This window comes from Dicentrarchus labrax, unplaced genomic scaffold (genome assembly GCF_905237075.1).
Source record: "Dicentrarchus labrax unplaced genomic scaffold, dlabrax2021, whole genome shotgun sequence".
In the NCBI taxonomy this organism is placed as follows: Eukaryota; Metazoa; Chordata; class Actinopteri; family Moronidae; genus Dicentrarchus; species Dicentrarchus labrax.
The window spans coordinates 20,635,702-20,707,790 of NW_026136709.1; the positions used below are offsets into that span (position 1 = coordinate 20,635,702).

Genomic DNA, 72,089 nt, shown 5'->3' on the forward strand with positions numbered 1-72,089 from the left:
CAGGAGGACAAGTGAGACAAAGTTGATGCAACATATAGAGGCCACTGGGAAGGAAAGGCGAAAGTTTGGATTTATTGGGTGACCTTCAGAGGCCTTTTGGAGCCTGTCAGTCTAGCCTGTATATTGTTGTAGCCTGCATTATGTATCACACTATACTAAGGTACGTGCAAGTGTATGTACACCCTCTTGTGTTGTCAAGTAACTTTTTTTTCAGTGGAAAATGTAAAAAGAACAACCATAAACTAAACAATTAAAATGGCATTATGGCCGAGTGCTGATTTAGGTAAAATATCTGACAAAACAGCATTATAATGAAGTATTGTAGTACTTTAGAGATACCCTGGCCTACAAATCCTGTTCTCCAGATGTAAGAAAATATGTTTGTTTGGTACAAAAGACATCGATATGGTTTTAATACACACGCCTTCCCTGAAACGATGTGTCCTCGGTAGTGAAACAAACTGGAGACATAGCGAATCTCTTTGTAACACAGAGAGAGCTTTTTAAAACATTGACAATGGATGTCCCGAGCAACATTCCATGGTACAACAGTGTTTACAAGCACACCGCTGCTGCATGTTAAAAAAATACAGGTTACGCAATGCAGGTTTTCATAATTGTATCCACCCAGTTTTAGCAATGAAAACCAGGAGAAAGTCCTCAGTCTCTATTAGGAGAAGCATTTAGAAGAAAACACAGCATGCCATTACTATTGAATTCACAAAACTAAGTGTGGTTATTCACACAGCTCCTCCACTCCAAATCCTGTTCTGCTGTCCTTCATTGTCTGCACTGAATATAATAAAAAGCTTGTTGGAAATGAGAGATATTGGAAAAAAAAAAAAAAAGAAATCTACAGCAGGTTAAAGTTTAAATGAACATGTGCTGTTTAGTTTGCCACACCTGTCTCAATCAGCTCTGCTGTTCATTTGGGGTGAACGCATTTCAGGTTTTATGTAGACAATGGCTTTGCAAGTTGCAGCTGGGAGGATGATTCATTGCACTCACACACACACACACACACACACACACACACACACACACACTCACACACACACACTTTCAAGGCTGCGGCAGGATGGATGGATGGATAGGCATGACCACGGAAGGATTAATTTGTGAAATATTCCCAGTTTTCTAATTCCCTCCCTCGGACTCTACTCAAAGGTTTAGCAATAATCTATAGCTTCTTCTGGTTTATGTCAAAGATCATTAAATTCAACCACTCTAGAAATATGATGTCAGGTGTTGGCAGACGCCATATGCAGTGGCTATAGACCTGTCCCTTGGAGTCAACAAATAATTTTACGCCATGGGCGTATGGTGGAGCATTTAAGGTGTTAAATGTGACATTCGTTTTATACACAGTGGCAGATGTTGCTCAGGTGTACACAAAGAGTGTGAGTGGAAGCCTGCATAGTGTACAGAACAACTAGGGCACTTTCAGCTATTTCACCCCATTGGCACACAGCTCTTGCAAAGAGACTGAAATAGTACAGAAAAGCAAGAAAACGTGGTAGGCTGCATTCATTCACCACTGTTTAGTGGAATAAACGTAGCAGCTGAACTGACAGTGGGGTCAGCTGTTCTAAATGTATTCCACATTTCACTGCTTTTGACAAGAGCAGCAGCAACATAACCATGCTAGAACTGGCCGACCCGTGCCAGTAAAATAAAAATACTGGTTTGCTGCCCCAAGGATATGTTCAAACCCAGATGATAATGTGAAACCATGTGAGCAGTCGGCAGCTGCAGAAGTCAGGGCCATGAGAATAGCTAGCTACAGTGACCCATGCCAGATGGGTTGGTGCAGTTGGAAGGTTTAATAATTAGAGACTGTTCTAAAATGGAAAGGTCACATGTTTAAGTCTTTGTGCAGGCGTTCAGAGACTGTTTTCACATGCTTTCTAAATGCCCTTCAGCAAGACTCTCAGAAGTTATAAACAAGTGTCTCATTGAATAGTGGATTTCAGTGAATCTGCAAATTTGTGGTTATTTATGCCAACTAACTATCAAAGTGATGGGAAAAGAGATCCAACATAAAATTAAAGGTAATATATCAGTATACAAAATATCAAAATAACAATTCTTGCTCTTTCAGACTTGTGTATTGACATTCTACAGTGTGCATAGTATGTTGCCTGGCTTATGGGTGTCTGGATCACGTTTTTGTTTTTGATCCATATCCTTTAACGTACAGTGTCTGCTGCTCAAGAGAAAATGCAGCTTCATCGTTTTCCTCTAAAATTTTGGGAAGTTTCCTATTGTACTTTCTGTGAATCCTGCGGAGAGGGAAGTGTGTATATGGATCTGTTGCGCTAGGAAAGTATAAACCAGTCATTAAGCACCGCTCTTCATCTCCTGCATGGACAAAATGGCAACTACCGACCACCAACCCTGTAATTAGAGGAAGACCCACTGCTGAGCCACAGCCGCCCCCAATGTCATAAAAAATACCATCAAAGATCATTAAATAGGCACGAAACCAGGAAATCAACTAGACAACACTTGCTTTTTAGTATACAAGATATATTTGAGGTTGATTGGATAATATTGACTAGCAAATCACGTAGCCCAACATAACTGCATTCTCCATAGAACAAATTAAGGTAACTGATCAACTAGGGAGCCAGAGAGCTGAAATCACCTTCAAATAAGCGGCCAAGTAATTATTATCATGAGGAATGATAATGCCTGTGTTTCAAGCAATGAATGCTCATTGCTTGCTGTCAGTTACAAAAGTTAGAAAAGGTTTACTTTGTGGTTTAATTTGATTCATAAATCAGTAATTGCAGGAAAGAGCATCTTAAAAAGTGTCGCACACATCTCTTGAAGGAAATTACAAATAGTAATCTGTTTGCATGGTAAAAAGGTCAGCATCACTAACAAATAATGTCCCCCACTTTTAGAGATCTCTATTTTATGAAAGCAGAGCCCATGTTTATTCAGGTCTGAAATACATGCTTTCATTACTTCTCCAATCATTATTCACGCATCGCATCCACACAAAACACATTGGTGGGTTGTATTTGCATAGGTGTATTTGTTCTATAAAATTACAGTGTTATATTTGGATGAATACACATCTCTTTTCTTCCACTCAGTGTGTGATTTAACTAAATCTGAATGACATTTTTTACACTTTTGTTTGCAGCCATCCAGCTATTTTGTTGCCCTTGCAATTTTGCACATACATTCTGTGAAGTACAATGGTAGCCATAGTACCTAGGTACAATCCATACTTAGTCGTGCTTTTTCATGAGATTATAAGGACCACATGATTTGTTTATTATAGTACTGAAGATGTGGCTTCTTCACTATCATTACATTACTGCAGGTGGTGAAAATAGTACTGTAAATTTGCACAAACAAATGCAGTGATGGATGAAATATGCTATGGCCTTTGAGCCATCTTTTTAGCTAGCAAAGGAGTTAATACACTTGACATATAGTGGAGAATCTTAAATCTGTCTCTCTTTTTGGTGCCTGTAGCTGTTCCTACCCTCCTCAGTATAATATGATTCTGTCACGCCACAAAATTTAGATATAATGTGACCTTGGGGTTTGCAGAATGGCTTGTTGCAGAACAGATTAGAAAAACAATCTACAATGTTTCTTGGGGCAGATTTAAGTTTAAAGTAGAATACATGTACTGCTTTTACATTTGGGACAGTGGTGTTAATTGTCCTATGTTTAAACTTGCCAAATAATTCATATTACATTTCATCATTCTGCAATGCAGAAACTAAACACTAACTTCAGTACTTATCTTTCATTCCATTGGCATTTTTCTTCATTAAGCTGTGTACCAGTGTGCCAGTGGGGTTATCTCATAAAATAAAGACATAAAGGGAGTCTTTGAAGCACACACCTTTAGTACCCCCTTTTGGTAGCTGATAATAAAAACGAATTATTCTCCAATGTTTGGCAGGCCACTCGGGACTACGTATCTGCACGTCAGTGGATTCAGAATGGAGGAGCTGAGGTCCTCTAAGAGCCTTTCATTATTATAATTGCCGTGTCTGTCCATCACATGGGCACTCCCAAAAGAACATTATCTCACATTGTACAACTATATGAGACTGAACATGGGAAATATGCACATTTCAATTTCGAGCACGAGTCACATTGTGCTGGAAATTCTTTCAAATTTAACATCGAGCTTTGGTGTAGCCCATGTTGGTTTAACTGACAAGAAAGCGTATAATTTGCCTTAAGATGTTTTTTTTTCTTTTAGCTAATATGCTTGCACAATCGGAAGGAAATAAGAATCTTGACTCTTCAATGTAATAACCTGATACACTTACATCTGCAGCACTGAACATTTCTATCAACGTGTTGTCCTGAAAAGACGATTCAAAGTTTTCATGTCAGTGTCACGGTGTCAAGTCAGGATGAGCTGATAGTGGCTGTCTATAGGAAGATAGGGACAATTCAGCAGGTGAGTCATTGCATTTATGAAGAAAAACAGTTGAATGTGCAGCAGACAAGACCGACGACATGGTGTTAATGGATCTTGCCACCTCAGTTTCATTGTAGGTGCTGTTTCGAGCTTATCAAGAAGTTAGACGAGCAACTGAGGAAGTGCCAAGCAGAACAATTAAGTGCCCTAAAGTTATAATGCTGGGTTGGTGGCAATGACAAGCGCATTTTAGTAGGACAGATTGCAGACTTTAGTTTGAGGTCACCCATGTATCGACCACAAACGGAGCACCTCCTCTGACAGTAGCACTAGAGAAGAGGAGCAACTCATGTATCTTCAGCGAGAATTACCTTTGTTTTGTGGATGAATACTTAACGATAAGAAGCACTCAGTGCACCCCTTGATGAAAGAAAACAATGCATTTCCTGCTGCTCCTTCACAATAAAAAACACCCTGTGGTTTGTCAGCTGAATGCTATTCATGGGACTGCTTCAAATTAGGTAATCTTCCGTTTTTTGTTAGTAACATAATACAGCTCTGATTAGACCGTAGAGAGAATCAATAAACGGGAACTTCTATCGGGGAGATAAAAGTACGAACAGTAACACTGAAGAACATGGATGCGCTTTTTCCCTGTTAATCCCTTGTACAAGTGTAGGTATTTCCAATCCCATGCAGGAATGGTGTAACAGTGAATACTTTGTAAATTGAATCACTATTGCAGAAAAAAATGCAGACCTTATATTTGTATAAAAAAACTTTAAAAATAACACAAATGAAGGATTATATTGTTAACAACAACAAGTTGTATATTGCATATTTGGTTCCAAAATAATTTTCTGACATAAGGAGGTGACAGAACTAGCCAACTTGTGTCAATCCTCAACACAGAGAGATGTATACGTAAAAAAAAACTGTATGGAAACAGGGTTTTATTTTTTAATTTTTTTGTGTTGTTACTCCTGTGAGGTTTAGTCAATACGCTTTTAAATGACATGTCTATTTAAAAGCAAAAACAAATTAAAAAACCCATATTTCTTGAGGCCAATAATTCAATATAATATGGTATATTGTCAATGAAGACTCACCCCTTTCTCCTTGATAGGATGGCCTAATTAATGGCAAGGATAATTAACTGAGTCCCATTTCACTGGGCACAAAGTGCAAGGCAGCAGCCCCATTATCCTGTTGATAACTGAAGTGTCCTTCCTTTCATCTCCACTCTTAATGCCATCAAATACCATTACTGATTGTCCAATTTACAGAGTGCTCTGGGATCTCACTGCCTGTTGAGGCAAGGAAGTGCATCACAAATACGAGGTGAATGCTCAGTGAGGTGCAATCAGCAGTGGGAATCACATCACACAGTGATATTTTCCACCTTTCTTTTTTTAACATGGCCTTATTCTGAGGTTGGATGTTGCAGAATGTCAGTATGGGATATCATATCTGATGCCCGAAAAATTTCACACTTAACAGACCGGTATGGAAAAGGTTAGGTTATCTGAGATTAACTCTACCGGGATTCCCGCACATTAAATTATTTTAGCGTTGAACAGGAATGACTATAAATTCCAAAGAAAGCTATTTTGGCCAGATGGTGGCAGGAGCAAACTCCAAACGCTTTAGAGATTGTCGAAATGGAGGTCACAGCCGAGTAACCTTGGTGGCTCAGGTAAGTGAACCAAGATTGAGCCAACCAAGAACAACTAAGAGTTTCCTGATGGACTCCGATAAGCAGTATGTACTTCCCATGTGTCCACCAAATGCATGCTGTCACACATTAGCTACAATTCTATTTTCAAGATATGTGTTAAATACATGCTGGTTTCAATGTAGTTGCTTAAAAAAAAAACAGGTGCACTTCTAGTTTAAGATATATAATACTGATAATGCTTTAGATTGTAAATATAAGCAAAATATTGTATATAAGTTTAGAATTAAATAGTGTCTACTATGGAATAGTCATAGTCAGATATTTCAGCAGTCATATTTCTTGGTATACCTTGTAAACAACGCAAGCATCATTTCCACAACAGTAGTTTGCACTTGATTCCAACTTTAAATTATATTTAATTATATAACATATTCCAATAACGTACTGTATTGTTGACCTTTGAACATACTGCCAGTGGTTGCTTGCAATTTCAGCAGTTCAACATTCAGTGTAGAATTTATTGTCATTTTCTCCATATACAAAGCTCATTATACTGGGGAATGAAATTGCTCTTATTGTATTCAGTGTAGCACTGAAGGAATGCACAACAGTAAGAATACTTATTTACCCTATAAATATGTATAAAACTTGTATTGATGATCTTGGCCGCCGCACATTAGTCACATTGTACTTCAGAGCACCTTGCTGTTCTTGGCAGATTAGGTTTTATTTTTCATGAAATATTCCAATATCCTGTCAGAACAGTGTGACATATTCGATCATTTATTTTATATAGCCTGACAAACACAAGTAGGTCCTCAGCTGTCACTGACAACAAAAGCGTATTTGCTTGACGTTGACTGCAGGCACAACATGTTGGAGACACTTTATTTCTTAAGTATGGATTAGGCCTTAGTCTGCCACTGTGATTATTGTAAATTGTAACAGCTGCATGGGGAAATTTCCACAACATTGGAAGAATTTTAAAAGGCAAGTAACTTGTTGCCACATTGCAGACTATAAAGCATTTCTGATGTCATTTGTAATAAAAAAGATGGGCTGAGCGTGAGCAAATGTTTTTTTGTGTTGATGAAACAGTTCTGACAGTTGAGGAAGCATTAGTGGTGTGGATTTATATTCTTTGGGGATTATGAGGAATCAACACAGCTGCAGTGAAGGTGGTGTGAACATAAGCAGATGTTATTTGTTTTAATACTTAGTGGGGAGGGGCTGTGTCGCTCCTGAAGGCATATTTGCCTCAGAGTCATTGTTTTGCTCTGTCTTTGTATCCGTATAATACACCTTCTTAGGATACATATAGTGCATGTTTGAGGTACAGTCTTGAAATACAGTATAGGTGTTCATTTGCAAAGGCGTTCTTTTCTTTTTCACATATTCTGTTTTCATTTGTTTTTATTGTTTTGAAAATAAATAAGTAAACATATATTTATTAAATCAACCCCCCCTCAGGCTACAGTCACAATATTGGATTCTGAATGGCCCATAACGCACACTACCTTTCTCAAATGAGCTAAATCTGCTAAGTGGAGGCTTTTGTTGTCAAATACAGCCAAGATATTTCCAGCTGGAAGGCGTTGTGTCATTCTTGAGTGAAGCTGGTAAAAATTATCTCTAAATTTGCTTGGTATATGTAATATTTTTTAGATTATTTATTTTGAATTGTGTCAGGCAGATCCACACTCTGTCAAAAGTTTATTTTATTATTAATATTATGTTCCAGTTTTTTAAGCCGTAGTATGGAAACCAACATTTGTCTGTTGAGCTGGTGAAGGGAGCATTAGAACCAAATGCACCCTTATCTTTTAGGTTAATCACAAGCAGCATTGTAGTAGGCACTGTATAAATCTTCAAACATTTTGTGTGTACATAAATATTGTTTGATTTCCATCTAGGGCACTTTGTACTTGCTAAAAACAAGATATTATTAGATTGATAGGAGCACAAGAAAACAGAGTGCATTACCGAGACCATGGCTATAAGACCATTAGCATTCATAATCTGTCCATGTGTGTCACTTGAAATGAATACACTGGTCCAGCCGGGGTGCGTCTCATCTCCATGTATAAAGGTGACCAGATTGCTCATGTTCTGATTACTTTAGGAGATAACATATGCATTAAAGAAACATGTCTGAAACTTAACCAAGGTCAAACCTTAAATATGTACCACAGAGCAGCTCTTAATATTGTACCTGCTGTTTAATATCTAACCCACAATTCAATGTGGTTAGAGATAACTGGGACATGATGTATAGCATGTGCCAAGTTGCATCATTTGACTTACTTACTGCACCACCTTTTATATCCTGTTCCCAATAAATCTTCTATTGACATGGCCTTATCGTGTCCAGCCTGAAACACACATTTTTGAAAGAGACCCTTGAAGCAGCATCACATCAGGGGGAAAGACAACCTAGTGCTTGTAAAGCGTAAACGAGGACAGCTCTCCACCTCCTGCTGCAGCGATTCAGGTGGGGAGGCTCTGTGCTGTTTCAAAAGTGCTGATCCCGATGTAATATTGACAGGCGCTGAGCCAGGCGAGGTCTTTGGGTCTGACACATTAAGGTCATATTACTTCCCTCCAACCTTTCTGCCTCTCTGGCTGAGCTGAGCGCTAAAGATAGCACTTGGCCAATAAAGAATCCCAACTGCTTCCATGTTGATGTTTAAAAATGCATGGACCTTTAATGTTAAACATGACAAAGGACATTGAGACCATACAGGTTTTGGACACGTGTTGGAAACCACTGTAAAGGCATTTAATGAAAGAACCTGTCAGTCTGCCAATGTCAGAATGCAGGTTTATTACAGTATAACATATTCATACTTAACTGAAATTAAAACGCAACCATGGGTTTGATGTTCCTAATCAGATGTTATGATTTGATGGCATAGCCCTCTTAAGTTAGACAGACCCTATCTTATTGAAGTGTCAGAGAAAAATTCAATATATTGTCTTGGCAGCATAAATAATGCATTGCAGGCTCTTAGGGTAAAAAGGAGAGGAGGTTATAAATATGAAACATATGAGTTGTATTGACAAGGCCTAGCCAAGCTGGCACCCGTCATCAGCAGGAGAGCTTCCAGTGAAACAACAGACAAGTGTCCTTTATCATCTCTGCCCTTTATTGGACCTCTGGAGGTCACATGTGTACACACATCCTTGGAAGGTGAAATCTAAATGTTGGGCTTTTGCCAAATAGAACCAACCGTAATTACGGTAAAAGGACTGGGGCGTTCTGTCTTTCTTTCATAATACAACAACCAACCTACAACAAAAAATTTACGAAACAAGCAAACAACAACAAGAACCTCATTATGTTGCAGTTTTGGGCAGATTGAGTGATGGGCTTCATATGCTTTCTTCATAATGGCTATCACAGAAAGCCCTTAGCAATAAAATATAGATTCTCACATGGAGAGCTTTTACCCATGTGTCCATTTTATTATAGTAAACAACAGCACCAGGCTAATGCAGCTTACTATTTTTTTGTCTTCTCTTGACTTGCACATAACATAAAGAAGAAGAAGAAGAAAAAAAAAAGATAATAAACACTAGGATATTCGTTCAATAATTTGTAATTGGAAAGGGAATAGGACTCTTGATTTTCATTCAAAGAGCTGCCATTATTTTTGAGCTGCTGTCAAGAGATAATTGTTACCTGGATCGATGATATTTCATTCCTCATCCCAAATGATTCCTGACCAGTCACAGTGGCAAAGAATTGCTTTACTCATGGGGATACATGTAAAGCCAGATTAATGGTCCACAAAGCAGCTCTAGTTACAGAGCTCAGTGCCTGCAACCCCTGCCAGAAAATAACTGCCAGTCCCATGATTAAAAAAAAATCATAATGGTCACTCTGTAAATTATTATTAATCTTAAACAAGAGGTAAAGCCAAAAATACAGCATACAAAACAAACTTACAGGCTACTGAATTTAGTTCACAGTTGAGGAATAGGAGCATGATACTACTGCCAGGGTTAGATGAATGAATCCACCGATCGAGCTCCCACTACTGAAAAAGTTTGTGCACAAACTGTATGAAACTGTCATTCAGATGCCAGAGCCAACATTTATGTCGGAGGTGGCTTTTGTGTTTCCATGTCCACCGGCCACATAAGACGGACACAAAGTCCCCAATAAATTAGCTAGAGCTAGAGGGATATTTCTCTCAATCTGGTGCAGGCATGTAATAGGATTATATAGGACAAGTTGGAGTGTAGATGAACAAAAAAAAAAAAAAGAAACATGCATCATTCATTAAAAATAAGAAATATGTGAAACGGTAAAAGTGGAATGTAATACAGAAAACGTGTACCCAGCATGCAAGATATCTGCAGTCATGGAGACACCAACTTTCAAATAGTTTGTTTCTTTCTGCCTACAACCCAAACTAATCGATATATTCAGTTTGAAATGTTAAACCGCATATATAAGTATCAAAATTATTTGCTGCACATCTGGAGTAGTTGTTTTGCAATTAGCTCACATAGTGATGTCCTCTTTAGGAAAAAGAGATAAATAAAAAAAAGTCAGAGAAGGTATGACTGAAGAATTGAAAAGGCTGGTGCAAACACCTATTAGCTTAGTTTTCAGGATTGAACTTTCTCCAGTTTCTAGTCATACTGTATCCTTTACATAATGCACTCCGAGTGAGGAAATGTGTTGTTTTTACCATTGCCTAAATGTACCATGCCTTTTCAAGGAGACCGGTCTCATGAGCAAGCAAATGGTGGTTTTTGTACTTTCCAAAAAAAGATGTGTTCCTCAACTCTTTTCCCAGTTCTTAAACCCTGCTGTCTCACTTTTGTCACTTTTCTGTCATTCCCAATTTTGTCATTACACCCCCCTGCTGCTCTCCTTCAATCCTCAAGCTGTGTTTTTTTTCCTTTTTTACATCATCCTGGCACTCAACTGCCACCTTTTACTCTCTCCAAGAAAGCCAACACAAAAAAGAAAATGCACTTTTGTAAATGGCCTGACTAAATACCCTGGCTATAGGCCACCTTTTAAATCAGTGGTGCCAAGGGATTAAATATTTTTAGCCATTTTGACAGTGTAACAGCAAGACACAAAACACACTTTTTTTTATAATGAAAAAGAGCTGATTACCTTATTTTCTTATTCCATTTTCCAAGAATTAGGAAAGATAGCCCATTCTCTAAAATGCAAGGTAAGAATAATGCCAGGTAAATGCACTTTTTAACACAAAGCAGGTAATTAATTTGAAAAGATCACCATACAAGCAATTTCAAACAAAACACTGAAATGAGCATACTATTACGATATCCAATATTTTTGCAATTTGTAACACCCATTAGATGAGTTGGAAAGGTCCTTGACGAAGTGCTAACACTCTTTCTGTCAATAATGAGCCTACTTGAGACATACTGAAAGGATTTGCCATGTCTGATGAATGCTAACCTTTTATATACAAATGAATAACTATGTGATGATTTTTTCATCACGTAATTAAAACACATATTAATGGTGTTCTTAAACGTTATATGAGAAGTTTACTCCCCTTTCTAATTGCTTCATGCACGTGGGAAACTGACAAGTTGTTGTTTGCAACACAATATTGCGAGTTCTTCCATTTTTAATAATCAAGGTCCAGTGTGTAACATTAAGGAGGATCTCTTTGCAGAAAAGGAATATAATATTCATAGGTATGTTTTCAATAGTGTATAAGTCTCACAGCCACCGTAGTTTCTCCTACACCCTTGGGATGGGAGGGTGAGGCAAAGGTCTAGTTATCTGCAACTAAGCCACTAAATCCTAAACGCATAACCTTTTATTAGTTTTAATATGTGTAGTATGTCTGACATGTTAGACATACCAGTGCCCTTTGCAGTAATTAATAATGAAAATAATGATTAGTTCCTGTCATATTACACGTGTCATGTTACTTTGATCTAGCGGGAAGTCTGCAGGCGTCAGGCTATCGTGAACTTTTTTGAAGTATGAAGTATTTTTTCCATCTTTCTACTCTTTCGAGATACAGTAGGTAGATGCTGAACACCCCAAGGAACTTTTTTTCAGAGGCTTACTAGCAAAGCCCAACAACAGAAATGTCAGTGCATCGACTCCAGGCTTTTGTGTCCAAACAAAGCTTTGAGTCTTCTCTGTTTTTGCCTACCTTGGGATAAGCTAAAACTATTTTCACACCTGGACACAGTTATCTCAAGATCATAGAAATGGAAATAGAAAGAATCTCTTTTTGGTTGGGTTTTCTTTTCAGTGATTGCAGCACATATGTATCGCTGTGAACTGCATTATGGAGAGACAACTACTTAGTGAGAAGAGAAGAGGCTGTTGTATTATGGGATGTCTGTTGAGCTACAGGCAACCCGCGGAGCTTTTTATCTGGCTGTGCAACCTGGCCGGATGGCGTTCTCTTGGCACCCCATCCTTGTGACTGGCCACTTGGATGGTGGCCCAGGGATATTTGGCTCGCTGTGCATAGCAGAGTCACCCCATCCCCCTAATTCCCTACTTTACTTCTCTCTAGCTTTCTCTCTCTCTCTCTCTCTCTCTCTCTCTTTCCTCCCCCTCTATCTCTCTCTCTCTCTTCTCTCTCACTGGCCACATGCCTAAGGACAACTGCAGTGCTTTGTGTGGCCTAGCGGGTCTCTTTATACTGGCTTCATGGCCATGGCTGGTAGGAAGACAGTGCCATGATAGCTACAGACAACCGCACAATTATACAACACAGTCAGTCAGTCACTGCAAGGTGGCTTTTTGCAATGCATGAGGCCCTATCAGCTGTGACTTACCAAGGCACCGGTGTAATTCAATTGTAGAGATGGCCTTGGGTGGTGCAGAATCAGGGGACATACAACAGCTTATTATCCACCTCTCTGACTGTCTATCAAATTGATAGCTCACTCTTAGTGGCATCTCATTGACATTGTGTTGAATGTCCTGTGTCTGCCCTGCTTAATTGAACACAGAATTACCCTATTTGGACACGCTTAGCAGAATGGAGCTTAACGAACGTAGAAAATAGAAGATGAGATCAGAGCTGACCTCTGGAACACACTCCATGCCAGAGGCTGCAGTCACAGAGATTATCTAAAGGGGGTGGTATGAACATTTTGTAATCTGTCAAATTCTGGCACTGCAAAAATACATGTAGAAAAACCATGGCCATTCCTAATTTGTTATGATCTATGCAGAACCATTGTATTTTTCAGGATTTTGTCATGTTACAAAGTTTGGGAGATTTTGGTTTGGAATGGATGGAAGACTCCCACATGTGAGGCACTAGGGAGTTGGTTCCTAAGCAGATTCAGATAATTTAAATAAAAGGTGACACATCTTAAAGGTTTCATGCATATATTCTTTGATGGACTGCATTTTGTTTATTTTCATTGGAAGCAGGGTGAAAGCAAGGACAAGGCAGGTAATGTAATCATCCTTACAAAGGGTGTATGAGTTTGGCAGCATCTCATCTGTGAAACGCCACGCTGAATGGTGCAACTCATATAACATACTTAATGAAAAGGCATCCCGAACAGCAGTACTGTAGCAGTAATTTCAACACCTTATGTTATATGGGGCAATGCATTATCATTGTTTGGTAACTGATGCATTCCCGTTAATGGAGTGTGAATTCATGGAGGTATATGTTAGATCACTGCCACTGCCAAACTGGAGAAGTGGTCTTATGAATATGCTGATTCTAAAATGCACTAAATCTATTTTTTTGTATACTTGTATACCTACGTGTGCATCACTTAGCTTTAAGCTGACAAACCGCTGTCATTCATTAAAGGAATACCTAGAGACGCTTATTCGTGTTGTCGCAAGCTTAGATGAGAACATCAATGTAATATCAATGTTTGTGGCTGCAGCCAGGAGACAGTTAACTTATCTTAGCATTACGACGGAAAACAAGCAGAAACAGCCGGCCTGCCTCTGTCCAAAGGTAACAAAATCTACCTACAACTACTTAAAAAAGACAACCGCTCCAGGCCAGGAAACAGTTATGGGTTGTAAAACCAAAACAATGAGCTGAAACATGCTAAAAGCACTCTGTTGAGCCGAGGGGAACCACAGATTGGATGATTGTTTTTTGTGGATTCATCATTACCAGCAACCCCTTTCTCAGTACATCCAGTTTGGATAAGGTTTTATTTTACTAGTTTGTGTTTTTCTATTAATCTTTGATTGGTATGCAATCCTTTAAGGTGAATTAACATCTGGATGTTGCTCATGCAATTTAACTGGCACTGAAGAATCTTAAAGTCTCAATCTGTTTTTCACATTTTCAATTATAGCCACATGATTGAGGAGTTTTGCATATAATATATATATATATATATATATATATATATATGAAATACCTAATTTACATCCTTGTTTTATTGGTCCAGCTTCCAGTGTTGTGATGTTTTGGGGGATGCCAAATTTGGATGAAAACTGTTATATATTACAAATTATTTATATCTCTGGAGTTCCTATACGGTAAGTTTGTGTATGGGAGTGTGTAGCAGCAAAACATTTGGTACAGGTTCCCATTACCTGTTCAAAGAGCTCTGCTGCCCTCTGTTGATGGCTATCCAAGGATATCAAACCACACAACCCATATATACATTGTGTCCACGATAACACTACAGGTGTGAAACACAAACTTGAATACTGTGTAATTTATATATTTACTAAGGAGCTAACTGTCCAATTAAATGAAAACTGTAACCATATCCTGACTGTCTACAACAGGACTTCCAGCAAATAAAACTGTTAGGTCAAGTTAGTTTTAAACTGAATTTAACAAAGTGACCATGTAGCAATTTCTATTTTTTTTTTGCAATCTCTTAATTACTCAGAAACCATTATATAATTGTTTTTTGTTTTTTTTTTTAAAAGAAAAAAGAAATAAATCTGTGAGAATGATGACAAAGTATTGCAGCATCTACATGTTGTTGTTTTAGGCTTCCAGGAGATGGAGCCAAATACTATGTAAAGAAATCCACCAGTGCACTAGTAAGGCACGGCATTCCTAAGGCCCACTAATGGCACAATACGCAGGAAGTAGGGAGTATGCTGTGTAGAACATACTTTTATTAGATTTAGATTCGATTTATATAGAGCTCCTGTTGATACTTGTTTTTCAAAATGAAAACCGCATCAACTCTTCTGTTAAAGTGCACACCACACACAAATAAAATCAGCTCTCAAACCAAGCTTTAATAGACTATTACAGGCCTAATTGACAGACAGGCAGAAGGCAGGCACATGTGCACCTGCATTATATGAAACCTGACAGAATAGCATTCCATCAGCAGCTAAAGAAGTGGCATTTTGCATCAACTCAGGTGCTGTGTATGTGTTTGTGTGTGCGCACACTCAGTACAACAAAGATAGCTTTCACCATTTCTGAACAGCAATTACATTTCCCCTAAGAAAATTATCCAGATGGGTTTGAAATATGCAACAATTTGTTTGGTCATTAAGATGCCTATTCAGAACTGCTTTTGCTTGTAATTATAACAAACTAGGCAGTATGCCATGCCACTGATGCATTCCCTTTGTGCTCAGAAGTAATTTTCTTTTCCTAAGGGAAAAAAGCTGCCTTGTGTTTTTTTAATGTTCAACCCACGTCCATAACTACTCGCCAGCAGAGCAGTGAAATCGCTTCAATCCTGGAAGAGTGGCTCCAAGACTGCAACCGCTACAGAAAATGGTCAGAGCAGGATTTATGTTATAAAATTCCATGTGAAGTCCAGATTGTTATAATGAGGTGAATGAAGTAAAATCATTCTGTGAAAAGCAAGTTGTCCTTTCGGTAAAGGAATGGTTGAAATTGCTACTGTCACAAAACATTAAGTGGATGCTCATTGTAAATGGTGCTCTTCAGTATTGGAATCCTTTTAGTGTCTTGTGCATTCAATGAGATCGTGTCCCCCTTTTAGTAGTGTACATATACAGTATTGCAAATTTGTTATCAGTCTATGCACTAGAAAACATTATTTAAAGCTACAGTAGGTAACGTCATATTTGCTGAAACTTTCACTACATCCTGATAATTAGTACATGAGACGAAATAAATCAGGTTCATCTGGCTTCTCCTTGTGCTCCTAATGGCATTTGCAAGAATTCACAAAGCCTGAACAAGCTGAGAAAGATAGTTGATTGTTGATTGAACGAGAATCAACAATTACAGATTGTGTTTTATTCCCGATTGTCAGGATATGGTGAAAGTTTCAGCAAAAATGACAAAAGTAATTTTTATAAAAAAAAGCTACCTACTGCAGCTTTAAGAAATGCTTTTTTTTTGCTAAGCTAAATGTTTTCAGATATCAAGGATGAAGGATGAAGAATCAAGGTTATGTATTTTTCATTATACAACACAAGGTCGTACAATGAAATGAAAGTTTGCAGTCCCTTCATGTAAAATTCATCTATAGTAGAATATCATATAAAATAAATTAATTTAAATAAAATCAAACAATATATACACACAGGCTATATACATATGCCCCAAGGAAATCCGCCTCCCCTCGTCCCGTCCGTCAAGGATCCAGGATGTTGATGGAGCAGGTCTCTGTAAAAATGTGGGCACAACAATCTCTGATTCCCTTTTGTTTTGTCCGTTTCGCTCAGACTGAACATTAGCCAGGAGCAGCCTTAAGTCCAAGCTGGGCCAGTGTGGCTCCTATCCCGGCCTCTCTTCCTCTCCTCCTGGGGGCGACAGCACCCACCGTGGTGGGCTGGTCTGGCTGATCTGTCCGGCTGAATTGTCTCAGGATCACTGCTCTTTAATCCAAAGCCCACGCTTCCTTTTCCAATGACTGTAGGCTATGTTTCAGCAATAAAGTCGGAAACAGATTAAAACAAAGTTTGAAGGAGAGACGATTTCAGCATCTGAATGTGCAGCCGTTGCCATGGGAAAAAAATACAACTTAAAACAAAAATGTAACAAGTTTGAAGGAGCTACCGTGTTGCCATGGCGATATATGGTGATATTTATTTACATGACATACAGTTTAATTGTGAGTTGATATTTCTTTGAACAAAAATAGATTTAATTTGAAAATAAGAGGCAATAATAAAGGAACAAGGAGTTGATTGTTGCCAGGTTTGATATCATTATTTATCTCACACTTAAATTGAGTGTTCTCCAATGTCTCTGGTTGCGTGTTAGTCTCTTTTTTTCTTCTTGAAGGGAGTTTTGGAAATCTGGTTTGTCATCAGTTCTAATGTCAGGGACTGACATGACCACCCCTGCTTGTTTTATTAATGACTAACAACATTAATCATTTCAGTCAGTTTGTCCAGAAACGTGTAAAATATTTTCTTAGCCTGAATTGCAATTTTGAATTTAGGTTGATTGATGACTCATGCTAGTTCAGATTTAGCACCGGATTATGTGTTTGTGTTCTGAACATTACATTCTTGTGTTTTGTGAATTGTCTAAAAAGCAGCAAGTCTCATTGTAGAAGGAGTACAAGACAAAGCAGGTGTCACCACATGTCAAGACCCCGGGATTCAACTAAGCTTCACAGTCTTCTGTTCTCTTCACTGGGCCTTGCCTGGCCATGCTGTGTGACATGCCTGGCTCACAAACATGTGACCATCTCTCCTAAGGTGTACAACCTGGCTAAAACTGTCTGGGCTATGCGTTACCCAGACACACCATTGGACCTAAGACAAAGTGGTTAGAAGCTAATAAAGGTCATAACAACATCAATATGTGTATGTGTGTATAGAGGATATACATAGATGTCTATCATCTATAACTATATCTGCAGGTTTCCAGGAGTATCTTTAAATAGCAATGCTCTTCATGGTTTATTTCAAAACAGATTTCACTTTTCAACACATTTCTGAAGCCTATATTGGCACATGGGTTTCAGTTTCTAAAGGTCAGTTAATGGAAAAATCAATTCTGCACTCAAGCTGGGTAGCTGAGGCTTTACAAGTACCCAAATGGACAGTTATGTAATCAATATGTGTTAAAAATAACGCCCTTTCAGTTACATTTCAGCCACATTAAACTGATACGTGGGGCACATTAGGAATTGTGTATCTTAGGCATCTTCTTGTAACTTTGTTTTGGGGAAATGTTCTGCCTGAAATGACTATTTTAAATAGTCCAGGCACATGACAAGGGAAAAAAAAGCCTCAGGTGGCCAGCCAGTGCTGTCACATCTTGTCTGCATACCAATATTTCACCTGCATTATTGATTGTAGTGCTTTGCATCTTTTAGTCTTTTCCAGCCACAATAGACCCATGTAAAACATTATCCATTATGAATCTTGACATGCGGCTTTTTTGTCATGAGCTTGGCAGGGGGCACAAAAACATCTTAAAAAGTCTTGAAGTTATGGCATCAACCTGCTGTTTGTAGTCTGTGTGTGATAATCTTAGAGCAGCTGTGCATAAACCATCTGGAATTACAGCATTTGCACTCTGAGCTCAACTGCCCCCCCAGGATGTAACCTCTTTGCTTTGGGAAAGCCATTTTTTTTGTGTGTGTGTGTGTGTTGCTGATGTAAGACACTGCCAAACTAAAATAAATATATAAAAGAAAAGAAACGGCAAAGAAAATTAGAATTAGAAATCTGTTAGAAATCAAGGCAAATAAACAATGTACAACCAGTCTATCAGAGGCAAATATCAACACTTCTTGTTTTCTTTTAAGGACATCCCCTGAGCTGTAAAGCTGCAGTACCCCAAAGTTGGTTTACCATCAGGAGTTATCCGTCATGTATTATTCCATGTGACATGCAAATGTCTTTCTTACATCAAACGGGATATGTTCTACTTAAGCTCTAATCATGCAGTCAAATGTGAGTAGGGTGAGCAGAGAAAATTCCTTTTTTATGCCTAGAAAGCCAGCAGAGACCAGCAGAGAACAGAAGCCCTCTCCCTATGTTCTGGGCTCAACACAGGTCAAATTAGTGAGAAGACATGAAACATAATAGGGATACACCATTAATGAAATGATTGAATAATAATCACGTCGCACTGGGCACATGTCCCTGCATTGGCGGTTAAATTCAGAACATTTCCTTTGATTCATCCCACTGGACTGAACACCAGATTATTTTATGACACAAGCAAAATCATTTCACAGGAGTGTTTCACATTCATTAATAGATTTTCATCATCTATGACTCTTACACACATTTATGTGATAAAAAATAGTATTTGTAAATTCCTCATGCACATATAAGAAATGTGTTTTTACAGGTCAAACTTCACAGATGCCATTTAAGTCTTAACTGGGGTGTTCTAATGCAATCATTTTAATCATATTCTCCATGTTTTTGGACAAATGTCACAATATTGATTAGTCATTGCTAAATCAACCAAAAAACAGAAAGTCCAAATCTGGGGAAATAAACGTCCATGGACGGTCCGCTGTTTATTTAACCATTTTTACTACTATCAGAGTTATTGGAGTGCTAGCTATTAAATGCGTCAATAACGTGTTAAGAAAGCACTGAGGACGCACCACTTTGGGGGAAAGAATAGCACTCTCACATATATTCACATTAGAAACTACAGTGAAACTAGGAATAGTCATAGTCTACAGTATAGCAGCAGCAGCAGCAAACATTACTGTCATCTCCTACTAAATCTAAGCTCAGATCAAACAGTTGGGTATTAACAGGTTGGCTATTTACACTTATACCTGTTGAAATATGTATAGAGGTCTCGATAAGCAATGTCTGGCCACTGTCGTTGATCCACTCGGATGGGGGAAAACTGAAGGAACATGACGGCTGACTGATCAATCTTAATTTATCAACGTTTTATCACGAATGCTCAGGTCCAGGCAAAATTGTAATACAAACACATCAAACTGCACTGACGTGTATTGAATCTTCAGTTTTCTATCCCTCAAAAAGGGGGCATGGCCATGACTCTTTGTGAAGTACCCATATGTGCCGGTCTGATGTATTACTTACATCATCGGTAGGAGCTGAAAGATGATCAATATGGGAAATCTCTCCTGTGTTCAGAAGGTAGGCTCTGAGGAATCTTCAAGCTGTGGCAGGTGACAGTAAGCAGTAAAGTCAGTAGTAATTGTGTGAAAATGTGGAGGTATGCTGCAGTGTAGACAGGGCTTGGACTCAAGAGATTCGCAAGGTTTTGAAGAATTAGGTCCAGTCTTCACTGCTGCTTCTCACTTCACTTCTTATTAGAAGCTCAGCTGCTCCCTTGTCTTATAAATAATATAAATAATAATAAATAATAATATAAATAATAATAAATAAAGAAAATAAAGAATATTTTTGAATCTCCACAAACACCATGTGTTGTTTTGGGGTTTTTTGGAGAGGTGATTCTAATAGGGGTGGACAAATCAATAGAAACTCCATGTATTGCAGTCCATTTCAACACAAAAAAACTAACTAAAGTCTTAAAAATATAGAATAGGGTTTGGTGAAAAGCTCTCTTTGATGGCTAGACATTGCAAGCTTCACAGAGATGGGATTTAATGCTTGGCTGTTATATTGGCAAATCAAGCCTACCAGTTCATCTGATAGTGTGTACCCCATGTTATAAGTCTCCCCTCTTCGCCTCTCAACAGCCAATAAAAGGCCCAAAAAGCCCAAAAAACAATGATGAATTACTTGTACAGAAAACGTTAAACAAAGTACCGGTTGTGAGGCTTTGCAAAACTCAAAACAAAACCTTCATATTGTTGGCAGAGTTTTAAATGGTTGCAGCCTCCGACTTAGTTCCGTTTTATTCAACAATATTGTAGAACTTCTGTAGACGTACTGAGCAGGCATACAGACCTTTAACAACAGAACAACAAGTTAACTTTGCAAATAATTCCTCGTGGTGTGCACATGATGGAATCTCTTCAGGAGCCATACATCAGAAATAGGACAGCAGCTTCTTCGTGAAGCACTGCAACAGTGAGCTGGCAGCTGTTAAGAGTTGAAATCAAGTGAAGCGACATGGGAAGGGCATTGATTTGAGGTATTGTCATCTCCACAGCTGCCCACTAATCAGCAAGTACTGTGTTGAATAACAGAACATTTGCAGATAGGTATGTGATTAACTACATGGAGGTTGGTATACTGTAAATAAAATATCAGTCTGTGAAGGAATAGGCAAGGAATATTACGTGAGGTTTCCCTGTACAAACACCCAATTAAGGCATATTCAGTCATTACTGTACCCCAAAAATAACTGTTGCTCTTTGGGTTTGTCAGCATCAAACAGGCAACCCCTCAGTTTTTAGAAGACTGACTTTGAAAAAAGAAGAAAGCAGAATCTCCTCAGTAAACTAAAACAAAAACTAAAGCAAATATCCAATAAGAACACGAGTCATTTGGCCCTTAATTGTTGCTAGAAATGCAGATTAGATTCATCTGAATCTGCATATATAGTACAACTACCCACAAGAACAGATCACTGTAATATGACATTAATCACTTCCTGCTTTCAAAATCAAAATCAGGACCAACAAGCAAGCTAGATTTTCAAATTATTTCTTGTGGTCTTCAGGCAAGGAACATTAGTTAATGCAATATTGAAAATAAAATAAATACATACGAAAAAAAGAGGACTTCCTTAATTGAACTCTCCTTTTCTTTTTTGTGGTTTTGTTAACATGTGTTAGCCCTCTGTCTCGTTTTATTCTGAAAAAATACAAATTGCAATAATAAACACGAAAAAACTGAAAACGCAGTGCTGTTATATAATTGTGTACACTGACCTGGACTTAATTTACTTTATATATAGTTTTAAATAATGTCAACATGGTCTCTATTACATTGCTTACAGTTCCGTGAAAGTTTTAATGAACTGTATTTCCACTGATCTTCATAGTAATTGGAACATTATGCCCAACATGTAAACTCCATGAGTTATGCATACATTCTTTCATGTGTGTACTAAATATAGATGTAAGTGACCTATAGCAACACGCTTTCAGTAACCACAAAATCAGGCAATGGACTGGAAATGTAGCTGCTTCTTTTTTTTTACATCATTTTATTAAGAAAATAAGTATAAAAATATAAATATAAAACAATATGACTCAGCATTCAAACAGCATGAATTCAGTGTATGACACTTTTCCTACAACATACACTTTCCATTACATATTACACCTATATGATGAAATGAATTCACAGTTTGTACAAATAAACTGCACCAACCACTCACATGAACATTGCTTGTCAAACAAAGATAGCAAATAGTATATAGGATGTCCATCATTAAAAACACTTTGTACATTTACAGTATTTAATGGAGGTGGCTGGAAAAACCACTTGACTCCTTCCCTACCCCGCCCAAACCCAGTCCAGTGCCATTAAACATTGATAGTATACAATACTACTATCGCTCAGGTCAATTACAAAACACATTGTCCACACCATTGTTCACAAAAAATCCTAAAATTCAAAGGCATCTTTACTGATTATGACCAAAAACAGTAAAACTTTGAGAATTATACTTTATCTCCATTAATGAGAAAATTCAACTCAGTTCAAGTCTTAATTTCCGTTTCAGCATCCGCAGCGGGTCTGCAGGAAGTCTGAGTGCGTGAGTGTGCGCGCCTGTGTATGAGAATCAAACAGACCACTAGTTAACTAGCGAACTAGCTAGCAAACTAGACAGATAAACAGATAGATAGCTCGATAGATAGGTAGACAGACGGTCAACTAGTTGACTAGCTAACTAACTAGACAAAAAGCTGTCTGGCCAGCGAGCTAGATAAACAGACAGGGGGGGAAAAAAATGGGCTCGGAGAAAAGAGAGACAGCCATGGCTCTGTCTAGGTCTCTCTGTCAGGGCTCTTCCCTATGTACATCTCTGCCAGCTTTTTGAATTGTGGTCCCCAGTTGCTGAGGTAATCGTAATCGTGGTCCCCCTCCGTGGCAGCAGACTCCAGTGAACTGAGGGATTCTGCCAGTGACCCACTGCCCTCATAAGCATACGTGGCCAGGGAGTCATAGGGGGGCGCTGTGGGATCTGAATCGTTCTCTTGAAGCCTCCCATTAATGAAGTCTCTGACATCCGTGTTATCCTTTATAGGTGATGTCCTACGAAAGGGAAACAGCATTTCGGGTATGATGTCCCTGCGTAGCTTGTTAGCATCCATCACCTCTGGGTTGCGCAGTGTGCCAATATCAAAGGCCTGAGTGTCCTCCTCTCCGCCCCCTTCATCGTTGTAGCTGACAACGTTGTCTCTGACATCCTCTTTGGAGATGATCAGAGGCTCCTTCTTCCTCTGTCTCCTCAGGGCAGCAAACAGCACCACGATCACTACACAAAAACAGTGGGAAATACAGAGAGAGAAAGCTCAGCATAAGATGTGTGCCTCCTAACATGTGTCATGCATTAAAGAGCACGGGGGAGCAAAAGCGCAGAGGGGGAGACACATTTGCTACCAGTGATAAATCCCCAACACTGCCTCAGGCATTCACCTCCTATTATTAAAGATTCAGTGAAAAAGCTTCTTCTTTCTTTTTCCCTTGAACGGCACATTCACTGTATAAAATGCACGCTGGTTGGAGAATCCTTTTTATTTTCTCTCCAGCACACAGCCTCATATCTCATCTCCTTCATTCTTTTTCAGCAGTAAAAGACAATCAGAGATTGCAGAGTGAGCATGTTTCCAGAGAGTGGCACTGTGTGGTAGCAAGTTTTTTTAAATAAACCCATAATTCTTCCGAAACAGAGGACGCCATCTCTCATTTGGGACAAGCACAAATGCTGCTTCACCTGTGCTCCTCTCCTCTTCGTTTCCTTCCCCTTTTTTGTCCTATCAGCAGGTACTGTAGTCGTCTACTTGCCTCCCACCTGGGTGTTAATTACAATGCCTTCAACATGGGTCGGATGGGGGTGGAGGTGGCTGTTTATAAGGTTCTTTATGAACATTTGTGACTGACCAGTGCCACGTTTTTAGACACCAGAGAGGGCTGCAATGAGGAGGACCTGATAGGGAGAGCCGTTCCAGCTCAGCGCTGACTGTCGGAGTCAAGCAGAGGTGAATGAGACAGTCTGTCAGGGGGGTTCAAGCGCGAAAAGCGTCAGATAATGAGCAGATGTCATGATATTTTGCTCAAGAGGAGAGCATGGAGTTTAACCTTCAGTGCGCTCGATATGCGAGAGAAGATCTGCCCACCACCAGACGCAGAATTTAAAATTTGGAGTTAAAAAAACAAGCAGATGGAAGGAAAGCTGGTCAATACTAATTTGCTTGTATTACTAGTTTAGTCAGGGTGCAGATCAAATAGCAAGCCAAACTCCAAAACAAGAGATCGTGACAGGAGGAAGGGGATTCAAATTCAGCACATGGAAAGTGTCAGATGCTTAAACACAGGACAGCACACACATGCATGCACACATTTATGAGAACAGTTTTCTTGAATTTGTATAACCGTTTTGTTCTCATTCTACATTCACAATGTCTAGTAAGTCAAGAACGCTCTCCACTATGCTTGGCAAAGGAAGGTGAGGTTCAATGACAGTTGAAACCCATTACTTATTGATATGCCCTTGACCATAAGCACTGCACATTCCTGCTTTTTGCTGGGTAAAACGATAGGCACTGTTGCCGTTGTGCCCTGTATGCCGTTACATACTGCATTAGATCACGAGGAGGGCTGAAGTGGTGCTTTAGGATGTCAGCAAGTAACATGTGACCTACTTTACCATGGAAATACACAGACCATTTTGTTAAGTGGATTTATTTGCTAATGAATGGAGCTCAGAACCACAGGCAGTACTATTGCCCGAGAGAGAACTGCAACTCATTCTGGACCACGTTATTGGCTTTAGCACCCTCAATTGGCTGTGTGTCCACATTATGAACCAAAAACAGAAAGAAAACAAAACAAACAAAGAAAGAAAAAATAAATACTTATATTAGTAGAATACTAAGCACCCATACAGGGTTATGATGAGTGCATCTGTGCCTTATTTGCATGTCTTTTACATGAGGATGCTTACTTTTTTGCCTTAGTCATGTGACTTTAATCTCCGTCTTCAGTCGTCAAGTCACTTTAACGTTTAAAGAGTCAGCTGGAAACGTTAAAAAGTCAGCTAGAAATTGAGTTTTCAACCACCGTTAATTAGCCAGCTAAGTACAGCTAGGTACAGTTAGGTACTGCTGTCGCTGGCTAGAAATGGTCATGCACAGTTACTAAGGCCAGTAACTCGAAGCCTAGTCTAGCCAGACTTATCTCGACACTTTGTTTTAGGGCTGTGCCAACGCTGCAGAAAAGTCTTGCTGATCCCACTAGGATTCTTACGGGGGGAAACAATGTTCCGACTTGTTGCATTTATTTGAACCAATCGCAATTGTCTTGAGGCTAGCTTTTTTACCTTCGTACCATTAGTGACTAGTTTAGGGTTAGGGTAAATTGGTGTAGGGTCTATCACGTAGCGACTGGGTATTTGAAAATGGTAACACAAATAGCAGAAGGGAGAAGAATGCCAACTGAAGCAGTTGGGTTATGGCAGGCCTATATAAAAAGAGCGTACTTCTTATGAATCGGACTACTTTAAGCCCCGTGATGCCCGTTGGTGAGTTTTGATAATGGCCGATATAAATGAAACTGACTTGACTTGAATAGAAGAACTGAGTTGCAGCCATAGCTTCAAATAGAAACCAACATCACATGAATGACAAGAAGGTTCAAATATACATGGTCACACACATGCACATACACATGCTCCTACATGAGGGGACTTACTGAGGAGGATGATGACACAGAGCAGTATGGCCACCAGAGCTCCAGTTGTGAGACCATCTGAGAAGGGCAGGACCTCGGGGTTACACGTCTGCATGTTTCCACGGCTGTCACAAGCACACACGCGCACAATCAGCGTGCTGGTGCTGCTCTGAATCGGGTAGTCATTGTCTGAGATCACCACAGGCAAGAAGTACATGCTCATCTCGCGCCGGCTGAAACCTCCCCTCTTCGTCAGGATATTGGCAGTGTTATCTGTGGAAAGATTCAAATGGCCGATGCTTGTCAGGGAGGTGATGTTTCACTTAGCTAAATGATCTTAGAGGAAAGAATTGCAATCTTTATTTCCCTTTCTTCTTCTGTATCCTGTGACAGACAGCTCGTAATAATTTTGCCAGGCCATTTAGAATTACTGGTATATATCGTGTAAATATGTCTACATAGTAATTAAAACAAACACTGAGCATATTATTAGCAACCTGTGTTGTTTGCTCCAAAACTATATTCTTCACAGATAAATTCAAATTTCATAAACTAATTAAAGTCCAAAGTTTTGTTGTTAAAATTAAAATAGAAAATAAATTCGAGTCTCAGTTTTGAGTCTCTGCTCTTTTCATTTAATCTACTCCACATGTATCCCAGTGGATGAAGACTCTCAGTGAATATTTACTCTGAATCATTTCTAGAACTAGGACTAGGCATACTAAAGCAGCTACACTAAATGGAAAGAAAACATACAGATACAGATTTTGAAGTAGTCCCAACTGTATTTACAAGCTTGCTGAGCTACCACAGCAGTATTTGAAAGAAAACACATTGTGGGCAGTACCACTATTTTGAGTAACAGATATGTGTCTTGCCTAACACAGAAACAAAAATCTGTATGTAACACAATGCAGGACAGATGTGGGCTGACTTTCACAGCGGCTTCTTTTTTTTTCTTTTGCAACAACTGTAGACAAGATTTTCAAGACGTCAATCAGAAGACTAAAATCACACAATGGAAATGCATATTTTCTTGTCAAATATATTGTATCCATTCTACTCTAAATTATGATTTTCATATTTAAATGAATGGCACTTTAAATTGTCATCATATCAAAATCATTTCCCCAAAATCATTGGTTATTCAGTAAAAAATGCAAAAATGCATATCTTACCTTCCCTGTCAACAATTGTGAAGTTTGGATTGGTGGGACTTATACTAAAGACAAACTTGTGTCCAACAAGGGGTTCGTCTGTGTCAACAGCACTTATTGTCTGTATCAGCTGAAAGAAGAAAATAACAGAACAAAGTATAAGGAAAAGGAGTGAGCGTACACATGGAAGTGTGTAATTAATATTATTTAGAAGCTAAAAGCATATAATCATAAATACATGACTCAAAAAGGAAAGCGATTTACTATTTTTTATTACATTCAAAATATATTCATTTCCATGCATTATAGCTTATTGAAATAATGTGGGAATAAACTGAGGCCAATCATACATATAGTAAACTAATCTGCAATTAGCGAGGAGTGTTAAGATAATAAAGGGATTTGCTGTCTATCAAAACTAAAACATGTGTGGCTGACTTTCCTCCAACACACAGTCAGTGTGCGCCATGTGTATGTAGTCAGCATTGTGGATACAGACAATTCCCTGCTAAATGTCAGGAGGTGACTGCTATGTAAATGACTCCTGACAACTGACTGTTGTTCACTGCCAACTTCTGTTTGGCTCTTTGCCCAATAACACTGAAAAATTTAACCTAACGTGACCAAGACAACTGCCTCTCAGAAACCACGTTCCCTGCTTCCGGGTCCATTTAATTAAATGTAATACACTGTATACTGCACTGACATCAATTTTCTTTAAAAAAATGCTATTGTCCATCCACTCTAGACTGTAATCTGACTTTGAAAGTTACCAAAAGTCAGCTGCTGTAACCGCTGTGCTCATTCTGTATGCTCTTCATTTTGCTTTGGATGGTGTGCAATGATTCATGCAACAGCACTTTGCAGATTCATTACTGTGTCATTGCAACATGAACAGCTACGCACAAAATTATGACTATCCTAATTACTCTATACAGCAGTCTGTCTAGAAACCCACAGTCACATACATTTCAGTTATATGGCTGATAATTTGATAAAATCATGAGTAACAGTATATGGAGATACCTTAAAAAAGTCATCTAAATTAACCAGGAACTACTGAAATGAGAGATCATGAATTTTAAGCACCTGTCCTGCTTTGACATTCTCACAGACAAATGTGTCATAGGACATTGCAAACTCAGGGGCGTTGTCATTGACATCTAACACCTTGATGAACACAGGCACTCGGGTTGTCTGACGTGGGTTATCTGAAACAAACAGATAAAAAATGTCAGCATGCTTTTGAAGAATTAAAGAGTAAAAACTCATCATGAGAACTTAGTGAAAGTCAAATATTGTGCAATATATACTAAAAAACTACTTGAGAAATGCAAACCACAATTACTTATTTCAGTGGCCACAACAGATATGTTGTGCCATTTGGACATTTCTCTGTCCAGTGCCTTCAGTGTTGTGATGGTGCCATTCACAGAATCAATGTTGAACAGCCTCTCTAGATCTGTATGCCGATCAATGGAGTATCTGAAAAAATAACACACAAGTGGGTTATTGTTAATACCAATACAAATGACATTCCCTAAACTGTGAACATTTATCACGTTATGTGTTATCTGCCAGTCTCTACACCTTCTGCATACCTCTGATATTGCTAATTAAATAAAGTGCAGTGGTGAGGCTTTCTGCTTGCACGTATCTTCACAAGACAACCACACTGAAGCACTCTTTTACTTCATAAACATGTGTTTAACACGCTACATCACTTCTGGTTTCCAAAAGAAAATATATTCCATGCACTTCAGTGTCAAAATATGATACATCTTTCCTCATGCCTGCTCATTTGTCACAGTCAACTTTCATATTCCACTGAAATTTGAATATGCAACACAATACGCCATGTGGCATGTGCCAAGAGTGGCATATCTCTGTGTCAGAGACGGGCAGGCGCCATATGTGTGGAATGGCGGCACTGAGCTGTGTGAATCGATACAGCGAATTAGGCTCTTTCACTTTGACTTTGTGCAGTGCCACAGAGGGCTTACATAATTCTGGGAAATAAACAGTGTCTGTATTCACTTCACAGGGCTGCCGCCATCTTCCACTGGGAAATGACCAGGAGGGAACCATGAATAATATCCTTTTCCTCTCCCCCCCCACACTGACACATGGCTAGGCTGATGGATTAGATTTAGCCAAGTGGGCACATTTTCATCCTCCCACAAAAAAAAAAAAAACTAGAGGAGACTTTGCATTTCTCCCAAATGTTGCTTGTTTTCTTATTGATTTTATACTGGTATAATTAAAGCAGAAACAATGCCTTTTAAAACAATCAAATTACCACAATAAAGCATTACATCCACTTGGATGGTGACAAAATCTTTGCTTAACAAGTCATTAATTAATTTTCACTCTAATGTAAGTACTTAATTTTGGCAGTATGACACCGTCTAAGGTCTAAACACTTCTCGCTGTGTCTTTTAGCATACTTGACTGGCTTGTTGTCGGCATCAGGGTCCCTGGCCGACACCACGCCGACGAAGCTGCCGGCGGCTGTGTCCTCATGCACCTCGATGATGTAAGGGTTCCTGGTGAAAACGGGAGGCTCATCCACATCCTCTACTGTTACCTTGACTGTGGCGTAGTCTTTGAATTGCAAACCGTGGATGAACCTCGCGTCTAAGTAGGTGTTTTTCACCTCCACTCTGAACTCATAGTCCCTCTTATTTTCATAATCCAGTGCCTGGAGATGAAAGAGTATCAGAAGTCAAGCTGTAGACTTTTCCATAAAAAACAGTCCGCCTCCAGGATTTTGATAGGCAATTCATTGCATTTCATTTGTCTTCCTTTATCTTATTCATGCTCTAAATTCTAAGTTACAAATCCAAGTGAGGAATACTGATCTGGGAGATCCTAGGGGAAAACTAAAAAGAGTTTCTAGCAAAAGACTGTTTTATATTATTCATTTCACAGGCTTAGGGTATCAGATTCTACACTCCAGTTCAAAAATAAATTCTGTCATATGTCTTTCTTACATGAATAAACCTTATCAGGGGGCCATTTCTAATCTGAAACTGTACTATGTCTTTCCATTGAAGTTAAATGTACATATTAAGATAAAAAGACAGCTCAGATTTTTTATTTAAATCAGAACAGACTCTAAAAGAAGAAGAGTCACGGAAAACTTAGAGGTTTAAACTACCATTTAAAGAAGTTATATCAGGTTTGTAAAATCTGAGCATTTGCTGGGATGTCATTCAAAGCATGTTTACTCAAAAAAAACAAACAAAAAAAACGCATTGAACCTTATACTGGATGCACATCTGAGTTTCTCTTGTGTTTTACAATCCAATTTATCATACAGGCGTAAAAAAAATCTTCCAGTTATTACTTATAACTTATATATATATATCTATATATTATATTTAATGGGTTTCCTTGAAACACATTTCTGAAAGACAGGAAGGCTGTCCATTGCAGCTGTATGAAAACATGTCACTTGGCACAAGAAGTGTTTTTGTCTGATTGCGGAGCCATTATCAATCAAGTAATAGTTACAAGACTGCTAGCAGTGGCTGTGTTTGACATGGGTTGCAGACAGCGAAGCATGAATCACTTAAGTACATAAAAGACTCTAAAGCACATAAAAGGGAAAGAAAATGAGGAAGAAATAATAATAAGTTACCTTTTTGATTATGATGACTCCCTCTTGAGTGGTTTGATCAGTGATGATGTTGAATATGTCATGACCACCTACAATGCTATACTCCATCTCAGCATTACGCCCAACATCTGGATCATCAGCCTTAATACGGCCAATGGCACCTCCAATCTCCGTAGACTCCACAGCAGTTACACGGAAGGAATCTACACACGACAGTGAATGAAAGGAATTCATTACTTGTCTGTGTGTGTGCTTGCGTCATGAGTTTATGTAAAAGATGTGTCTTTACCTCAGAGATTTGCGACAAATCAGTCATGTTTAAAAGCCAATTGCAAATCAATACAGCATAGGGGGAAAAAAGGGCCTCTTACGGTTAGCAAAGCGTGGCGGACTGTCGTTCACGTCGGAGAGGGTGATGCTGACTGTGGTGGTTCCTGAAAGCCCGCCCATCTGTCCGGCCATGTCTTTAGCCTGGATCACAACCTGGTAGTTTTCCTTGACTTCTCTGTCCATGCCAGGCAGGGCTGTCTTGATGGTGCCTTAAAAAAAAAAAAAAAAAAAAAAAATTCCTTCCAGCACCTTTGCCAGTTTAAAGGGAAACTTCATTTTGGGAAATTGATTTGCTGTCTTACTAAAAGTGAGATAAGATTAAGATCAGTTCCATCTCTACAATGTTTCCTAGAAATTGCATTTATGTAGTACTAATTTGGTTTTCCAATTACGTTTTGGGGGGAAATGTAATTGCTACCTGGCTTATGTTCCCTGGCAACGTATTTCTAGTGTCAGAAGTGCTACATTTATGTACCACATGTAAGTCGCTGGAGGTGGAATAGAAGGATCTTGAGTCCTGCATGTGATTAGCTGGATAACTACATTACATCATTAATACATCCAAGGGTCAGTTTGTTTGAGTCCCAAAGCTGTATGAAACTGGAAACTTAAAGATGAAGACAGGACTTCTGCATGTAAACGGAGCCGAGCTGTTATTGGTTGTTGGACCAGATTCACTGCCTAAGCTGTATGTTAAACAACACTGCCCTTTACCTTTTTCTCCATGTTAAATAAACACATCAAATGTGTATATAAGACAGTTGTTGGAATGGACAGAGCAAGGCGATCTGTTACCCTCTTTTTCCAGCTAACAATGTCACAGAGCTATGTACTCTGTGCAGATTAAACCAACAGTTATCATCCCATCTGCCTTGTAAGACAGCAAACAAGCACCCTTCTCAAAATGTCAGACATTACTTAAATCTCATTTTAGACATGCTGCATATAAATAATGTGAATAATGGCTTTAAAATGGTTTGCCTTTGAAGATTGTATGAGTCACAGACAAAGCAAATGGTTCCTTGATAACAGGTTTCTTATATGATAAGTACAAAGAAAACAATGTTTTTGCACTACTCTTCTTGAAAAGCAATAAACATGAAGGAGCTTATTGCACCAGCTGTTCAAACCCAGTTATAAATTTATACACGTAACTAAACTAAAGCAGGTTGTACCACACAAACTAGTATGGAGGGCTTTATACATGTAGTAACTACTACTAGTAAAGACTGCATTGCCACCTAACTACTTTACTTGCTACAGTAAAAGAAATGCAACATATGGCCCACTTGGAGCTACTAGTTGAGCTAAATGCAAAAAGAAAACTCGAGACACCCAATCAGTGATGCTGAGTAGAGATACGATGCCTCATACACTAAAACCAGAAATACCACAGAGTCCTGTATGAGTGTCTTGAAGAGGAAATGGGCTTGCCTACAAAATGGTTAGCCGTACTCACCTTACTTGTTGAAAGGAATAGTTTAACTACAAGTGCAATAGCAAACAGTAGTTTGTGGAAAACGTGTTTAAAATTAATATTATTTTCCTCTTAAATTACATCTTGATGTTTTGTTTCAGAAGGGGACTGTGGTAATGATATTAAGTACTTTACTGTAAAGGATTGATTCCAAAAAACAAAACAAAATCAATACCTCATCCAAAATTTATCACCTAAATTTCAAAATAACCCTGCATTCAATGCACCGATTTATCTCCTAAAGGGCAGATGAAAAGATGAAACACACACGATTTACGTGAAATGACGGCACGGCAAAGCTATACTTTTTTTCTGGAATTTAAGGATAATAAAAGGCTGTCAGAGAGCGATTCGGAGTGTGCAGCACTTATCTGTTCTGTCCAAGGTCCTGAAGTAAGTGAGCTCAGAGACATTAACCAGACATATCTTAAATGGCCTTGGTGTAAAAATGTCCATGTATAAATAATGTGATAGTAATAGTATTAAATATGAATTTCTTTATTTGTGGATGTGTAGTTTACCAGGTGTTAAGATTTGTACCATTTTTTGCGACTTTTGTCAACCAAATACAGTCTTTATTGTACTTCCTTACTGGAAGCAATGCCAACAAGTGAACATCAGTTCAGTTTTTCCCAATGAAGATGTATCACTTATTTTTGCATCATTTCTCAAACTTGCTTTGCAAAATGGCCATGTCATAGAAAGTTCCCTTTGAGGAAGCAGCCACTGGAGTTAACAAAGATGAGCTAGTGTATTGGAGGGATGCAGAGGGAGCAACATCTAAATACACATTGTGTGTAAAGATGTAATAAATTAAACAGAAGAATAAGATCAAAGTTTATACATTTTAATTTACAATAAACATAAAAATATGTTAATATTATATATTATATATTTTCAATATTCAATATAATTTATTTAAATAATTTGACCTTGCATTTATACAAAGTTGGAACAATATATGTACCATATGTTGTAATTTACATTTGATTAATTTGACAGAACTAACTGATTTAATATCTTATGTTTCAGTTGTGTTAAATGTGCAACCAAGTGGCTTCAGTTCCTCTTCATGATTTGAGTATTCAAGCTATTTTATGTAGCTCTTCCTTATGCTTGCACCTCAGGGTCTCATGTCCTTCATTAAAGCTCCTCTCTTCACAGCTGATGGGTCAAACAGACGGAGGTCGAGGTGCTTGTATACTGTTAGCCTGGCTGGCATCTTGACTTCATCTGACTAGATGAGTGGATTTCAGACATGCTGGTTGATTGAGAGGCTGGTACGCAGGCTGTCTGGCACACTGGCTGATGGAAGGTTGGGTGTCAGACAGCTAGTTAGCTCATGATGACTCTTTCCATACTGAAGTCGATACTTTTGCAACTGCACGTGAAACTTCTCCAATTGTATCCAGAACCATCGATGAATAAAGTCTCAACTCTAGCTTGGGACCACATGACTTGTAAAGTGATTTTGACTTTGGGAAGTCCTCTGTTGCCTGGCTTTTTATATCACTCCATTTCTTCTTCACCTCTTGCACTTCCCTTAAATTAATGGCTGTAGTTATCTTTGGCCATTTCTCAAGCTTCCCTCCGTTGGTGATGCTTTGATTGAACTTGGAGTCGAGCTGTGATTTATTTTCTTTCACAACACTTAATGATATCGTGACTTTAACATCTGTAAAGTAGGTCACGGTAACTGCAAGGCTCTTGGAGATTAGTTAACAAGGGGTACAGTGAAGCTACACACTACAAATATGATGCTGACTATCGTTCCTAACACTTTTTTGATGGGGGGCATGATCCAACTTTACATCAAATCGGTATTAATACATTCCTTGGCAACACTATGCATATATTATATATATATATATACCTCGCAAAAAAATATTTTTAGTTTTTTTGTTGTCGTTTTTTTTCAAAGAAAGTTTGCTTATCAAACAATGGCAGTAACAGATTAGGCCCTAAACAATGTCCATTGCGTAACAGTACTTTGTTCAGTTTTAAAAGGCTACTTTACTGTGCAAATATTAAATCAGCTGATATTGGAAAAAAAAGGTAATGATAATAAAAATAACAATAAAATACATACATGTATCAATATATGAGTCCTATTTATAAATCAAGCATAACAACATGTACCTTTCAGGGAGAAACAGCAGCTGATGCCTGTGTACGCTTGTTGTTATTGAACGATATTATGGATTTTTTACTGAAACGTGATGATACCGCTGGCTTCCTTGTTTATAATATCGAATGCTCTCTGATTGGACGAGGCCACAGATGTTAACCAATTTACTAAGAACTTATGAGGACATCATGCACAAGCTAATGAAGGATTTATGAACAGCTGGTGCAACCTTGTCCAGATCTACATATTTTAAAGTGAAAAGTTGAATGAGATACGTTTTTCAGCCAAATGAAAACAACCAGAAACAATACTTACAAAAAATGAACAGTTTTAGTAGATGTAAAATCATGTGCTATAAGATTAGCAGCACTGACAAGCAGATAAATCCTTTCTCTGCTTGTTTATCTTTCAACATACAAAACATGAGCAGTGCAAGGGATCTGTTTTCAGACTTGCATGACATTAAAAACTGCATCCAAGAGATCCTGCTGGGTTTGGCTTACCATTTTCCGAATCCACAGAGAAATACGGTTGTCCCTGTAGAATGCTATATACCAGCTTGGCACTGTTCCCATACGTTTGATCATCAGCATCAGTGGCAGTTATGGTGGCAACAGATGTACCTGTGAATAGAACATGCAAAGTCAAGTTTAATACCAAAGGAGTGATATGTACACATATTGAGTCAAGACACAATCAAGTAACTGACTCGACATATTTTTATTTACTTTGTTCATATAGAGGGAATTTGCTGTAAACATAGCAGTACTTGTCAGCAGTGCAGTGAGCCATACCATATCTCTAATTTCATCCTTTCAAACGACAGGGCTTTGGAGAAAAGCATATTAGTGGTGACATCTTAGTAAAACATTACATTTGTTCTAGTTTATTCCCTTTTTTGAAGAAACAACAAGGATGTTGCTGCAGCTGGGTCAATGGCAGAACCAAAGTGAGAGGCTTGCAGACTATAGCTGGGTCTCCTCTGGCACCTCGGTGAAATTATTGCCTTGATTAAACTCTGGTATCCTAGTAGATGGATCTCTTAAATATCAGTGAGACTGAAAGTTTCTACGTCATCAAGTAATTACACTCTCTTTAAGGCAATACATCACGGGAAGCTGAATCCTTGCATAGACGAAGAGTAAAACCAGACCTGAGGTGTTGCTAATGTTACACTCACACAACCAGTGCTGCCTTTCGCTTAGCAAGGTCATATTACTGATGCATTTTCTTCTGACCTCTGTTGTCAGACCCATCAGTGTGGCAATATCAGATACATACTGACACGTTTTTTACTGACCAGCTAGAATGGAATTACTCTGGTCATCGATACTGTATTTGTAGGTGCTCATGGCCTTTTCTGGCTTAGTTTAGAGCCAGAAACCAAGTGTCAAGTGATGGCGACATGAATCTCATTTGTGTGCTAAATAAATAAAAATAGTAAAAAGGAATAAATATTTAAGCTCAGGCACAGCAGTTCCTCTCAGATCCTGTCGTTGAATCATTTCCATATTAAGACCTGCATAATCCACCCAAGCGTTTCAATAACGCCACACTGCAAATACTGTCCTTGGCATTCAGGAGACCTCTGCCGTGTCCTGTTTGGGTCTGACTGTCTCCGTGCATACTAATGAACCCTTGAACATCTGTCCCACTTAGTCCCAGCACTGATAGCATAAAAGGGAGCTGCTGATTTTTCATGGCTGGTTGGCTTGATTAACCAGTGTGTTCGGTCTGAACATATAAGGCAGTTTATTAGTCCAGAGACGAGTTGTGGTGACCCTGACCCACCTTTTGCCAGTATCCATGCAACTGAGAAATCTAAAAACAGTGCATTATGAATTCCAAATAGGGCCTTGTTATGTGTCACCGATAGACAATTGGGTTTTGATTTACCCCTGATTGCTCCTGTGTATTAATTTGTGGTTGCATAATTGAGGGTTGATTTCAAGTTGCATGCATTATTTTCATAAGCTTTGTTTATATTCATGCCAATTGGTTTATTTATATTACTTGAATGGGATGAAGTGGAGTGCAATGAAGCAAATCCTTAATTGGAAAGACTGTGACAATCTAAACTTTCAATATTTCAACTGCCTATTAAAAATGGCAAATGACATTACTTGTTATGAATGCCCAATGAGCCTGACCAAACAAATAACAATAACTTTGTAGAACTGGCGCCAGTTCAGCTGACTGATATACAACATTGTATAGTATTTTGTTTTTTCTGCATTATGTTAATTATATTATTCCATTACATTTTAAATAAATACAATATCCTTTTTTTTATAACAACATCCCCCATTACAATTTCCCAAGGTGACTTCTTCATATTACATATTTTCTCCAACTAACAGCCCAATCAACAGTTTACATCATTAAAGCAGAGACAAGCAGCAAATATTCACATTTGAGAAAGTTGCACTACTGCATTATAACTTGAAGAATCATCAAAGTGATTAATTGATTGTCAAAGCCAATTCATTTTTGTTGATTGACTAGTTGATGAATATACAAATCCATTCAGCTCTAACATAAAACCAACCATCACTTACCAACTTCTGACATTTCAGGGACACTGGCAAAGTAGATTTCCTTTTCAAACTTGGGCGCATTGTCGTTGATGTCGTGAATCTTTATATTAAATTCGGTGTCAGGCTCCAGCTCTGCATTGGTGGTCCTGTCCAGCACCTTCGCAACGAGTGTGTACATAGCTTTCTCTTCCCTGTCCAGCCTCTTGGTGGCATGAATATCCCCTGACTTCTCATCAATCAGGAACAGGGTGCCTGCCCCGTCTCCAGTGAGAACATACCTCACATTGCCATCTCCTTTGTCCATGTTGGAGTGCAGCTGAAAATAAGAAAGACATGTTTATTTATACATATATATATATATATATATATATATATATATATATAGAAAGAGAGAGATAGAGAGAGAGAGTCAAACAAATAGAGTGATGTTGGTTCTAATTAGGGGCATTGCACACGTTGCAGTGCCTTTCTTTGCAATGCATGTCAAGTTGACAGGAAAACACACTCCTGCCATTTTGTGTAACCTGTGGCAACAGAACATGGCTGTTTAAAGTGAAAAAACAAGAACAGAAAAAAAAAAGAAACCTATCCCGTATAGTTACAGGTCGTAATCATTGCCCTTGAGCACCTCTCCACACAATAACAAATCTTTTCCTCCCTTGTTGCTAACATCAAATCTGTTTGCAAGACTAGGTCTTGTTTTTGACTGTGGTGAAAAACTTGAACAATACACAGAAAATAAAATAATACATGTTCAGCCATGGGTTTTTTTGTCACTAGGCATTACAGAGAGAAATATGCTTTTATATATATATATATATATAATAAAATATATATACACTCAAGACTTTACGCCCTCAGATTAATTTACTGAACATCCAGTAAATAAGCAGTACATGCTATGCGTGTTCTTTGGGAATGAATACGTTAAATATACTGTTTGGCGACAGGGACTTCAACTACATTTACACCACAGTCCATATGTATAAAAACTTTGTGACATTCTTGTGAACACTGAAATAATGGTGTTAACCCAGTGATGAATCTATCTGTTTTAGTCTCCGAACAGAACAGTGCCTTGGCACCCACAGTGTCAAGTGTGACATACTCCATTATTTCAGATCAAATTAGTTTTAGATTTTTCTTCCCAATTGTGCCTTTGAAAAATGATGAAAACCTGACCTACAGCAACAATTGCTAAAATTAGTCACCTCTGACCTATCCATCACCTTGAAGCGGCTCTAAGTGTCATGGAGGAGTAATGGTGGCATACTGTGACAGACACTTGATTCAAGCTCATTACTGTACTGGATCTGTCAGCAGATATATTTAGAGCACTATCTCATGGGTTCACATTTTAAATGACATGTAGTTAGGGACAAAGAATGTACGTCAGTAACTTATTAATATTAATGTCTGCATGCTGTGAGGAAACTAATTATTTTTTCCTGCAGTTGGAGGAGTGATGTCAACAGTACAACTTTAGAAATCAGAAATGTATTGCCAGAGTGCTAGCTATTCTCAGGCAGAATTAAAAAACGGGGACACGTGAAAACAAGATGCTGTCAAGTTTAAATGAACAATATGCACATTATTTGGGGTCGCGTTTGAAAATATTTTCATGCAGATGAACTCCATTAGCCAAAGTCTATTAAAGACGAATATCACTCAGCTTGAATTTTCACATATATTTGTGTTCTGGGACAATCTATTCAGTGTTTGTGAATATAAATTCTCTCCTGAGCTGTAGACCAGTGAACCAAGGATTTATGACATGTTATGGATGTGAAGGCTGCTACTGCTATTGACTATGAATGACAGGCTAATTTTGGCGAAGCAGAAGAGTGTATGAATTTTTGCATTTAAATGGGCTTTATATCTGTGGTGTGCCCATGCACTGCTGTGAAAAAAAGTCTTGTAGTGTCGCAGTCACCTTTTCCTTCCTTTGAAATCCATTGTCTATGTAGTGGTATATTGCCGGTAGGAGACATTATGACATGTCGAACTACTCTGCGACATAAGAACATATTTCATTACTGATATTCAAATCTGTTTCCGTTCAAAAAACACTTCTATGCTTTCAGTGTAATAATTAGGCCAATACAATTTCAGACCACAGGAAATGCATTTTTTCAGATCTTTTGATTGCATTCTCCAGGAGTTTTTTAATCTGATTATTACCATATCTCCAGTCTTGGTTGTTAATCCTGTAAAAAGGAACCTGGGAAGCAAAAACAACAAACAACAAGCCATCAAAGGAGCCTGCACCCTATGCAGCCAAGCTGTCTACAGGATAATGGAAATTTTACAGTCTTTGCAGAACCTTGTGGTATGTATTTTACATATTTCCCTTTGTTGACGTTGGAGAATCCAAGCCCTTACCTCATGCGCATTTGCTAATTACTGGATGTCTATATAATAATACGGGTAAACACATCTTCTCCCCCATGGCTGTATCAATGTCTTACTGAGGGGTAATGCAAACATAGAGGGGCTTTGCAGAAGTAAGCAATGTTATACTTAGTTATCATGAGATAACATCCCATCTAAATATAGTACATCTAAATAGGTGAGGCACTGTTTCAGCAACATGAAGGTTTAAGGTTTGATTGCTGCAGGGATGTCCCATAGAAACTGTATAGATTCAATCTTCAGTTTAATCACGTAACGTATATTTGTGTGTTTTTATTGACATATACCGGTGCTGAGTATTGTATATTGTAGTGCACTCTGCATCTAACATGTAGTGTAAACCTATTACATCTAGAACAGCTAGAAAAAAATGGCAATGATACTCTTGACAAAGTGCAGCACAAAGTGTTTTCACACAGCCTTAACAAAATCAAATGTTAGCACTAACACACTATATTTGCAGGGATTTAGTGGCTCTCCTTTCAAGGCCTTGCAGCACAAACACAGCCTTTTCAAGGCCTTACAACAGAAGCACAGAAGAGAGCCTTGATGAGTTAAATCGCCTTGCACAAACACTGAGGAATTGTCAGTAAAGCAGCAAAATCATTGGCAATTCTTGTCAGGTCTGTGGTAAGCATTGCTCTGTGCTGCAAAGAGGAGATAGCAAAATAGAGCACAGAACGGATACAGAATAATTACTCTTCCTCCCTCTCTCCCTCTGTCTCTTAAGACATAGGCGAAAAAATCGTTACTACTGGAACACTGTAGCATAATGTATATTATGCAGGTTAAAGTTACAGCTTACAATATCTCTCAGTGTGCTTTGTATTTTCCATACCTTATACAATTCCTGCAATATTCATGCAGAAATATATCAAGCAAGGCCTTGCAAAATCTCAAGGATACATATTGGCAAACTATTAGCACAACAAAGTGAGCTACCTTGAATATTCTAATTTAGGGCAGCACATTTTCTTTACAAGACAATACAAAGCACCAGAAATTTAATAGGATTTAGTTCACTTCAAACACGCCACTCAAATGCTCCAGAATCCAAAGTTTGTGGTTGTATTGCTCAGCATTGCAAGTGTTCACACTTCACAGCCCTGCTTAAGAAGTAGGGCACCACAGCTGCACACAGTGAGTGCTCACACTCATTAATGGCCCCGTGAAAGTCAGTTAAAATGAGATTTGAGAGTTTTACGCTTGATACATGCCCATCCACTGCATGGCATATTTACACTCATAAAACATACTATGCTTCTATTCACTGTTGACAATTGCTACTGAGTAAGTGCTCCAAACCGTACTTTTACTAATGCAGATATTTTTCTTATCATTCTGTGGGCTATCAGTCAGCACCACTCAGTGTGTAAGCTTCAAAGCAGTATGTCTTTTGAACACCTTGATAAGCAATATAAGCTGCATTTATTATATGGTGCAGTCACAGTAGTGCACTGTCGCAGTACTTTGCTGCTCTGTTTTTCAGTTATGAAGTGAGCTATGCAAGAGGGTGACTGTTCTTTACATCAAATGTGATTGCCGTAATCAAGAAATCCACCTCAAGTGACAGTTAGTGAGTGTGTGTGGGTTGATTGGAGAGGTTTGATTGAATGTGAAATAAACAAGGTCTCCCACAGTGCACTGCGAAGGCCATTAAATGATCTTTATGAGGAAGACCATCAAGGCTTTGATGGCTTTGTGCTGGGCATGAAAGTGCTTTTTGCATTTGGTCTTGGTTCTCCATCTATTTTTCTCTCTCTCTTTCTCTCTCTGTCCCTCTACCTCTCTAATCTATTTGTCTGTCTGTCTTTCTATCTGTCCCTTTATCTGTGTATCTGTCTTTCTCTCCCACTTTCGATTGTTCTACCTCTTTCTTAGTATCTATTAGTCTGTCCCTCTCTGTTCCCGCGTGTCGATTTAGCTATTCGTCTATTTCAGCCATTCTGTCTAGCCATCATTCTGTCTGTCTCTCGCAATATCTATTACGGCTGCAACTACTGATTGTATTTTGACGATCGATGATTGATCAATCGTTTTGTCTACGAAATGTCACAAAATAGAACATGCTCATTATAATTTCACAGAGCCAATGGTGATGTCTTCAAATTCCTTGCTATGTTCTTACCAACAGTCCAAAACCCAAAGATACTTAATTTACAACGATTTTAACCAATGACAAGCAGCATGTCTTACTGTTTTTTAAATGGTTGAAATAGTTGATTCATTTTCTGTTGACAGATATACTGACTGACTATAGCTGGTTTGTAGGGCTGCAACAAATTATTATTTTCATTATTGTTTAATCTGATAATCATTTTCTTGATTAACAGCTTAGTTGATGATATCTATATATATCTATATATATATAGATATATACAGATATCGAAACATTTCCCAGATACTATCTTCAATTGTCTTGATTTACTTGCTAATAGCTTCCTGTCATTTAAAACAGCAAATTGTCACAACAGAGAATATTACTTGGAATAGTGCCTGAGACAATATAAAATAGTTGCAAGTGATTTGCTTAATAAACTATTTGTTCCATCTCTGTTTTTATCCAATTATAAATCCTATAACTTCTTCTCTGTATCTACCCCCCCTGCCATCATCACAGTATGTCTCTCTATCTAAAGCTCTAAAGTTAAACTGATGGAATTAGTGATACGGATCGCCACAGCTCCTTCTGTAAAGCAGAGTGGCAGTATGTGGCTGCCCTATTTTCCCCCCTCAGTAATTTATTACAGCCTCATGTTTTTCTGACACTTTAATAGTGAATGATATTGGACACAGGAAGAGTGGAGAACTGGTGAATGTGATTGCTGTCATGCCGCTGAAGTTGGGTGCCAGAAAGCATCAAAGAGTTGGGAAGAAAGCCACATCGTACCAGTTACTGACATATCAAGGGATGGCCCCATTTATAGTTAGCATTTGCTTTGCTGCTTCATCACATAACACAACAAGGGGAATTTCATTGGCCTTCTTGATTGATATGTTTTCTTCTTCCTCCTCCTTCTCTCCCTATTCCATTTATTTTTTGCTGTTTCTTTCTCTTCACCACATCAGGATGATGGTTTCTGCAAAAGAAGTTGTCATATCCCCCCTACTCAACCTTGCACAAGACACTTGTTTACTCCGGAGAATGAGGTGTGTGATGAAAGCCAGCTTCCTCTGAGAAAATTGGCTGTCGACAGTCACCTCATTTCCCTCCCTCGAGTTGATAACTGTAGCGTTCCCCATCACACCTGTCTTTATAGTGCTAGCACGGGTGAGCTGACAAGAACCTCTCTGATCCGGGTGGGTGGGGAGGAGGAGCATTGTCCCGAAACTCGGGTGGGGAGGAGGAGCATTGTCCCGAAACTCAGGGTCTCAGGAGAAAAGTGCCTTGCAAGAGCTGTAGTTTTTGAATTTGGTCTCAAACCACTTTCCCGGCACCTGAGACTCGTGCCTGTTTTGAGTCGGACTTGTGTGGGCCATGACCTGGTGTTGATTATGAAGTTCGTACCTCATCTCTGTGTTTTTGTTTGTTTTTGTGAAACGTCTATAGAGAGTAAAGAAGAGCTCCTAACAGTAAATTGAAAATACATGTTTGGCCCTAAGAAACACGTTGTAGTCGGGAACACTTTGTGGCAGTACGTAGCGTGTCAGAGTTTGATTTCAATGACTGTGCAATAGGTGTCTCTGTCTATTTATGTTATTTTTGTTTTGCCTGTCATGTGCCAAAGTGACCATGTAGCTCCTTATGGGGTCAAGGTAAAGGTAAAGAGATGTCTAAGTCTATTTCATTTATGGTCCTGGTTTTGAATAGGGCGTGCTAACAGCTCAGTTGGCTCATGAGTCATGTTCCCTTGCCACTATCGACTGATATGAGCAGTGATTATTAGGCTTGTCTGACGAAAATGACTTCATATTATCTGTTAAAAAAGCCACACATTGTTGCTTTTGGTTCACAATGAGATATTCTTCTTACATTGACAGCATCTTCCCAACAAGAAACCAATGGAACTTTTATTTTAGATATAATAGCGTTTTTTTTTTCGCTGAACAATGTGACTAAAAATAAGTGTTTTCTGAAGAAGTGTGGAAGACTTGAGGCATATAGAGCAGTTCATGTGCTCTTGCTGTGTATCTGATAGCTCCAGTTAACTGTGCCTGTAAAGATTTCTGGCACCCCATTTGTCTTCAGCCAATTACATCAAACACTACTTTAACAAGCTAAACCTTCTATAATTAGTCTGCAGACAATGTGTTTGGACACGTTACCTTGCCAACATATTGATGGTCATTTCCTGTGTATTCCTCGAGCAGAAAGAATTGATTCCACATCCATCCACGTTTGGACCGCTGAAGAATCCTCCCATCACTCTCTGCCATCCCAAACAGATTCCCAATATTCCCAGGCGTGAAAGGCAGGGCAGTGCTGGGCCACAGGATAGAGAGCATCAAGAGGAGCAGAACCTGATTGGTTCTCATGGTATCCAATCAGCTGGGAAATGTCCTGGATGACTTCTGAATTATGGTAATACGCTTCTGATAGGATGAACACTGGATGAACACAGTGTCATCAGAACAGACATTGTATTCCTCTCTTTGATGTCCTTTAGATCCCTGTGAAAAGAGGAAACTTTAGTCAAAAAGCACTTTCATGACACTTATGTATCTCTTTCACAATAGGCTTTAAATCCTCGCAGGGTAGAAGAACCACTGAGACAGCTCGAGGACTACAATTGGGGCGACACTTATGTGCAGAAAAATAATTTCTGTATGCAGCATCTCTCTTTCAATTTGTGATTTACCACGGCGGCAGCTAATTATGCAATCAGAAAACAAGAATTCCTTCAATGTGCACTGCGAACATAGTGAAGTGAGCCTCAAAAATAGATTTAAATGTACTGCTTGTAAAACGGAAAAAAAAAAAAAAATGATGAACATTCCAAAACTATTCAACTCCATTTTAGAAACCTATTTGGGTGTACTATTATCTAATAATAAGAAAGTTTGCACAATGTAGTAGGAATCATTAGACAAACTTCTGAGGAAGTGATTAATGCCGGAAAATAAGCCTCTACAATGTAAATGGTATCACTAAAACTGCAATCATCATAGTGCATTAGCAACTTAGTGAATGTCAAATTCAAATAAAGTTTAATCACTGCAGCTACAGCCTCCTGCCATGTCTCCTTCTTTCCCTTTATTTGAATAGTAAAGGAGTGAGCTGCACTTCATTAATTATAAGTTGCATTACTGAGGATGCGCAAACAGTGCTTCACAGCCGGTGAGTATGTTTGAATAGAGTAATGTGGGCATCTTTTAGATGCAGAATGCTTCTGACATGAGCAAAAGGAATCGCTCTAAACTCCGTTTTTATTTTTATGTTCTGCTTCATACTCAGTCAGTTACGATGCAATGCTACAGAGCAACCTGCACTACCATACGTAGAGATTAATTGTCTTGCTGAAGATCGATTTTGTCTTTTTCATCTCCTCCATCCAGTTCATTGCCCTCGCACATTTTCTCCAACATTTTAACTCCGATTCGTCTATGCTTTCATACATTACTGATGGTTGATTCCACATATTTTTATTCCCCTAAGATGTTATGATGTACTTTTAAAGCAGAAAATCTATACAGACATGTGATGAATTTCTAAAACTACCACAATTATCCCCAGGTATCTGTCAGGCTTTGTGCCTGTGATAAGGTATTTTCTGTTATTGCTAGTTCTCTTCCGATACTTCAATAAGGCTGTGTCCCCACCAGGGTTCGTCCTGATAGGTAATTTGGGTATGCATGCATAATTTATGGTCTTTTGGAAGTTAATCCTAATAAATCTTCCCTCTCTTTCTAATAGAGCCCATTTAGTAGGTTTCCCGTATAAAGGCCAGAATACCAGAATTATCCTGACAAGCATTCACCGTGTACCTCAGGGAGTGCTGTGCAAAGGCACATGCTAGTTTAGCATTCTTCTGCTTTTGTTCAGACCTCCTAAGTAAGAACTGTAATGTCAGTGGAGACATTCGCTATGAACAAATTAGTATTATGGTTCCATTGATGAAAGTGAAGTGCAGAATATAAATGAATGTAATCTTTTGCATAGAAAATCAAATAACTGAACTAACGAGATCTCAACGTAAAGCATCGCTCAGTCTGCTCATTCTTACTCACTCAGACAGTTTTATTCACTTGAATCTGTTTAATCAGCAATAATTTTCAAATAACACCCGAGTTCAGAATACTTTTTGCCTGAGTTGATGAACATTTGTTAAGGAGGGCCATTAGTGTTTCACAAAGTAAAACACACAGAACTATGTGATGTATGTTGGTACCAGCCACAGCAGCGAGGTAGCTAACCTAACATAATATAACAGTCTTTTTTTCTGACACCAGAGCACCAAGTACTGAGATTTTAATTTAGTCAAAGTACTGCTATAATAGGAAAAGAGATAAAATATAGATAGTGTTGTAAATTGCTGATCAGTGCTACATTTTTATGTTATTTTCTTGTGCCTGCCCATAATGTGGCATGAGTGTGACACGTGCATTCCCGAAATCAGGAAACGCCGCCTTGCAATTAATCTAGTCTGATGCTTGTGATTGCATTTTCTAATTATCATTCCAGCCTGTCCTTGAGTTTTAATAGCATTCTGGATATTAATCTTTGATGTGGCGTGCCTATTAAGCATTAGGCCAGTGTGTCTTTTCAGAATTCCTCCAAACACTCCATTAAAGGATGAGTGAGCATGCTGAATCCATGCCAGATCCTATAGACTCAAGCTGAATTATCTCAATTTATGCAGCCTATTAAATAGTGGGGTTTATTAAAAAAAGTTGTTTATGATTAGATTAAGTTGTAGACAGCTTATATGGCTTGGCATTAAAGACAGAGATGTGAAGGTACAAAATTGTTAAATATGCTTTTAAAGTGTTGTCCGGGGTTGTTATTCTTAATCTTGGCTAAGACTCATTCTGGCAATAGCTCTGCTGTGCCCCATTTCTGTAATCTGCAAAATTATACATTCTTGTTTTGCTGAATAAGAATATCTTTGATCAGATATAAACTAGCTGTTCATCAGGATATGCTTCCTAGAAAAGCACAGCCTTGCACATTAGTCTGTATAAATTTGTATGCACATGCATTCCAAAATTGAACATGCAGGCTTCCCTGCAAACATTAAACTGAGCACTGCAACTAAGCACTTTTATGGCTTCTCTGGCTTTAGTAGGACAATAATTATAGGCGCAATGTGCAGCAGGAGTCGGGCTGGTAAACCTTTTCAAGAGGTCTTGCATGCATAATAAATTGTTATCCTCTATACATGGGAGAATATAAACACCTAAATTGACCATCTGTTCTGTACATTGCTGCAACCTTTGGCACAGAGATTATTAAACACGTCACTTTTAAATAAACTGTGCTTTCACCCACAACCTCCTGATTATGACACAATTTGCCATTTACTGCGAAGGCAATTTTTTTTCTAAAGGGGACAAGCAAAAGTCACATTTTGATAAAAATAATCATTTAATTGCAAAGTTATTATGGTTTAATTCACATTATCAAAGAATCACACGCCTTTAGAACCAAGCAAATCAACACACACACACACACACACACACACACACACACACACACACACACACACACACACACATGCAGAGTTACACAAAGGTGGGACGACATAATTAATGATCTATCATCCAAAACCTCCTACCTACTATGAAAATAACCAAATTTAGAACTGCTGGCCTTCAAACACTATTTTAATTACAGTCTTATGTTGCAAGGCTGAAAAATTCAACAAGTGAGTAAACTGTATGAGAACCATAAATAAACATAGACGGAGGTTTATTAATGGGGAGAGGAAAAGACAAAGATGGAGAGAGGGCAAAGAAGGGTTTGCAAGGTCGTAAACGTGGTGTCATGATTAGTCTTGGCGATCATTTGTACCTGCACCGTTCACCCAGTAGCATGAGTTACGACTGGTAAATGCAGCATCTCTGTGGCGACAAACGCTCACCATACATATGACTTGGGTGCAAGAAACTAGTGTTATGTGATTGGCAGTTTGAGCAGCTCCAGTGATTGCTCACTGGTATTGACAGACCAGCACAGAGCGTGTAAATCTAGCATGAGGGGCGTTGATGCACCAAGATGCAGCACCCGTAAAAACCTCCACTTGGTGGAGCCCTAGACCTTCCCAAGTCTGCCTCCGCTGGCTGCAGTCTTTGGCAAACCTCAGCAAGCTTTACTCATGTTTTGAAATCCTCTAAGCAATTTTGTGATACAGTGCACACTTCCTTGTTGAAAAGCTTCTCCAAAAGGGAGGGAGGGCCTTCTTTCTTGAAAAGGGGTATGTTTGCAGTGAAAATGTAACATGAAATCCACTTATTTAAAATAAAAAAAACACATTTCTTATATTGGCATTGCCTTTAGAAGAGTGTATGTATTTTTACAAGGCATAAGAACATCTGTCTCTATAAAGATGTAACAACTAAGTGAAGGAAACTCTATTCAGGTTAGCATAGCCAAACCACAAGAAAATGACACTGGCAAAATGTACTTTAACAATATAGAAATGCTTGGATTGAATTAAAATTAACTAAAATGTCCACCTTTATTCCATTATTTTGTGAAGAAAATACCCCAATTTCCTCCTTCATGTTTACTATTCCCCCATTAACATTATACAATATATAAATATTCATGCTTAATCCTTAATCCTAAACCAGCTGTGTGAGTGCTCATGAGAGCCTCTGTGCCTGTGTGGGAGAATGGATTTCCACCTCTTTTAATTTCACTGAAAGGTCACTCCATATCTGACAATAATTCAGGGAGCGTGTTAGTGGCTAATTTGCACTAAACAATAATGGCGTAACATGGATGACCCGGTGCACACTGCTATACCCATAAAATATCACTTTGGTGACTGTGAAGCTGTCGGTGTGTACGGCAGCACACAGAGAGACTGGGTGCTTAGAAGGAGCGGAAAAGAGTGAGGGGTGGATTAAGTTTGCGCTGTGGAGGATATGCACATGTACATACTCGGCAACACTGTTGGCTGCTCTCGTTGCACTGCTCGAGCACCGCGATAAACACCTCCATGCGTTTTTAGAGATATGAATGGTACAGCGCCTCTCCATCAAATCTGCCCAGAGCACATCACAAGTATGATTTCCCCCAACTGCCTCTCAGCAGAGAGACAAATATGTCTACACACGCGCACATACAGAGCTTGGCACTGACACTTGAACAGGTGCACACACACTGACAGACATTCATATATATTGCACATGTGCGTATGGACAGGGATGTGCATTTATACATTTGCACATGAGGTGTATGTGCATCCACTGGTGCACAGTAGAGCACTTAGTTGGATGAAGCACTTTGGATTGAGTGACAAAGTTAATGCTTGTCTTTATTAAAGCACTCTATGACCCCAAGCAATAACACCCACCTTGAAGTTACATATGCAGCGTTCACTGTGTGACAGGTGTCATGAGCTGACTAATAGGACATTTAAAGGGGATGAACATATACTGAAAATACCTACTTGTGCAATTTTCTTTTAGGTTTTTTTTTTTTTTATCATTAATGAGATTTAAGTTCCAATAAGTACAAAATAAAACTGATTATTGAGACTCCCCTCCGGCACTACCACTTACAGTTTCATTCATGTCGGTTTTTTTTAAGCACACCTTGTACATTAATAAATTATGAAGACAAATTCAAATTAGAGTATTGAACAGCAGATCTAATCATTTCCTCGTTCAGTCGATTTAGCTGTTATCACCCTCTTTGAAGTTGCAACACTTTTCATGAGATATCCACACGGGTGCATTAGTCTGGCTTTGTCACAGTGCAAGGAGCAGATCATCCCCTGGAGTCTGGAGGCAGACAAAATATAAATATATCCTTAAAACATTAATCAGAAAAAAAAAGCCCTTACCTTTGATTTTCACAGCTTAGCATCCATCTGTGTCACTGAGTGCGCGGTGACTGTGTTCCTACTCCTTAGCAGTGCTTAGCGGTGGAGAATCTGACTCCTCCCGGCAGTGCTTACATTCCAAGACTGACAACAGCACAGCTGGTGCGAATGTGTATGGGAGTGTGTGTGTCTCTGTGTGTGTGTGTGTGTGTGTGTGTGTGTGTGTGCAAGAGAGAGAGAGAGAGATAGAGAGAGAGAGTCTCCTGCCTGATTCCCTTCCTCACTCTATGCTTCTCTCTTTCTCTCTGCCCTCCCTCGCTCCATTTCTCCTCCCCGCTCTCTGGCTTCTCTCCCTTTCCTCCTCTACACTTTCACGTCTCTTCTCTCTCTCTCTCTCTCTCTGTGTCTCTCTTTCTCCGTCTCTCCCTCCCCTCTTTCCTCCTCCCTTCTCCACCCCCTCCTCCCTTCTCCATCCCCTCCTCTCTCTTTCTCTCTAGCCTGTGCATCACTTCTGGCGGTGGATGTCACTGAGGCTGAAGCTGAGGCGACTCTGCCCCTGATTGGCTGCCATTCACAAGTTAGCGATAAAGAAAAAGGGAGAAAAGAAAAACACGAAGAAAGGCAAAAGGAGGGGAAAAAAGGGACAGGGGGGGAGGGAGAAAATAGTGCCCTTACATCCCAGTGTGCATCAGTTGACTGTGCAATGGAGAAACAGGGGGAGGTTAGAGGCTGAAGAAGAGGCTGGACGCTGGGAAGGCACAGAGAGTGTTTTCTTTTTTTCTTACTGTGAATGCATCCAGAAAGCTCTCTACAGAAGAGGCTGCGCTGAAAGCGAGCGCTATGACAGATCGACTATATGATGTTTGATGTCTAAAGCAATCGGCCTCATCTAATCTCTTTTTCAATGACAGTGGAATGAAGGAGAAAAAGGCCATAACTTGTAAATCAGCCACGCAGTGAGGGGCTTGTGGAGGAGGCGGGAGGGAGGGAGGGAGGGAGGGAGGGAGGTGGGGGCTGCTTTTTTTTTTTTTTTTTTTTTTTGCCCTGTTCATCTTCATCTTCATCTCTCGTCCCGCTGACTTGGCCGGCAGTATGTGGCAGGTGCACACACGCAGTCCAGGCACTCTGTCATCTCTTCTCATTACATGCCCCATGTTGGATGCATATCAATACGTCTCCATACAGTTCGTGCTATTGAGAGTGATATAGCATTTTAATTCAACTGAAGGGGAATGGAGTGGGGGGTGATACATCATGGGGGTGTTTGATGCTGAGGGGTGAGACAGAGAGGGACGGGGGAGCGATACGGTGTTAGATGCCAGTACCCGTCCCTAACATACCTTGAGTGGCTAAACGGTTGGTTGGAGTGACTTTGAAATGCATGGGATGCCACTCAGCGCTGCGCTGTTGCTGAATAATTTAAGAAAAGCAGCGGTTTCACTGGCCAACCTCATCTGAGCTCAAGTTTTATCTCTCAATATCAGTGTGAATAGATTATCAGCTCAAACTCTCGGCGCCAGATGAATAGAAATGCAAACAGGCCAAACCAATTAACATCCGAACAAGCAGCGAGGTAGCCTCCCTCTGATACCACGCCAAGTCCTCACAGTTCATAATTCCCTCCCTCGTTGTGTTTATGGTGCTGGGAGATTAAGAAGTAGGTGCGTGTTTGTATGTGTTCATGTGTGCATATGCTGGTTTGTGTTCTGTTTGTATGTTTGACTGGGGGAGGAGAGGTGTGTCATGTTTACTTATTCCCATGTGTGTACGGGATGGATGCGTATGCGTGTTTCTGTGAGTTCCTAAGTGTGTGTGCGTGTGTGGGGTGTTCCTTGCTAACAAGCCACTGGAAAAAAAAAAAAAAAGGAGGCTAATTTGTACATCTCTGCATAGAATTAGTATTAATTTACCTGCTATCTACACCCCTGGGACGTTAATAATGCTGTTCTTACAGAGCCCAAACAACTCCGTGCAAACATCAGAGAACAAGAGCAAGCATTGTACCCAACTGTTTCAGAAAATATAGAAACATGGTTTCAGAGCCACACACAAACAACACAAATCCCAATCTTCTCCTCTTAATTCCACAGGCCTTCCAGGCAAACAATTTCCCAATTCCCATTGTTTTTTCTCTTACCCTCCTGATGAGGACTCCATTACATTAAATCAAAGTTTTCCAAGCTGAGGAAACAGCTTCCTTAAGTAAGGGTGTCTCCTGATCCTCTCCCAATTCTCAGCGTCAGCTCCCATCAGCATCACCAGCTTGTTGCACTTGCATTCACCTCCACAGTCCTAGCTGCTGCTGATTAGTTCTCTGATTTCCCTTGCCTTCCCAAAGGAACGCTCAAGTGCGGATGTCTACCCACTGTTTGCTGTGCTAGCATAACAGCTGCAGCTGCTGATAGGTTATTGATATAGCTCTCTGTATGGCAATGACAAGACCACATTAGCTGAGCACTGAAAACTCAAATGTCGTCTCCTGATGCCGCTTTTAGTGGCCACACGCAGGTCTTTGGCAAAAGGCGTAGGCTCAAAGTACCGCTGCGCCTGCCCTTTTTATCATACACAACCCTTTGACGTAAACAGTGTCATTAAACAACATTTAACACTATCCCAGCAATACAGAATATCAGTACGCTCACACATTTTCATATTTGTTTATTGTACAAACTTTCTTTCAGAAATTGATGTGCTACATTTCCACTTACTCTCTACAACGGTGCCATAAATTCATTCCTTTTCAAAGAAATGTGTTTTATAGTCCTGACCTTTTTCTTAAGCATACATAATCCTCTCAAATCATATTGAATCTTCCACTCTAATCATATTTACTTTTTTCTCATTTAAGATACTTCCTGGTAGTAATGTGAATTGGTTTCATGTATAATTTGAGCTGTTTTAAAAAGTACCTCTCTTTAACTCCTCAAATAGTGAGTTAGTCTAAGATTTGTACCGTTAAGACGTTTATGTTCATTATTGCCATATAATTGAAACTGAAAAAGCCAAAGCACGGAAAAAGAAAAGAAAATGTTTAGAAAGTAAGTTGCATTCTATTCCTCTACTACTGTCTTTTTAAACTTCATTCAGCAAAGTGACCTTGAATTGCTTCTGTGAATGAAATGTGCTACATAAATAAACTGGCCTCTCCTTAGTTGGGTCTTGATAACCAGTTTTGTTTACAGCCAGATGAATAAAATAGCACTTTCAGGTCAGTCTCTATTTAGATGAATAAAGAACAACTTTTTGGTCTGAATTAATGTTTTTATTAAACTACTGGCATCAGAGAGAAGATTCTACACAACAGTGGCCTTGTGGCTTTTTCTTGACAAAAACACTTGCAATAGGCTAGATATATGAAGAGACATGGGCATAAAGAGGGGCATATAGGCTCTTCTCAGCCATCTTGTCAACAACATATTCTCCATCAAGCAAGACATTGAGACACCCCGAGGTCCTTCAATCATTATGGCTATAACCATGTCAAATGTTGCTATGCCCCTATAAGCTACTCAAAAGAAATTTACAGTGATCCAGTATTTCATCTACAGATTTCATTAATCTTATACCATGCACCCCGTGGCTCTATTACATAAAGTATAGAAACTGATCTTGTTTTTTCTTGTATACATATTTCCCCAGATTGCCATACAATAAGTAAAGTATGAAAGTGAACGATGTGTAATGAACCTTGATTTAAGAAATCCTTCGTTTAAAACAGTATTGCAATCGACATTATTTAAATATGTCTTACTATCTATTTATGCTCTCAAACTATTTTGTTCCAGACACCCTTAATTCGAGTTCAAATAATTCATCATCAGTTTGTTTTGTAAATCTGTTGCACAATCACCAAAAATAATTAGAAGACAGATAGTTTGTCAAGATGAAAACTACTCTTTCAAAGTTTTAATTATTTGTTTCTCTGTATCCAAAAGTTATTTAAAATTTTTACCACAACAAAATAAATATGCAAGTACCCTTCAATAATTTGAATTAAATCAATTAAATTGACTGAATGGAACAAATGGAAAACTATTCCATGTTCAAGTGGGTTCTTTTTGGGAATGGGTCCAATCCACGTGATGCATGTATGCACCTTTACAACATTCACCTGTCTCTTGACTGACTGAACCAGGCTGCTCCAGGTCCATTAGGGATTGATCACATGCTAGAAAGATGTCAGTCTTTCAAAGACAGTCATTTACTTGACCAAATAACCCAAACAGTAGAGAAAATAAGTATGGTTTGATTCAGTATTGCTTCTCAGAAATACTGGGCTGCCAGGTGTGCAGCTGTGCATTGTGGTTTGTGGGTTGACTTCATCTTTGACAGCATTGTTTGCAGTAAAAACCTGTATATTGTAGGAAGTGCAAATACAAAATTGACTGTCAGCAGAGAAGTGTTTTTGTCAAGGCCAAAATTGAATGGGCAAATAATTTCCTTTCTCTGAAATACAGCAACGATGGTTAACATCTACTATAAAACAGTTAAGCATTACAAAGTAACATTTTTTTTTTAGAGGATTTTGATTCTTGTTGAGTTCAGCGGGTGTCTCAATTTATCCCTTATAATATCTGCAGGCATAAAATACTCTAACAAAACTGTTGCTTCAGTAGAAAGCACAGCAGTAAATTAATAATCGTTCTCCATCATTTTCAGAAGTTTGATGATGTTACAGTGCTGGGAATGTCAGAACCATTCTCGCTCATTACAAACTGTGGAGCATGTAAACACAATACCTTATATCATCATTCGATTTAGTGCACGCTGTGTAGTGGTTCCTCATCAAAGCTGACTTCTCAGCAATTTTCCCAATCAAGATCAAACATTGTGTTCCAAAGCAGGCAGATTCACAATAATTGAACATAACTTGTACGCCATGTTTGACTCAAGAATCAAGCATATCTTATCTTGAGCTGGAATTAAAAAGTAGTCGCTCAATGTGTTAGCGTCAACATCAAAGGTATGAAGCACCGGCCAGTACCTCCAGCCGCCACCTCATAAGATTTCCCCAAAATTATTCCATAATTACACTCACAAGGTTTGCAGAATCAAGGCTAGAGACTGAACCATGCTGACTTACTTTCATTTCCACACATTCATAACACATTTACTGCAGCTGAAGCTCTTGCCCAGATGAATGAACACTGGGTAAGAGGGTATACTAAAGGTTCAGGTCCTTGCTCAAGGACACTTTAACAGTTTACACAACTGTTAATGGACACGTGTTCGTTATTATAGGGAACCTGAACCTGTAACCATCTTGGTTATATGACCTCTAGCCCACTAGAGGCCTACCCTTTTTTCTTTCTTTTTTTTTCAAATTAAAGGTTATTCAAAAGGCATCTTCACTTAGAATGTAAGCTTTATGATTAGTATTTTATTATGCACCTGGGCTCTGACAAAAAAGAGAAGATGAATTTGGGCCAATTTGATAAATTGCAAGTGTTCACAGATGCTGCTGTATTTTTCATGCTTTTCTAGCAAAAGCATTTTCTTAGGATGTCTGTAGGCTTCCATACTAATAAAGGATAGCCATTTGCATAGATTGATTTAGAACCCCATAATTGTTTGGTACTATGCTCTCCACTTAGTGAATCTTTTCTTTATTGCATTCAATAAAACTGAGGTGACAAAAATGAGTCTTTACCTTTTACACTCCCCAGTATCTGTATTCTACAGCTGCTGTATTACCCCATGTAATGCATTTCTGGTGTTCAAATGACTAAATCGAGTTACAAATCGAGTGGGTTTGTGTTTGTAGGCTCATAAAACGAACAAATATTGTGTAAATATACTTGTAACGTATAGCTCCCAGCAATTGATTTTAGTTCCCAAAATGTGTTACATGTTACTTTTTGAAGAAACCTCCAGCACAAATCTCCACTAATGTACAGTGACATTTGTGTGGAGTGAGGTGGTGTGTAGGAAGTAGTGTTGGATGATGGTTTCACAAGAAAAGCCCCGAGGATGCTCCTGTCCCAGCCAAAGTGATGACACTTCACTGAGTCTGTGAACACTTACTTATGGAAGTGCTCAGTAGGCGATACATCTGCTTTTATTGACTAAATTGCCACTATCATAAAAATTTCACAGTCCACTCCCCCCTCGTGGGCATGTAGTGCAGCGCTTAGTTGGGAAAATAGTCCATCTATTAGCAAAAGATAATTATACTGTGTCTGTGTGCATAATACATCTTTAATTTCCCACCACTTCCCTTTGCAACATATTTCATGCCACACACAAAAACAAGAAGTGCAAAGAGCAACAATTATAGAGAAGAATGTGATAGCTAAACACTACAAATATATCCTGTATTTTGTAGAGGAGTGTGTCATTGAAAAAGTAAAGATCGTTGGTAAAACTGCCATTGTACTAGTTCTCTGCAGCACCCAGGAGGAAGAAAAAGCACACCATGATTTGGCGTGAACATGCCTTGCCATGACAACAATTGTCACGAAGAGAGAAAATGGCTCCCTGTCCGAATAATCAAATATGATTTTTTTTTTTTACTTTGACTAGAGTTTGCAAGGTCATCCTTAAAGTTTACATTTGAAAACAAATTTGCTCTGTGAGCATGCTGCAGCAAACGAAATATCGACTGAGAATGAATGCCGAGTTAACCTTGAGTTTTTGTGACAGTATGAGGGAACATGATGGTTTGCATCATCTAGGGACAATTTATTGAAGCAGCTTTCGTTTTTTTCTACTTGAATTTGAACTTATTTGATTTGATTTTAATGATGCAATTTAACATAGTTCTAAAACATAGCATTAAACCATGCAATGCACACATTTTATAATTATTGCTACCCTTTAACTCTTGTCCCTTGTTGGGCTTTAGAGTGTAATTAAAATGCATAGATTTCAATGTTGTGATACCACAATACTCTACATATATGGATAAACAATAAAGGACACATATCACAATACACGTTGCCATACACCAATAGGTAGTAGTACAGTTAGCTAAAATGGGTACAGCCTTGGTTTACTTTTAGTCAGCACCTAAAATATTTTAGATCTAGAATTGCATTTCAGTTGGTAATGTGTTCCAGAGTTGACAGCTCATTGTCCAAATTTAGATCTACAATATGATATTTTACAGTTGCCATGCAAAAATCATGTATGTGTGCCGTTTATTCTGAACTGGACCAAAGTGGAAGGGGTTATGTCAATAACATAAAAAATGGCAACAGTGCAGATTTGATTCCAGTTACTGGGGTTTTCACTTGTCATCTGCTTGGTCAAATGTTGGTGATGTAAGATGAGGTCACCTTCTGTGGTAAGCAAATGTCCTGTTCCAACATAATTCATTTTATTGTGCTCTGTAACGATTCTTGTGGTTTTACACCTTCCAGCATGGAGATCGTTTTCTATCTTGGAAGATGACTGTGTGGCGAACCCGCTCCAGACCATTCTCCCTACCAAAACTGACTCAAATTGCAACAGCTTTTAACGAATAGGGAAAAGAGATTTGATTGGTCATGACTGATACTAGCCTCTACAACCGCTAGTAATGTATTCCTATGTATTCTGTTATACCACATACCTCGTGACCGCACTCTGAGCTGCGAGCTGTTCGGCTGTGATCCTTGAAAATAGAGCCTAAAGAGAGACTCAGGCTCCATTAAGGCTACGAGTGAAATTGCTCAATTTTGATAATTATTTTTCACTGCATATAGACAGGTTTTCGTAGTGGTTCAGAACGACATAACTGCATCCAAAACTTGGTGTGATAAATAATTATATTATATGTTGTTATTGGTATCATATAATCATATAATGGTTATCCATGATTCTTTTGTGTTAGTGATAAACTCTATTAGAATATAACAAGCTTATTGTAAAAAGCCAATGCATAGCGACCCAGCAGTTTTTGACTATCCATCACTGTGTCACGCTCCCCCGGCTTCTTGTTTGGGTGTGACACCCCAAGATTTTCAGTGGCCCCCGGTATGAAAAATGCCAAGGACACCGTTGATTGTATATCTGAATTTAGCTCAAGTTTGAAGGTGTATTATGCAACTGAGAAGTGGTAGATGGGAACAGCATAACTCCAAAAAAACAATATTATTCTATTCTTTCCAGCATCACTATCAGCCTAAATTGTTGTAAGTTACAGGTTCACATACTGGCAAGAAAGACACCCAGATAACATACAAACTGCAAATTATAATTGAATATGTAGGCCTGAGGGGTAAACTCAGAAAGAAATACAGCCCCAACTACCCCAGCGGAGAGCCTCAAGTGCCCCTAAAGGTTTTTACCACCAATCAGTTGGTGGTAGAGCGGGTGACTTTCATTGCAGTGTGTTATCTGAGTGTCTGTACATAGTGCATTTGTGTCACAAACTGACACCTTTATGTTCCTGGAGGTTTCACCATGCTTGCCTTCTTCTCTCTGTCTATGTTCTCCATGAATAACATGCAGTAAACTTCAACATGATCTATAGATAGCCCTACATTCATATACCGTATTGTTTACTGCACACCAATAGCAGTGAGGGATCAATCTAACACACCCGTAAATATAAATTTTCTGATTCTTTTATTTATTTATTTTATTTTCATCAGGATCAGCAATAAAACAGAATTCGGGATCAATGGGTGTGCATGTTTTCTGCAGGTCTGGTGACATGGGGTGTGATTCCCTCAAATTAAAAAAAAAATGTCTAATACATTAGAACAAGAAGGCCTGGAAAGTATAAACTGTATTCTGCAATACTGTGTAGAACAATACCATCCATTTATCATGTAACTTTTTTGTTGAATAATTTGACATATTGTTACCAGTTTTAATGTAAAACAAGATGAGCAATGGGCTCAGAGTAAAAACCCTACCCCTTTGTCCAAATAGGAGGAGATGCTGTTAAAAGCCCAGAACAGACTGGAGGGATTATATTGTAGATCCCATCCAGCCCAGGGATACACCGGGATCTCCAAGAAGGGCTACAGGATGTAGCAAGGGAGAAGGCATGGCACAGTCCTGGATAAGTGCTAGAAAGTGGATGGATGGATGGATGGATAGGATCAATAGCTCTCTGACACATTTCACCAAAAACTGAACATCCTATGCTTCTCAATAACCATATATAGGCATTGTATTATACTTTATTATGTTAGAGATAAACTTTTATATAGGAATTACATTCATATTGGATCATTCTGCACCTCGCAATTTACGCCCACTGCCAACATTTATTGCCATCACAGAAAGTAGTGTGTATTTTATGTTGCAAGGCAGAAAGCAAGTGTGTGGAGCAGGATAGTTGATTGGCATGTAACAAATCAGAAACCCATGCAGGAGACCAGGAGTTTGTGTCCCGTCACAGACCTGCAATTAATGTCTGCAGCTAACCGTAAACGCAATCTTTCTCCAACCATAACCAATTATTTCTGTTGCCTAACCGTAACCACACCTTCACCATAGGTAATTTGCCATCATCTTTGCCACAAGCTTTTCCTTACCTTAGGCGGCAATATTGTAAAAAAAGTGAGAAATACATATGTGAAGATCCTTCAACTCTTTACCTCATTAAAGATGAGCCGTGAATAAGCAAATTCTGTTCATTTCTAAGGTTTCTTTGCCGGACACAAGATGTCTCCTTCTTCACTGGTAAGTTCATTCTCAGTGTTTGTGCACTGGTGGTATTACCCTCGTAAAAATTAAAGATTTGACCATGATTGACTTCCAAGCCATTGATGTCACGAATACTGCTCATAGGCCTGGCCCCTAAAATCTGATTTTTAAAGCTGATTAATGTGAGAACATGACTTGTGTCAAACTCTGCACATACATCATTCTGCACAGTGAAGGTCAAACAGTCAACTGTAGCAACAAAAAGAAAAACTTTTGAGTGGAGAGTGATAATGCATGGTTTTGCAGGATCAATATTGAAGTTCGTCTCTGGCAAAAGGACTTGCAAGATTTAACCCAAATCACCAATCAGAACATGCTTGTCTTCATCCTTTGTCATTTTACTCTTCATTGTCAGGTTGTCTTGAAATAAAAAGGAGACTTACAATATAATAGTAAGTAGGAAAAAGCTCAAATCATCCAGCTAAATGACAATTGATAGCAGCTATTAACAATGGTTCTGTCCAAACAATGCCTTAAGTTAACAGTTTGACACACTGGCCAAGGGGACCATATTTTTTAGCGGCCAAAATAATACATTGCATTTTTGTGTCACATATACATTAACAGAGGACAAAACCTGTAAATGACACCAAAATGCAATCTACCAGACATGTTCAAACTCACCAGACACTCAATAGTAAATCATGATTTTGTGCCACTTTCATATTTTACCAGCATTTGGTGCTAATTTCCAGTTCAGCTTTTTTAAATTAATTTATTTGTACATGGAATATTTTGCTGCAAACATTTACCCACCAGTGTGGCAGATAGCCTTCCAAGATTTAGTCGCCAAGCGGAAAATCTACCTGCATTCAGCGCTTGGCGGGTGTTGATTTCGGACCCTGTGTCCAAATGTAGGCATTTGCATTGTCCATGCAACTGAATCATAGCCTCGTCTTCTTGGCAAATATACCCAAGGGAGAGTTCTAATCAATGACTGTGAGATGTATTCTTACATGTTTTAGGATTGTTTTTTTCTTCAACGTATGTTCATTATTGCTAATTTAACAGTTACTGTTTCAAGTTCGGCAAGCTCATGAAGATGAATTCAGTCCATCTTTATATAAGCTATATTGCTCAAGACCAACTTAAATGAATCAAGAGATCCATGTGTGTAGCATACATGTTTTTTGTGCCTGAACTTGTCCAAGTATGAATACATAATAATGAGGACACTTGAGTTCTCCCCCTTCATTTCCTTTCTGCGTTGGGTGACCCACATATCATTTTATTAGTTATTATTCATCTTGTGGATTTCACGTTATGTAACTTCTTTTTGTGGAAAACTGTACTGTATGCATGGACAAGCTGTATGCAGCATATGTGGTGGGAGGCATATTATAAATAAAACCATTCATCTTTCCTTTTTTGTCAGTAAACAATTATCCCTCTTATAGAAGTCGCTGTGCATCACTCTGTGGGTTTGACATCATCCATGTAGCTGTTCCCTTGTGTTTGCCCTTGCTACAGTTCTCCTAAAGAGTCTGAAGGGTAAATGACAGACCTGGACTTTGACACCTACATGCAACAGACATTACTCCCTCTCCAGGTTATTAATTTTCTAATTAATTTTGGAACTCATTTAATTCCGTTACTGTTTGTTTGATATGGACAGATTCAGTATACGCAGAGAAATGCATAACAATTAACCAATGCATGTGTAGCTATGGCTACCTTCCAATGACCATTCCTAGAAGGGCCTTAAAATCACACATATAAAACCTGTCCACAACCAATATGCTGATTAACAAACAGCTGCACGCACATAGTGATATGAGGGGCTAATGCATTCAGTTACTATACATTCAAAATGACAGGAACCAGTCTGACGCTGTCGTCTATCCAGCTTGTTTTTATTCATGTTTTATCGCTTCTTTTCCCTTGGGGATTGTTTCCATGGCACAATTTGGAGAGGTTACAGGACATGCAATGAAATGATTATGAATTCTGAGGCCCTATTCCTGTACCCTTTTTGTGGAAAACAAAGAAATGCACGGTGTTAAAAGAAGCAAGAGCATATCCTATTTCACCACTCGGATTTCGAAGAAAAAAACAATTCTGTGCAGTTGCCACTGAAATGTTGACATGCATATTTGTTTTTTGTCTCTTTTAGCAATTCATGGCTTATACAGAAGTAGAAAATCTATTTGGACTGTGCAAATTGTCGATTTTGTATTTGGCCTTACTCACATCTATGTAATTATGATCTAAATAAACACTCATTCCACAGATATGTCCTCACAAACACATTCTGCCTGAAGGACATAAGCATTTTAACCTAAGACTAAAGCTTGACAACCTCACATTACTTAAGGGCAGAAGAGTAATAGCTCAAGGGGTTTCAATGATGATGACCTTAAATCTGACCACTCATTTTTTTCCCCTTCCTTGACAACCTTGCCCTCCGCCAGGACTAGCACCATAATAAAACAGATAATTCAATAGGTAAGCTGTGTTATCATCACCACAATTGCTGATTAATGAATGCGGTATGGGACACTAATGGAAGTTGATTGCACTCTAAAAAAGTGAGTCAGAGTACAGTTACATATCGCTGGATACAAGGCTTTTCACTCTTAACCATTTGTGACATGTCATAAGAAATGGATTAAGAAGACAAGGACAGTGTCTTTCCTTACATGAACAGGAGCCCTTTAAACTTTCAGGAGCTAAAAAGACAGCAAAGCTTCCTTTTGTCCAACAGTTTGAGTGAGGACGAGGCAAAACAACAGCATCATTCAGCATGTACTCATGCAGTCGGATTTGTATACTCTTAAGTGCTACATCTGAACAAAATGTAAAAGGAAATGCAAATGGCAGCCCAACAATAGATGCAACAGTAATGTGAGCATTTTAAACACATCTTCATGCTGGGAAATTGTTTGTTCACAATTGTATAGAAGCTTTGCACACAAAATCACACATCACATATGCTGCCATCCTAAAAATCCAGTACAATATTGGGTCTGTGAAGGAAATCTCTATGTCAAATATACTGGATAGCACATATTGTATATTCCAAAGATTGTTAGTTCTACAACAGTTAATAGTAAAAATGAATGCAGAATTTCCGGCAAATCATTTTTTAAACTTGGTTGAGGTGATTGTTTATAATGAACATGTGCCATTGTGAGGGCTATACCAGAAGATCACCTTGATTATCCACAGCCATATCTTTGGAATTTCTATAGGAGGCTACACTGGTTCAGATCTGCACCTTTTGGCAACTGTAAACATAACAGATATATTATCACCATTTGAGTTAATATGGTGTTGGCAAAGAGTTGTCTCTTAACATATAATCACATTATTGCTACATTTGGGGTCAGTTTTGGCCCACCTGGCAAATTTAAGTTAAACTGTCAACTTCCTTTTTGGTCTCCAGGTGGCTATTTGTGCCACTACATTCACCACCTGCTAACTTGAACTCTCTGCTGTTTGGTGCTGAGCAGGTAGCATATAGCATATTTTTTTTGTTTTTTTTCACAAAAAATGCTAATGTAAGCAGTGACAATGAACAAAACAAAGGTTTATGGGATGGTAAACCAAAACAGTGGGCTGAAAAACACTATAATTGATCATAGAACATACAAATAATCATTTTGTTGATATCAAAATATAGATTTTAGCTATATAGTTGATTTATTTTTTGTTTTTTTAATAACAAAGAATTCAAAAATAATATAATTTTCAGTCTGCCAAGCTTCTGATTTATTTATTGAATTTTCCACTAGCGACACTGTGACAAACTGGCTGATCTTCAGTATAACTGTCAGATAGCTCAGTAAACCTGACCAGATTCTATAGTTTAGGTAGCTTGCCAAAATACTGAGACAACATTTTAGACAACATGTATAATTGTGATCAGTTCCCACCCCAAAAAAAAAAAAAAAAAAAAAAGGTGTACAATCTAAGCCCGGTCCATTCTATACACTGCACTGTGAAATGCTGCTCAGAAATAATTAATTTTTGTCTGACACCCCACGGCAGCTCAGTTTTTTTCTCTTTACCAGTTGCTGTGGCCAACAGTCTACATCCTTTATTGAACTCCCGGTTTCCCCAAGTATACATCCGACAGCTAGCAGAAGGTACCATGTAAAACTACTTTCAGAACAACTCAAGCTCCACAGTCTACCTCCACTCCTCTTTCTGACAAGTGGTGACACAGTAACTGTCGATCTTTCCTCTCCCATTAAGGAGGAGGTTTCACATTTCTCTGCTTCAGGCTGCCAACATTCTTTTCTGTCTTAGTATTTCTCTTTGAAACTTGCCATACTCTGAGAAATCAAATCATGACGTATCGAACAGCACCGTTCTCAAATAGTGGCTTCTCTGACAACGTTGGAGACAACTTTGGATGTCTGGTATGGTGTATTGTTACTTGTGCTAGCTGGCTGTTATCTAGCAAAGAAAAAAAAAAAGATCATTCTAGTGGCTGTTCAGGTGTAAAAATATATTCAGTGTGCTACACTGCTTTTAGATTTATAGCCATCGCTTATAAAGTTTTAGACAAATGCCGACCAAAAAAAATATCTGTCTGGTTTTTCGTTCCAGTGTTTTCAAAGAGATTCCAGCCAGGAAAGATTGCATTTCAAACGGAGAAATTTACATAATAATATATAATATAAGTATAACAGGTAGAAAATATACTGTATCCTCAGATGACAGAATGGACAAAGCATACTGACAACAACAGGCGATGTGGCACAGTGAGGATGCTGATTTGTGCTTGTGTTTTGTTAGTGTGTTATCTTAATCAAGAAAGATGAATTTTAATGAGGAGCTGAATGTGAAATTATGACCAAAAGTTAAAAACAATAGCATTGACTCAATATATTCTTGTATAACTCAATGGTTCAGTATAAGCATGGCGAATTAACATTTTTTTGCAATTCAAATAATCTGTGTTGGTACTAATATCTTTCCACAAGCAAACCATATTAGCTGAAAACACAAATCACTGCAGTCCAGTTTTGTTTAGTTTCACAAGCTCAATTAATCTTGACTAAACACATGTTTCCAAAAAGAAAGGTTTTTGTGATCGTGGATGAATTTGTGATTACCAACAAGAAGCAGCTTTAAAAGTGTGGATGTCTATCACTGGCTTCTATACAGCCCACCAGGACCTGCACTGACGGTGGCTGCTGGATGGATTTAACTCCTCCACCAGATGCTTCCTTGGCTCAGGGTATTCCTAGAGTATATACTCTTGAGGCAAAGGATTTAAGTCTGTGTTACATTTATTTTCTTTTTTAATATATTTTAGGATATATTACAGAATAACTTAGTCTCAAGGGCAATTTGGATGTGATTTTATTCCTGTTGTGTTAGTACAGTTCATCATACTGATGCACAGTCTGGGAAAGTTATTTTGTGGAAATGTATTCATTTCATTATAATGTGAAGTTTAAAAGAAACCCTCTAGAACACGATGTGATTAACATGGGAGAAATGTAACAGATATCAGAAAAAGCAAGAAAAATGGAGTGACATTTATTTACATCAAGGGTGAAACTGATTAAAAAAAGAACCACCAAAACAGACACAAATATAAAATCTATCATTATACAGCTGATACAGAGACGTTACACTTAAGTATAATTAAGATGACAACTGGGGAGTCATCACTACAGTTCCAGGTCGTTCTACAAGCCATAGATCAGTGCTGCTTTGCATATATTCACATACTAATGCACTAATGCTTTAATTATAAGCAGTAATGAATTAAAGGCAGCATGTGCTAAAGATGTTCACCATCATGCTGTACAGTACCCAATCAATGTTTGAGAAAAAATATATAAATCTTTAAGGTGACAGATTTAAAATTTGTACCATACACTGAAACAGACAAATCTGTATTTATCATAATTTATCAAGCTAATTCAAGTCGAGTACTTGTAGTGTGTTGTGTTGGAATAATTGTCTTCTAACAGGTGTAACACTGGATTCAAATGCATAGAAATCCATAAAATAGGGCAATGTTGATTATTATCACCATCCACACCATCCATGGTGGTTCAACAGCTGCTACATGGGAATGACTGTGGATAATGATGTCAAAACTGGGATGTTTCATTTGAGTATGAAAATACTCACAAAGGTTCAATAGATGAAGGGTGTGTAGACAGGCTTTAGATCATTTACTGTAAAAACCAAAAAGCTTGTTAAACTTTTGACTTTAAGTTAAATCTAAAGCTAAACTTAATTTTTTTTAGCAATAGCAAAATGCTTAAGTTGTACTGTGCTTAAGTTGTACAACCTTAATCCAAAAAAAAAAAGCCTGGTCAAACCAACAAACTTCTTCTATTTATATTTTACATTTAACAAATAAAAAAATAAAAAACTAAGCATTTTTTTAATCCTACAATCAATGTCAAGTTATTTCAAAACATTGAACTAAATAAGTCACCCACATAACTGTAGAACATACAACTGATTAATCAACAACAAAGCACATTAAAAAATTCTATATTTTTTTGTCATTATTTGACAGTGGACCTTTTTATATTTATTTACTTTGTATCATAAATCTGAATATTATGACAAATGCTACATATTTAACCTGTTTTTCTGGCTTTTCTGATAAAACCGTGTGCAACACAGCTGTGTTTTTGCCAAAAAAGAACTAAAATTGTCAAATATAGAAGAATGTTGTTTCATAGCTGATGATCTTTTTGTAATAGCCACTACACACAACTTTTAGTATTAGGTCGAAAGTGCACTTCAGTCCCTTGGGATAGCCTATGTTAAGGCTGAAAAGAAGACCTATACATTTTGTAAAGACACTGGCAACATCTCTTGTGCACAGTAGTCCTCCAGTAAAGACAGCAGCACTGACAATCTCGATCGTCCCAACACACTGCAAGTACTTGACTTGATTAAATATAATCAATACAGATTTGTCTGTTTTAGTGTAGGGTACATATTTTAAATCTGTCACCCTAAACATTTATATATTTTTCTCAAACATTGTTTGGTACTGATGGTGAACATCTTTAGCACATGCTGCCTTTAATTCATTATTGCTCATAATTAAAGCATTTGTGACCACAAATAGTTGACCACCCATTTTGTAGCCTCGTCCTCTTAAAAGCTTAAAAATTGGAAGCTTAAAAAACATTATAAAGTATTCCGTTATTAAGTGTGAACCATCACTACCAAACTTAATTAACAAACTTGTGCTGGGAGAAACTCAAGGACCACAAAGGCAGAATTGTGATACATTCTGGATGAGATTCATGAATCAGTGATTTAAATTTCAACAACTTCTAAGAGAAAAATTTGTCTTAAAAGAGCACATACAGTCAATGCAGATGCAAGGCAAGGGGCAAGACCTACAATAGTGTCAATTTAAAGCTTTTGTTAAGCTTAAAATTGGTGTGTATGTTGGCTGAGGAAAATGTGCAGAACTTGCAGAACCTATTCATACAAGCCACAGGACAGGTTGTTCCACAGTACTCGGTGCAGCCTCCAGCTCTGCAGAACAGAAAGTGTAAAGTAACATTGACATCTCCACACTTTGAGTTATGTGTGAACATGCACTGGCTGATAAATATGTTATCAAGTGTTGTGAATTGCCCTCAAGTGGTGATGCAAATATGCAATATTGGTTTCAGCACCAAAACCCATTGTCAGGTATCTCTTACTACCTTGCCATATAATACAATACAATTGAAGCAATCAGGGTTAGAAAGCAGCACGATAGGATTGTTGTGGATTAACTTGGGCAAAATTAATCTTTTTCCAAGTGTGTATGTATTTTTCCAAAGTGAACCCACAATATACTGTAATATCCACATATTACTGCCGTAGGGCTTTCTATCAGTATCAGTCATTCATGTACCAGAACCATGAAGAGTCACTGCAATAAAAGTGTTTTGCTTTGTCCATGCAGCAACTATTTGAATGGTAATAATTAGTGCAAATAAGAGATAAATACTAGAGGAGGAACAATCTGAAGCCCCCACAGATTGGGTTACTGTGGCAACATAGGTCACACCCAACATTACAGCAACATCAGCTGTCATACCAGTACCAACAACAACCACACCAGTGGTCATACCAGCTGTTGCATCAGCACCAGCAACAACAACCTCAACGCTTTCTCCCTCTCATAGCTCAGAATCAAAGGTTACCACCACCCCTACACACACTTCCTGTGTTACACCCCCCAGCACACCACGCACCCAGGTCCCAATTTCACCCCAGACAGACTATAACAATGATTCTACGTCCATGATGAACAGTCATATGAAACATTATGTCATAAAGTTTCCCATTTCTATCCTGCAGGATAAAAATATCAACCAATTGAAGAACATTCATCCATCAGAGCAGTATTTTCAACACACAAATCAGGTCTGGCAATAACAGATGAAACATGATAGTTGCAATCTCATAACTCTAGACTGACTATGTTGATATTTTTACTTGGAAGATGACTAAAGAACATCAAAAGTTATCACTAACTAAAAATTACCTATTTTAATGCAGCATTTTGTGAGATAATAACTACAGTACATTACAGAGATACTCAAAATGACTAAAAACAATAATAGAATATTTACAAATTACTGCTGAGTGGCATCTGTCAATATAAAATGTTTAAAATATAGGAAATGTAAAACTAATGTAATGAGTCTCCACTTTTGCTTTCCTAAACTAATGTTATGATTTCACAGAATATGCTGCTGCATGGGCTTAAAGACAATGAGTAAAATATATTCCAAGAATAAACTCTCTTGTGGCACATGGTACTGCAGGTGCTGGAGGCCCTTGTTGGCTCTATTGGGTTACATACCTACCCATATACCTGTACTTTTGCAGAGGCAACACATGCACAGTTGAGTATTAAATATATGTTTGGACTACTGACTGACTGACTGAATTGGGTAGGTGAACACATTTAAACTTGATTTTCGAGCACACCCAAACTAGTTATTTTTAGTTGAACCAACGTAAGAAAATGATCTAAGGTAACAAAAATAAAAATTAATAATAGGATTATTAATAAATTAATTCTAAGACTCATTTTGAAGAAGAAACAAAACAAAGAAGCTCAGAAAGCCATTAAGAGTGACTAGGGCTAGCACGTTTGTGGCTCGCTAACATGTTACACAATAGTTTGCCAGCTGAAATAGTTCACCAACTAGTCTTGCAAGAAGTCCCCTACATAATCAAGTTTGTAGCACAAACTGTTTGGCAAAGATATGTGGCATCTTTGTCCGACATTTAATCTGTTATTGTGGAATCTGTTGTGCACGTGGCCTACAAGACATGGTGTGCAATCAACGTCTGCTTTCTGTGCTGTTGTGTAATGAAGTTATTTAAGTTTAAAGGGAGAAAAAAACAGGGACTGTATTGAAAGGGTGTAAATTGGTACAAAATAATAAATGGCAGCATCACTGCCTACATGACAGTAATGTCATCGCACCTTTGGTATTTTTCTTACTTGAATTAAGTTATTGTGCTCTTTTAGACAGCGTGTTGCCTGATCTTTGGACACCTGAAGACTTTCAAACCCATTCACCCAGAACAGTAGTTTGTTTTTTCCCACATACTTTTGATGACATGTTTTACTTTGTTTTTTTCTCCTGACAGCAGTTGCATTTGAAGTGATTTGATGATTTTCAGTGAGCTCAAGTCACAGTTCAGGTTGTTCTTAAGTTTGAGTGATGCAGTGTACAAGTGCAAACCAAAGTGTTTGACTGGATATCAAAAGCTGAAGTATACAAGAGACGTGCTTTGCACTTCCCTGGACTTTGTTCTACCTTACCTTCCTTTGTATTTACATTTATCAGTGTGTTGTTCTTTATTTGTCTCGGCCAAATGTCTATATCGTGCAGAGTGGAAATTCATGACAATGCTTGACAGAAGCACATATTTGACAATATGACAACACAACAGCTTTGTTTAATTCTTATTAATTAACATAGCAAAATTACCAAGCAATTTGCCTTTCTGGTCCCTTATTTTTCAAATATGTATACACATGCATGGTGAAGATTCTTTGAAAGTTTTCTGAAACAGCTTTAAAATAAGTTCATCAGAGGATCATTTAATTTGGTATAGTAGCTGAATTACCCAGCTTTGTTTTGTGCTTGCAGTGACTCATTAGCAGAATACACCAGTGATCATTCCAGTCAACAAAAACATAACGGCCAGCCACCGTTCTTGTGTCACAGCTTCAACTTCTAATGCAGAGTAGTTTTGCTAGTTGTTGCTTAACTTCTGTTGAGTGAGATGAGGAACCTCTCTATACTAACCGGATGCTTCACAGAAGACAAAGCGTAGAACAAAGGTAGAGCCCCAGCGCCTAGAGTTGCTCCCAAGGTGTGTGAATTTGTCATCACATTTTCTTGTTGGTCTTCTTCACTGTTTTACAATTGTAAAGACAAAAACAAAATGGAGAATTTTAATAATTTAGACCTATTTGCCATGTACTATATATTACTTTATTATTGATGTATGGTAGTTGTAAAATAAACCTTTTAGCTGGTTATTTCTTAAGTTATATCTCACTTAGAAATCAGCTTTGATTCCCAATAACTATCAATTAATGAATCAGGGCTCAACAACAATTATTGTCCATTTGCCTGGTGAAAGTGAAATGTGATGTCAAGCTAATACATCCGGTGTTAAAAAATAATAAAACATATTTTCATTGTTAATATGGTTTCTAGAGCTGATGGAAGCAGCTAAGGAACGAGCCATATCACTTCCTTCTCATCTCTGTTGAGCTGCACATTGAGAGTCTTATGTGTGCAGGGGGCAGGATTGCTTAGGTTAAATAAAAAGATCAACATCCGACCTACTGTATGTCCACTGTGTTTTTATTTCCCACCTCAGGTTAATGCGTCTTTGTCTGCATGCAGACCTCTGGATAACACACCTACGATGAACTTGAAACTGAACTGATGTTGAGTAGAGTTAAGCTGTGATAAAGGTTAAAGAATATGAATAGATCAGCAGTCAACTGTGACCTGCTTTACAGCAAGCGGATCATAATCGCTGTCCGAGGTGCTGATCCTGGGACCAACAGGGAGGCAGGAAATTGTTGGCCGCCCGTATTTCACGCTGATCAGCAGGGTTCCTGTTACATACTTAGAGGGAATGCACTCTTCATGGCTAAGACGAAATTTGTCATTTAGAGTCATTTATTTTTTTATTTAGTTTAAAAAGTTTTGAGCAAAGTTCTTTTTGTAATCCTCTTCTCTGGGCTCCACTCTGATGATTTCTTTTTACTCTGATCATCTTTGTGCTGATATAGAAAAACAGAGTTACAAGACAAAAGCATTAATATAATTCTTAATGCACATGGTAACTGTGCCCTAAGTCTACAAAAACAAGCCTTTCTGTGCAATTTAGGCATCATGTCAAGATATTTGATGTCATACTGTGTCAGGCTACAATACTGTCTGATTAAATTCATATTGTTTTTATTATTTTCAATCCAGATGATGCCATGCCATTGTTACGAGAGCCCATTATTCCCAGACCCCAGTGGTCTGTGTATTACACCCTTTGGCGTGATACCAGGTATGGGGCCTTGGGAGCAATGGGACATTTTTCGGACTATTGGGGTTTTGGAATAATGGACCGTCAGAACACTGGGCAGTCCCCAGAAAACTGTGAGTCTGTTCCCTCATGCAGTTACAGTGGGAGAAACTGTTCATGTGTGTCAGCTCAGCTGTGCATAAAAGAGCTTACTGGTCAATAGAATAACAGCACATGCTGCACACATCTTTCTTTCTCTCTTCTACCAATACTGAGCTTCAATATACCAACAACGGTCTTTGCTCTTTTGAAATAGCTGTCTCAAACACGACTGGACATGCAAACCGGCATCATGTAATTGGTTTTAATGTACGAGCTGACAGTCAGATATCTGACTATATATCAGGTTCCAACATAATATTGTTATTTTTAGGCTATCATTTGTAATTTGGGTTGCTGTGAAAATGATTGCGGTGCCCAAGCCCTTCAGCAACCACACAGCTGGAGTTGTGCCCTGTTCACTCATTCGTTTCCTGTAATAACTGTTTATTTAGAGGCTACATGACGGCTTTTAATTTTTTTTAATTGTTTTTATAATAGTCTACACAAATTGTGTCTTTGTCTCAGAGCTGGAATGTAGAAAGAAAAAAAAGCCTGATGTTCAGACATTGTCCTGTGTGTGAAGCCTATAACGATACAGCTACTGAATTATTATTATTTTATTTTTTTACAAGGGGTGGATTTGTGATTTGTTTGGGTGGCAACAGTGTGAGATACAAGCTTGTTTAAATTTGTAAATCCAAGTAAATCAACAGCATAGATTACTAATTTAAGAGCACAAATTACCAATTCAAGAGGACAAATAATGAAACCATAGCACAATATACAATTTCAAGAGCACGTTATTATTATTATTACTGTTATTATTATTATGTTAATATTGTTGTTTTTCTTTCTCCATGACACCTCCCTGGCTCCTTATCACACAGACAGAAAGTACAACAGAACTGTTTTTTTCTTTAAGAAAAAGAGCAACGACAATTCCTTTGACCTGCAATTTATTGTATTTAAGTGCAGAAAGTAATGGAGCAGAACCAGATCACACACACACACACACACACACACACACACACACACACACACACACACACACACACACACACACACATATATACACACAGTAATGAATAAATCAACAACTGGACTACACAAGCTAATCAGCACCCTTAGGAATCATAGTTTATATGATTTAATCAGATGTTTACAGTAATCACATTGTTATGTTACATTAGACTGCATCAAAAATCCCTAATTACTAGTGAGATAAAATGAACATGAACGTGGAATCATCGAAGTCAGGAGAAACTCCATTGAGGCCCGGGAATACACATACTTTAATCTCAGCCAAACAACAGGTGATTTGACTCAATCAGAGGGGCTTTACTAATGAGAAGCAAATTGTTGTTTGCGTGGAATGACAAAGGTAAGATTTTGCCACAGTGGAATACACCAATCAACCATGACATTATGACCACTGACAGGTGAAAGGAATAACAGAATTATAGAAAAAAAAATGACAAAAAAAAAGTCCT

The 72,089-nt window shown here is 38.4% G+C and overlaps 1 protein-coding gene across 1 annotated transcript; it reads right to left on the reverse strand.

Annotated features, from left to right (window-relative positions):
• Positions 1-21,716: 21,716 nt before the first annotated feature.
• Positions 21,717-49,698, reverse strand: cdh10a (cadherin 10, type 2a (T2-cadherin)). Its single transcript, XM_051411317.1, has 12 exons — positions 49,381-49,698; positions 43,694-44,038; positions 37,037-37,331; positions 34,982-35,101; positions 30,915-31,082; positions 30,565-30,746; positions 29,369-29,622; positions 28,270-28,406; positions 28,011-28,132; positions 26,943-27,051; positions 25,786-26,037; positions 21,717-23,350 (listed from the first exon to the last, which is right to left on the reverse strand). Exons 2-12 carry the CDS (start codon positions 43,901-43,903, stop codon positions 22,860-22,862), a joined length of 2,340 nt encoding a protein of 779 aa, XP_051267277.1. The 5' UTR covers positions 43,904-44,038; positions 49,381-49,698; the 3' UTR covers positions 21,717-22,859.
• Positions 49,699-72,089: the final 22,391 nt, after the last annotated feature.

Bases quoted from the DNA above. Each gene is read 5' to 3' on its own strand.
- cdh10a (XM_051411317.1), bottom strand. From the start codon at position 43,903: ATGAGAACCAATCAGGTTCTGCTCCTCTTGATGCTCTCTATCCTGTGG. The intron at 26,038-26,942 runs GTAAGATATGCA...ATCTTTCCACAG, and splicing joins CACAATTGTTGACAGGGAAG to ATAACACTGCCAATATCCTG. The intron at 23,351-25,785 runs GTAAGTCCCCTC...GTTTTTGTGTAG, and splicing joins CTGTGTCATCATCCTCCTCA to TGATCGTGGTGCTGTTTGCT.